At 40.8% G+C, this 72,089-nt stretch overlaps 3 protein-coding genes and 1 long non-coding RNA gene across 4 annotated transcripts; 1 reads left to right on the top strand and 3 right to left on the bottom strand.

The window, feature by feature from the left end:
• Nucleotides 1-8,975: 8,975 nt before the first annotated feature.
• Nucleotides 8,976-9,626, bottom strand: LOC122662992 (protein NDR1-like). Its single transcript, XM_043858698.1, has one exon. It carries the CDS (start codon nt 9,624-9,626, stop codon nt 8,976-8,978), a length of 651 nt encoding a protein of 216 aa, XP_043714633.1.
• Nucleotides 9,627-18,806: 9,180 nt separating this feature from the next.
• LOC122662991 lies at nt 18,807-19,559 on the top strand. Its single transcript, XM_043858697.1, has one exon. The coding sequence runs from the start codon at nt 18,807-18,809 to the stop codon at nt 19,557-19,559; it is 753 nt and encodes a 250-aa protein (XP_043714632.1).
• Nucleotides 19,560-33,864: 14,305 nt separating this feature from the next.
• LOC122662534 (protein FAR1-RELATED SEQUENCE 5-like) lies at nt 33,865-67,154 on the bottom strand. The gene is made up of 3 exons (XM_043858191.1): nt 67,010-67,154; nt 66,044-66,751; nt 33,865-34,336 (listed from the first exon to the last, which is right to left on the bottom strand). The coding sequence occupies exons 2-3, from the start codon at nt 66,611-66,613 to the stop codon at nt 34,145-34,147; spliced, it is 762 nt and encodes a 253-aa protein (XP_043714126.1). The 5' UTR covers nt 66,614-66,751; nt 67,010-67,154; the 3' UTR covers nt 33,865-34,144.
• LOC122662535 lies at nt 61,567-61,878 on the bottom strand. The gene is made up of 2 exons (XR_006333050.1): nt 61,686-61,878; nt 61,567-61,626 (listed from the first exon to the last, which is right to left on the bottom strand). It is a non-coding gene; the product is annotated as an uncharacterized LOC122662535 (long non-coding RNA).
• Nucleotides 67,155-72,089: the final 4,935 nt, after the last annotated feature.

Raw genomic sequence — 72,089 nt, 5'->3', positions numbered from 1 at the left:
TGCACATTCCTAATTTTACTACTAACCTTCTTTCCATTAGTAGTATTACTCGTGATCTTAACTGCAAAGTTACTTTCTTTCCTTCTCATTGTGTGTTTCAGGATCTAGCCTCTGGGAAGACGATTGGATTGGGTAAAGTGCACGGTGGGCTGTACCTGCTTGATGATGGTCGCTTCTCTCCACCACCATTACCTTCTCCATTGCACCAGAACTCCATGGTCTCTTCTGAACTCTACCAGTGGCACTCTCGGTTAGGTCACCCCCCTTTAGGAATTTTAGCACATTTATTTCCTAGTTTGGTCACCCTAAATACTAAGGATGACTTTTTTTGTGAGGCGTGTGTTCTGGCCAAACAGACACGTTCAAATTATCCTATTTCAAATAAAAGAAGTTCTTATTGTTTTGAGTTAGTGCATTCTGATGTTTGGGGCCCTAATCGGAAACCCTCTATTTCTGGCCATCGGTGGTTTGTATCTTTCATTGATTGTCATTCTAGGAACACATGGGTTTATCTCTTGCACACCAAAAATCAAGTTTTTTCATGCTTTCAATACTTTCATAAAATGGTCCAAACTCAGTTCCAGGCTACTCTCAAAATATTGAGAAGTGATAATGGAACAAAGAATAAAGAATCACAATTTCAAAAATATTTGGCTGACCATGGCATCATTCATCAGACTAGTTGTGTTGATACCCCTACCCAGAATGGTGTGGCAGAAAGGAAAAACCGCCACTTGTTAGAAATGGCCAGAGCCTTAATGTTTGCGAGGAATGTCCCGTCTCAATATTGGGGGGATGCGGTTATCACGGCAGCCTATCTCATCAATAGGCTGCCATCTCGGGTACTTTACTCCCGTAGCCCCTCTGATGTTTTAATTGGTAATTCCTCCTTTATTGTACCTCCCAAGGTGTTTGGTTGTGTGTGTTATGCTCGAGACACTAAATCTCCCAGCAAACTTGAACCTCGAGGACTCCGTTGTATTTTCTTGGGTTATTCTCCAACCCAGAAAGGATATAAATGTTACCATCCCCCTTCCCGCCGTACCATGGTTAGCATGGATGTTGTTTTCCATGAGTCCCTTTCTTATTATTCTTCGCCACCTCTTCAGGGGGAGAGTGCTGGTGAAGATGTGGCTTTCGAGATTCCTCTACTTGAGGAGCCTTTGGCTGCCCAGCCCTCTTTACCACCCACGGCTGCTGTCCAGCCCTTTTTGGATGCTTCCCATCCACCCTTGGATGCTGCCCATCCTACTTTGGAGACCTCCCAACAACCTCTGGCTGTTCCTCCCTCACCTAATGGGAATCCTTTACAAGGGGAGACCATAGAAAATAGTGTTGTTAATATTCCTACTCAGAGGGAGCAGACTCCGGTCCAGAGAACTATTGGTGAATTTCATAAGAGAATTGACAACTCCAACATGATCACCTATACAAGGGGAAGGTCCACAAGAGGGCAGTTGCATCCCACTATAGTACTAGTACCCATCCAATTGCCGGCTCCAGACACAGATCCTACATCTCCTGGTAATCCTTCCGACCTACCGATTGCACTTCGCAAAGGTACTAGGACTTGCACTTTACATCCCATATCTCATTTTGTTTCGTATAACTCTCTTTCTCCCTCTTTTCGTGCATTTGTATCTTCTCTTTCCTCTGTTTCGGTTCCTAGAAATTGGCAGGAAGCATCTACAGATGAAAAGTGGAAAACAGCAATGTTGGAAGAAATGAGAGCACTACACAAAAATAATACGTGGGATCTTGTGGCTCTTCCTCCAGGGAAAAAACCAGTGGGCTGTAGATGGGTCTTCGTAGTTAAACAGAAGGCGGATGGTTCGGTGGGCAGTGCAAGGCACGCTTTGGTTGCAAAGGGGTTTACTCGGACTTATGGAGTTGACTATCGGAGACCTTTGCACCAGATGGCAAAGCTCAACACTGTCGGTGTTATTATCTTGTCTTTGCAAATCTTGGGTGGGGTCTTGGCAGTTAGATGTCAAAAATGCCTTTCTCCATGGGGAGCTTGAGGAGGAGGTATATATGGACATTCCACCTGGTTTCTCTGATGACAGGACTAAGGGCAAGGTTTGTAAATTGAAGCGTGCCCTTTATGGCTTGAAGCAGTCACCCAGGGCCTGGTTTGGCAGATTTCATAAGGCTATGATTTCAGCAGGTTACACGCAGAGCAATGCTGATCACACTTTGTTTATCAGACGACTTGGTGACAAGGTTACTCTTCTTGTAGTCTATGTGGATGATATTGTGATCACTGGTAATGATGATGCTGCAATTAGGGATTTGAAAATTCTTCTTGGCCGTGAGTTTGAGGTCAAAGATCTTGGTCCCCTAAAATATTTTCTAGGGATAGAAGTTGCTCGATCTTGAAAGGGCATCTTTCTTTCTCAAAGAAAATATGTCCTTGATCTATTGACGAGACAGGGCTACTTGGTCGTCATCCTTCGGATACTCCTATGGAAGCTACTACGAAACTTAGGGAGAAAGAGGGTGAGCCGTTGATAAGGGTGCCTATCGGTTAGCGGCAAACTAATCTACCTTTCCCACACACGCCCGATATTGCATTCTTTGTGAGTTTGGTGAGTCAGTTCATGCACGATCCATATTCCTCTTATATGGATGCGGTCCGTCGTATTTTGAGGTACTTGAAGTCTGCTCCAGGAAAGGGAATTCTTCTATCTGCCAATGGTCACTTGAAGGTTGAAGCCTATACTGATGCCGATTGGGCTGGTTCTCCTGACAGGAAATCTATCTCTGGCAACTGTTCCTTTGTGGGTGGAAACCTTGTCACTTGGCGGAGCAAAAAGCAGAATGTTGTGGCAAGGTCTAGTGCTGAAGCCGAATTCCATGCAATGGCACAAGGAATTTGTGAACTTCTGTGGCTTAGAGGGTTATTGCAGGATATTAGTATTGCTCATAACCCTGTCCAGCATGATCGCACGAAACATGTGGAGGTTGACCGACATTTCATCAAGGAGAAGCTTGAAGCTGGCCTCATTTGTGTTCCCTTTGTGAAGTCTTCGATCGGCTAGGCGATGTGTTCACTAAGGGATTGAGTAGCAAGCTGTTTCATCCTATCATAGTCAAGTTGGGCATGCATGATATATATGCTCCAACTTGAGGGGGAGTGTTAGTTATATTGGGCCAGAATACCGTGGGGGCATTCTGGACTTTTTTCCTTTATTATTTGTTAGTTTCTTATGTGGTTTAATCCCACATTGCTTATGTAATTATTTTTACTATTTCATTATAATTATAAATACAATGTGCTTGGGATGAACTAATCATCCAAGCATTAACCTAATTCAAATCTGTTTCTTCAGACTATACAATAGCATAAGAAAGAAACTTACTAAGAGACTAACAATTGGAAAGAAAACTTATATAAAACTTAAAACTCACCAAATACTCTTCTATAGGAGAATTTTTATAAAAAGATAAGAGAAGGAAAAAAGAGAGAAGTAGAGCACTACACAAGTAACCTAAAGAGAATGGCGGAAGTGGAAGACAAAGTGGAAGAAATGGAAGGAGAAGAGATAACACTAGCTAACCACTATACAAGACTCTAGTAGGAAATGGATGAATCGATGTCTTGCAAATGAAACTAACGCCTTTTTATAGACCAAGGGATTACAATAATAACAAAAAATGTACAGTAAAAAGTAAATGAATAGTGATATGTGTCAGATACAGTAAAAATATCTTCAATAATACAGATCTTTATCTGTCTGATGCACATCATGCGGTAATTGTAGACACAATACTAGGACTCGAAATTGAAACTGATTGGGATAGTGAAAGTCGAAGAATGGGATCTCCTGGTTGTAGAAATAGATAAAGTTGGCCGAACCACTCTAAAATTCGCTTTATGAAATAATGGAAGAATGACTTGGAGAGGATCTCGTATTGCTTATGAATTTAGATTCACACCAAGAGGAATAGATTGGAAAATCAACGTTTGAATGATTTAGTCTATGTTCAATACAATTGCTGTCTTGAAGAAAGGTTTCAAGAAAGGCGCAAAGAGAACAGAAATTTTGATCCACTAGTGCTTGATGAGTTGGACTCATACAGTGAGTGGATGTTTGGACAGCCAATAGGAAGATTTAGTCCATCCCAAGGATGATCTCACGAGGGCCGATGTTGATAGAGCAATTGGAGCATCTACATCGGTTGAGGACTACAACCGACCACAGCTCAAGCATCAACCTCTGGAGCCAATGTCTGCTAAACATAGGTCGTGGTAGAGGGGGGGTTATTATTGAAGATACATCAGATGAAGGAGATATATCAACCTCTACCCAACCCTCTCTTTCTCAACCCATTTGTTTTCACCGCACAACGGAGACATATTTATCCTCCAGTCTACAGATTTGAATGGCTTTACGGTTGCAGAGAATTGCGACCTCCTGTAACTATATTCTCGCTAGGGTAGATCCTCTCTGCGGCCTTCTCTCTAAGAAACTATTAAAAAGTTCCTTGGTTATAATACATTCCAGATGCAACCCCACCACCTGCAACATGACACAAGGCCACTTCACAAAGGGTGGGTTGTCAAGTATTTGGCCGGAGATGAAGGCAGCGGGGATGTCACTGCAAAATCTGAACCGCCTTAAGGACCACCTCGCACTCCCTCATCCGTCTGTCTCTGTGTCTCTCTCACCAGTAATTTCAGAAATAAATTCTGTGGATAAATCTGTTTTGTTATGGCATAAGGCACTGCAGCAGGAGAGGGAGGTATGAGGTAAATATTCTACTTGTTTTCACTGATTCCAGTTGAATGATTTCTCTGTCTCATGGGTTGTTGTAATTGATCGAGACAAATTTCTTCTTCCGGCTACAGATTTCAACGGCCTTACCAGAGTGGAGATTCACAAAATTGATGCGAACCTAACCAGATCAAGAAAGTAATGACCCTCCGTCTCCCTCTCTGTGTGTGTGTACATGTTATTTTCTCTTATATTTTCCACAACCAAAACTGTTGCAAGGAATCACCGAACAGAGAATGTTCAATGAAATGCCTGAGAATTTGATCTGCATGCTATTTTCTCTTGCTGCAAATAGAATGTTTGTGAAATTTCAGATAAATGCCGTTTCGTGGAATTCACTTTTGTCTGGGTATTTTAAAACAGGGGATTCAGATGGAAAATGTTCGATGAGGGTCTCCTGGAACTTAATGATGTCTGGAGCCCTGAGCGTGTGAAAGGTGGGGATATGAAGAAATGATTAATGGATATTCTTCTTTCTTTCTATAAATTGGTCTGAAAATTTTTGATTGAATAGTTTTCCATACAGCGAATTAAAGAAATGACTAATGGATATTCTTCTCTTTCTATAAATTGGTCTGAAAATTTTTGATTGAGTAGTTATCCATGCAGCGAACTTAGACTTAATGGCATAGAGTTACACATGGTTCTTTTTGAATAATTTCTCTTCTTTAAATTTTTATTCCCCTATTGTATAGGGCACTCACCATTGCTATTGGCTTGTGCTTCTTGCAACTCTGTTTTATTCGATTTATGCATCTTGTTTGTTTACTGATTTAACTCCGAATAGACTTTTCTAACTTGTTATGATGCTAGGTGTAGTTGGTTCTGATACCCCTTTCACATCACAACTAAAATTTTTCCATTGGCCTGCACTTTTTATGCGTTGCTCTGATGGATACAAGAACTTCAATACTGACTTTAGTAGTACTTCATTGGAACTGAATCTCTAATCATCTTGATTCACTCCAAGTATATGAGACATGAAAAATGAGTTTAACATGAGTGGTTCATTGTAACTGAAGTATAATCTGTTGACTGCCTTCATCTCTAATCTCAATTATCGTATCACTCTACTCCAATTGCCCCAAATCAATTATCAGTTTTTTCTTAATCACTTGTTCTGAGCATTTAACTATCTTTTGATCAAATTTAGTACACCATTAAGGGACCTCCTAGATAAGAACTGTAAATTTGAGGTCCATGAAACCATGTTTTGGCCTGCCATTTAAGTTTTATAGACAATTGTTACCTTGTTCTGACTTAGAAAATTGTAAGGACATAATTGAAGGTTGTATATTAACTACTCTTTCCTTTTTAGATCTCTTGATTCTTCTATTGTTCCTAACATTAAACAGACACAATGTTTGATCTGGTCTCTCTCAAATGCGGCAATATCTTGTGCTGCATGTGTGCATTCTCTGCGGCATTAGTGACCATTATGGATGGACTAAAGGCACTGAATCCTAAAGCAAAATGCCCTCTTTGTTGAAAGGTTACTATCTGTCGTATGTTTTAAGTTTTTCTAATCCTTGTGTCTAAGCAATAGAAACTATCTTCCTTATCCTCATGATGCAAATGCAAACTCAGGAATGACTGGTAAGTGGATCTCATTTTGGATATCTTTCAAATCCTAAGCGTCTCGTAGGAAGGATGTTCGTGTTTTGTTAAGTATCTTGTGAATAGAATTCAGGCAGGAGTTTTTGAGCGTGCTTTACCAATGGAGGAGCTTGCCATTGTAGTAAGTTGAAGTATATTTTTGACAGACACTGAATTCCACACAGCGGTATCTTTACTGACATGTGTTGTCATCTCAAGATGCCTCCATTCATAACAGTCAAAATATTAAATGTTTAGGCAGCATTGCTGAACGACAACAAGAGATTATGTGCATTGTGGTTAAGTTACATCCTATTTCTTCCAATAAGATTTATTATGTGGTTTTTTTTCTTTGTTTTGCATGTTTCAACAGTTGCCATGAATATTGGGAGGAATGGGAATGACTTCAAACAGTGAGAGTGGATTAAGCAGGCAAAGCAGCACTGGTAATCTCAATGTCAAGCTTAACTAGGAGTCTGATTGAGAATTTGAGATTTCAAATATGACCTCAAAAATTCTCAAAGGTTCCTAGGATTTCATTTGAAACTTTAAATTGTTCGTTCTTCCTCAGCCTTAGATATCTATAAGTCTGGTTGGTTCATGTCTTTTCCTAGATTTTATGTTTTATATATTTTTCTTGTGTGGCACTTTTTGGTGAAGATATAGGAAATCTGGAAGAATTAGGATGTTTTATTTCTGGAACAGTTGTTAGTTGTTTGGTCATAAATGGATCACAGAACAAGACTCATAGACAATTTGAAATTTTGGGAAGTGTATAAAGACAAGGCATGTGAGGGTTTTACCTGTGTATAATGCACTAAAAGATACAATGAGTTATCATTACAACGATAATACCAACAAGTTGTACAAAGTCTTGGGCAACACAGAGATCTTCATAAACATTTCAAAAGATTACCCACTCTGTGATGTAGAAAATTGGCAAACTAATTCTCTGTTTTGTTGAGCTGAAATCTTATAAAAATATCTTTCATAATTCAGACATTCTTCTTTAGACAGAAGATTATGAAGTTCTGAAATAACTACCCAGTGTACATGAAGAGTTATTACGCTGCATGTACATGCAGTTGATACTTGATACTCACCCCTTTATAAATAATTTTTTTTCTCTCTGTTTGGGATGAGATATATAGTAACTGATTAACTATCTGTCGTTGGTTTGGTCTTTGAGCCATGAGGCAACAATACCAGTCAATGAGATGAAAGGGTCAAACTCTTCTTCTGAACACCCCCACCATTTTATATTCCTGGTAAGTGACTCATTAAACACATTGCATGCATTTCATGGAATTACAAAAGTAGCTCTAAATTTTAGCTGGACTTGTAAAAGTGACAATCGGGTTTGGTTGAAACTACAAAAACAATGGAAGCCTAACCAACCTATTAATCACGTCATTAGGGGTGCCACAAATCAGACCAACCAAATCGAACTGATCAAGATGGACAGGAATGAATCGGATTTAAGAGATTGAACTCCTTACTTCGGCATAGACTTTAATTTTAGAAATCATTAAAAGACTGATACTGATTGAACCTATTGATAACACCAATTGAAATTGACCATTTCAACACAGCCAGAATTTTACACTTCTACCTAATTATACATGGAAAATCGAGATGGGACTAATAATAGACGAGTAAAAGACATCAAAACCAATCAGTGACAAGTTACCTCCCTCCCCCTAATTGGTCACAATCCTCACAAGCCCCTCAATGAAACATTACCTCCCTCTCTTACATCTCTCTCGTCCACCTTTCCCTCTAACAAATCCCTACAATTTGTCCTCTCTCTCTCTCTCTCTCTTTCTCCACAAAAGGCCAGACGTGCATTTGCATGTGTAGTTTGCTAGTATATATATATATATATATGGATTTGTTGACACTTCACTTGACTCTTGAGTATTTTACTGTTTAAACTTTGAAGATTACTTAAGATTTTTCATTTTGGGTTGATTTTATGTTTTTATAAATAATAATTAGGGGAAAGGTTTCGTACACGGTCGTGTAAACCGTGTACGAAACTTTTTCCCCCTTTACTTTTCTTTTTTTTATGAAAACCCCCCTCCTCTTTCCTCTCCGTTTCCTTCTACCATTCTGTACAAAACCTTTCCCCAACAATTATTAAAGTTGTCAGATTCATGTTCTTCTTTATAAAATCTCTCTTTTCAACTCTATTATTTCTCCCTATTTTTTTTTATTTTGGGTTTGGTGAATCAAATTTGTTAAATTAGTAGTTACTACCATGGAAATGTTTTCCCCTCAAATCTGAAATCTGAAATCTGAAATCTGAAATCCGAAATCTTATTACTCTATAGCTGAAGATTACAAGAGAACACAAACCAACCAAAATCCATGTCCATCTTACTCTGCAACGTAAGTTTTAAAAAAAAAAAATTCTGTGTGTTGAGTGAGTCATTTCCCCACCATCCATTGTTGCAGGCTTGCAGCTTTGTTAAAACTCCATGATTAGAGGAAGAACTTACCATCTTCTTAATGGAACTTTCTTTTTTTAATTAAAAAAATGAAATTAAATATATAAATAAGAAATGAAAACCAAACAGTGTCCATGGAGAGTGGTAAATACTATCGTACACCAAAAGAATCCGAAATAAACAAAATAAAGAGAGAAGCCATAACCCTATAGAAGTAGTGCCAGTTGCAGCCGCCGCCGCCGTGCGCGGCGGATTTCAGCTTAATCGATTTCTTGTGGATTTTCTTTCCCTGTTTGTCGACACTGACATCACCCTGTACCTTATTCTTGTGTCGTCTGGTCTTCCGGCCAACGATCTTATACCTCACTTTCGTCGCCAAATCCACCCTGAAACTCACCGTTCCGTTCGACGAAACCGTCTTCACCGCCGCCGCCCTAGGAATCTTCACCTCCTGAAGGGTTGTCTTCTTGGTGGCCTTCTTCTTATGTCCCTGATAGAACCCAGGCATGGAACCGTTTCCAACGGGGAAGCAGTTCAGGTTTGGGGCGTAATAAAGAGTGATGTTGAGGTCATCGTAGTAAATTCCCTTGAACTTGTTGGAGTTGTCGATTATGAAATCGATGGCTACGGTGGTGCCGCTGCCGGTGATGGTGGGGGTGGTGTTTAGGGCAGGGACATAGAAATTTTGGATGGAGAAGTTGGGTGGGGAAGGACGCAAGCTGAGCCACAAGAAGAGAGCGCTGAGTCCCACTGAGAAAATGAAGCCCAGGCAACACTTGCAGCAGCTCATAGACTCCGACATTGATTTGTATGTTTAAGAAGAAAAAAAACTACAGAAATTAATCAAAATGGGAAGGAAGAGAAGAAATCGGAGAAGAAAGAATCAGAGTGAGAGAATTTTTTAATTTGAGTGAGCGAAAGGAAAGGTGTCAAAGTGAGGAAGAAGCTCGAGAAAGGAAAGGTGAGGAGGAATTATGGGAGCCGGTGACGGAGAAGAATGGTAGAAGGAAACGGAGAGGAAAGAGGAGGGGGGGTTTTCATAAAAAAAAAAAAGAGTAAAGGGGGGAAAAGTTTCGTACACGGTTTACACGACCGTGTACGAAACCTTTCCCCTAATAATTTTATTAAATGTTTTCAAAATTAATCAAATCTCCCCAAGTAGGATTGAGGAACAATAGGACTACTAAATTATTACTCACTTTCATTTACTGAATTTGTTTCTACTGAGTTATTTGATCATATGACATTGATGTAGCTTCGATATTGGTTTTTTATGACTTTGGTAGAGTATGGTTGTCATTATTGTCAACCCAATGCATCTTGGTGCAGTACAATCAACAGAGTAGCAGTACACATGGCAGCTTTGAGTACAGAAGTGTACATGCAATGTACTGGTATGGCATGAGATCACAAGTGATATGACAAAATCACAGGTGTTCTATCAGAATTGGCAGTGGCAGACAATTGCTTGGCAGTTAGTAGGGCATGCAACAGCATGGCAGAGATTCAAAAGGTTCAAGACAAAGGCAATTGGCAGTGTAGTATTGTTGGATTGTATGGGCCAGAATACCGTGGGGGTATTCTGGACATTTTCTTCTTTTATTATGTTTCTTTTGTAAGTGGGTTTTAGTCCCACATTGCTTATTGTAATTCTGTCCTATGTTTTCATTATTATAAATAGATGTGCTTGGGGTGATCATAATCATCCAAGCCTTATTCTCTAATTTTAAATCTGTCTACATGGTATCAGAGCAGATTTCGAATTAGGGACACCCCCACTCTTCCATTCTCGATTTCAGCTTCCTCTTTCTTTCTTTCATTCTCCAGTTCTTCCCTCTCCTCTCCCCTTGTTCTTCATTCTCCCATATTAGGGCAGCACTGATGAGGTGATCTATAGATCCAGTTGCTGCCCTCCATTACCTCATTCCATGTTATGAAAATTCAGATCGAGAGAAGCTTGTTCTATACCTGCGAAATTTGAATTCTTCAAATTTTTGGACTGATTCAACCTCTTCTTCTAAGGGATCTCTCCATACTATTGAGGGTCAAGAACTGCAGCATTATTTTGTAACCAAGGTTCTATCTCTTGCCCTACTGAAGATCATCTTGCTGCCCCTATCGATTTTGCTGCCATTTGGGTTTTTTTCCAAAACCCTGCAAAAATCGATCTTAGAGTTTCTGTTCTCTGTTGATGCTGATTTTTGGAGGAGTGATTCAGCACTACTAGGAGACTAATCGTTCCAAGTTTCAGCTCATTCCACTGAGGTTTGGTCTGTATTTTTCCCCACATCGATCTCACCATATTCAGGGTTTTTTCCAAAACCCTGAAAAAATCGATCTGAGGGATTCCCTTTGTTGTTGCTGCTGATTTTTGGAGACCTTTATTCTACCATTACCAGAGAGTTCTCATCCAATTTTCAGCCCTTAACTTGAAGGATTTCTTGGGTTTCTCTTCACAACAGCCCCTCTCTGCGATTTGGGCTTCTCTACTATCCTTATGGGTGACTCAATGGATTTGACTGCTACTTCTGTTGGTGATGGACAAAGCAAATCAGATTATCATACATTTCCTCCTAATCCAATCAAGTTGGATGGCACTAATTACTTGCTTTGGTCTAGGTCTGCTTCCTTTGCCATTGCTGGATGTGGCTTTACTGGCCATGTTAATGGCACCAGTGTTATGCCAACTGAGATTGGAGCTGCTCAAGACAGGTGGCTTGCCAACAATGGAGTTTTCATGTCCTATCTAATTGGTTCTATGACTACCGATCTGCAGCATAATTTTCTTCTCCTTAACACAGCCTCGGAGATTTGGGCTGCTTGCAAGGAAACCTACGGGCAGCTTGGCAATGATGCCCAGGTATATGAACTCAGGAAGAAGGTCCTTTACGCTACTCAGGGAGAATTGACAATCTCCAAATACTATGTTACTTTGCGCAGCCTTTGGCAGCAATTGGACCACTTTTCTGATATTCACCCAAGTACAACTACTGACATTACCTCATATAAGAAACATATGGACAAGATCAGAGTTTATGATTTTTTGGCTGGGTTAAATGTAGAGTATGATCAGATTCGGGTTCAAGTGTTGGGTCACAAACCTTTTCCCACACTTGTACAGTACTATACACTGGTCTCCTCTGAAGAAAACTGTAGGGCTGCCATGTTGCACCCTCCTATTACTGACAGGTCAGCCCTTCAGACTACTGCCCCGGATGCTCTTGCACCAACAGGCACTACTTCTACTGATTCTACTACTGGTACTATTGTTTGTGAGCACTGTCACAAGCCGTACCACACCAAAGACAAGTGCTGGAAACTTCATGGGAAGCCGGATGACTTTGAAGCTAAGAGGGCTGCCAAGAAAAAGTCAAAGAACAAAGCCAACCATACTGAGTCTGTTACCACAGCCCCTGCTACTGACACTGGTCTATCCCAGGACAATTTACAGGCATTCCTCCGCTGCTGCTGCCTCTACTACATCCGCTGCTACTGCCAACTCTTCTTCTCCTTCAGGTTCACACTTTGCCCAGTCAGGTATTCCATTTGGTAGTCACTGTGCTTCTGTAGCTTCCCATCCTTGGATCATAGATTCTAAAGCTATAGACCACATGACCGGTTCCTCTAGCCTGTTTCATCGTTATTCTCCCACTTCAGGGAAGGATAAGATCAAAGTAGCTGATGGTTCCCTTTCCTCTATATCTGGAAAAGGAATCATTAACTGCCCTTACTCTCTTCCGTTGTCCTTTGTGTTACATATTCCTAATTTTACTACTAACATTTTTTCTATTAGTAGCATAGTTGTCATGGCATCATATCGCTGGAGAAGTGGGCATATCAACCACCGATATGGATGATGTAAGAATATCGACCAATATTGCCTCCATGTCATCGCCATGGCGCCGCCATGGACGCCATACCACGACATATGGCCATATCGGGCGACATGGTTGTTTCAAATTATAAAACTTAATTTTTTAACAATAAGTTTTTTTAACCATTTTTTATTTTAATGCTTTTTCCTTAACATGACAAAAATTAAAAAAACATCAAACAGAAAACACTAATACACAATCACATATTCACATCAGCAATTTTTATTTTTTTTTTAATTTAGATGGGGTGTTTATTAGCTTTATTCACTCAATATAAATTACGTTCTTGTAATTGTTTTTTTATTTTGATACTTTTATAGTCACTTACATATGAATCATATCTCAACTCTCATGATTTTTCAACCTTATTATCAGCAAGACTATTGCTATCAATTATTTGATAATCCATGATTTCATTTACACTAATGGATATTACACTTTCATGAATTAAACCATAGTAGATTAGTAGTACACTTTCATGTTAATTTTTTATGTTATAAGGTATATATTATAGCATACTAAATGACATTAAAAAATAGAGAAAATAAAAAATAAAACATGGTCGATATGATCGTCATGGCAACGCCATGGCGGACGACATGTTGATATATCGACATGACACCCCTCCACCGACTTGGATCGCCGTGACAACGTGACAACTATGATTAGTAGTATTACTCGTGATCTTAATTGTAAAGTAACTTTTTTTCCTTGTCATTGTGTCTTTCAGGATCTGGGCTCTGGGAAGACGATTGGATTGGGTAAAGTACATGGTGGATTGTACCTACTTGATAATGGTCGCTTCACTCCACCACCATTACCTTCTCCGCTACACCAGAACTCCTTGGCATCTTCTGAACTTTACCAATGGCACTCTAGGTTAGGTCACCCCCCATTAGGAATTTTAGTATATTTATTTCCTAGTTTGGTCACCCAACATACTAAGGATGACTTTTTTTGTGAGGCTTGTATTCTGGCAAAACAAACACGTTCAAATTATCCAATTTCTAATAAAAGGAGTTCTTGTTTTCAACTGGTACATTCTGATGTTGGGGGCCCTAGTCATAAAACATCTATTTCTGGTCATCGTTGGTTTGTCTCTTTTATTGATTGTCATTCTAGGAACACATGGGTATATCTTTTGCACACAAAAAATCAGGTTTTTTCATGTTTTCAGCATTTTCATAAAATGGTCCAAACTCAATACCAGGCTACTCTCAAAATATTGAGAAGCGATAATGGAACCGAGTATACAGAATCTCAATTTAAAAAATATTTGGCTGATCATGGCATTATTCACCAGACTAGTTGTGTTGATACCCCAGCCCAGAATGGCGTGGTAGAACAGAAAAACCGCCACTTGTTAGAGATGGTCAGGGCTTTGATGTTTACTAGGAATGTCCCATCTCAATATTGGGGAGATACGGTTCTCACTGCTGCCTATCTCATCAATAGATTACCTACTCGGGTCCTTGACTCCCGTAGCCCATCTGATGCTTTACTGGGGAATTCCTCCTTTATTGTGTCTCCCAAAGTGTTTGGTTGTGTGTGTTATGCTAGAGATACAAAATCTCCAGGCAAACTTGAACCTAGGGGGTTGCGTTGTATTTTCTTGGGTTATTCTCCAACCCATAAAGGTTATAAGTGTTACCATCCCCCTTCCCGCCGTACTTTGGTTAGTATCGATGTTGTCTTTCATGAGACCCTTTCCTATTATTCTTCACCACCTCTTCAGGGGGAGAGTTCTAGTGAAGATGTGCTAGCCACAAATTGTTCAGGGCAAAGTAATAGGCAGGGTGTGATAACTCCTTCTGAGTGGTAGCCCAAACTTGCTACCGCAACTCATAAATTTGAGCATAGTTGTTAGACAAAGCATATGTGTGCTTCATAGCCTCCCATAATTCCTTGGCTGAGTTCAATAGAACAAAACTAGAGTTGATGGTGGCTTCCATAGAGTTCAGCAACAAAGACATGACAAGGGCGTCATTTGCCAACTAGGTATTAGCAGCCACAGTGTCCAAGGGTTCGGGAGTGTCACCAGTTACATATCTCAAGAGATTATTAGCACGTATCGTGAGCATACAAGCCCGTGACAAAGTCAGGTAGTTGGCCCCATTCAACTTAGTAGGTCCAATTGGGAGAGTAGGGGTTATGACCATGGGTTCCAAGACGACCGACCACACTAACCTCAACTCCCCATGTAGATGCAGTTGAACTATCCTCCATTTAGAGAGAAATAATAATAGATGGGGCCAAAAGGTACTCACTAACATGAAGACAGCAATCAACTTACATATAGCGGCATAGAAGCGCAATAATCAATCAACGAGCAGCAAAAAAGAACCTGCCATAAGCAGTCCAATGGCAAAGTGGAGTAAGAGTGCAGCAGCTCCTATAGAAAAACAACCGAAAGGAAGGAGGGGGTAAGAGAGCCCCTGACAGTGATGGATAAGGGGGCAAGAGAGCCCCAAGTGCAGCAGGAAGGAGATGGAAGCCCCTGGCAGTGCTGGATGGCGACAGAACAGGGGTGGAGGCCCCTAGCAGTGGCAGAGCAGGGAGCGGTGGCCCTGGTGGGGCTAGGAGTAGCTGAAAACAGGAGGCGAAGGCCCTGGCAGAGCCTAGCAGCTTCAAATGAAGTGGCAAAGGCCCCTGGTGGTACCTACCAGGGTCAATCAGAGGGGCGGAGGAGGCCCCTGGTCTTATGGGCAGGAAGCCCTAATGGTGGTGGCGGCAACAGAGAACATGATAGTGGTGGTGTAGTTGTCAGCAAAGAAGGCGGCATGACATTTAGGTCACCATGCTCAACCTTGGGAGGCCGATCCTCTACTATGGGGCTGACCTTCGCAGGAGATTGAGAAAAGGAAAAAAATCCCAAAAGAATTTGCTATGATACCAAGAAGAATTTAGAGAAGAAGAGAAGAGAGTTGAGAGAATATTGGCTTGTCAAAGTGACAAAGGCCACCACTTTATTTATAATAAAGAAACGGAATTATAAATAAGGCATGCTAGCTAGGGCTGACTCATAGGCCTTATCTAGCATGCAGATACATTGAATCTAGACATTACATAGAAAAGAACCAAAAAGAAGAGAACCAGTTAAGAACCGGACCAACATTTTAACACTAACCAAATTTGGTAATTAAACTATTCAAGTGGATTTTTATAACCGAATAGGTTATCTTATTTACAGATAACTAATTTAAAAGCATTTGTTACTGAATTGCAACCTCAGATAAAACTCAATCTCTATCAGTAGTTCAGAGAGTATCAGGTAGAGCAGTGCAATACCTTGGACACATGAAGGATCAATTCTACCACATCTAACCCTTCAAAAAAGAACCAAATTTTTCTGGGGTTGAACTAACACATGACCCATTGAAAGGCAAACTGGCTTTTGCCTTCACAATCTTAAATTCCCATGCTTTAAATAACACACACTGCAGTAAACTGAAGAAAAAGAAAGAGATAGCAGACAAGAAGAAGAGAGTGATTTAATAGAAATTCACCAGATGCAAAAGAAGCAGCACTGTTTTAAGGTCAAAGCTGACAAAGTACGCAGTAGTCCAAGAGGTTCCCATCAATTGTTTGTAGCCCTGAAACAGTTAAAAATATTTAACTGTCAGTAATCTCCAGCATAAAATGAAAGTTTTTCTTTTTATTTTATGAAATAACCAATTTATTGGGCCATCGAACAGTATAGCAGGGTATCCATCTATACAAATATGCACCCTTGGTGGAGCCATTGCAAAAGCAAACCAAAAAGGAACCAAAATTGAGCTCAGTTGATATAACTTGATACTGCCCTATATACAAATCATGCCTATCTACCCCAGATTTTGCAACCAAATGTACAAGGGACTTGACCGGTCTTTCCCCCTGGTCACACAAATCCTAGCTCTCCTTATAAGATGAGACCACCGCCATGGAACTTGACCTTTGACATTTGATAAGAAAAGCTATATCTCCCCCCCCCCCCAATGATTAGCTGCGTCCATGGCTGCATTAAATATTTCTTTCCGTGTTACTTACCTAATAGAATTGAAATAGAACTAAAATGAGCTACGAAAAATCAAATATTGTCATAGGATAGACCGCAAATGAAGTCTGAGGAAACAAAAGGGGGCGGGGGGTGGGAGAGAGAGAGAGACCGAGGGTTAGAAATCAAGGAGAAGCCGAGAGAGAGAGCAGGGCCTTACCTGACTACCTGAGTCACCAAAAATGGCTAGCTGGAGTCGCTGGCTAGAGCACTGGAATGCGAGAGAGGGAGACGAGAGATGCACCAGCGACCGGAGAGTGACGACAGTCTGGAGTCTGAAGTCTGAACTCGGAACTCTAAACAGGTAAAGCCAAACCTTTGGCACATTACCCGTAAAATCCAGCCGTACGTTGGGAAGACGATTAGTTTTGGACCGGAACTTGGGCGTGGTGTTTTTTTTTTTATGAAAACAGTTGGAATAACTTAAAAGCCGGGAAAATTACACAGTGATAAACCAAAATTATACAGGCGAATAGTAAGCCGTCATCTGTCCTGGCCCAAGAGGGAAGACCCCAGGCCCGGCCACTTTATATCTCACCTGATTAGCCCAGAGCGCAAAGAACCAATAAGGTCATCCAAGGTCCAAGACCAAGTACTACACGCAAGTCACTAGTGTTATAGCCGAGATATACATTACCTCACCAATTGAAGATACCATCTACAAGAGGCATAATTCCAGACGGACTCATGCACCAAGGATCTTATCCAATATACAAGGCGCATGCATGTCTATCTACCGAGAACATCTTCCCTACTGGGACTCTACCTCCTATGAGGGAGCAACCGACTAAGTGATAAATCCTACCAACAAGGAACGTCTATCTACTACGAGGACTACTCCTTATTAACTGGGACTCTCCACACCACCACATTTTACTATAAATTCCAAGGTACTCTACTCCATCAACCCATCTTGAATTTTAACTATTCATCTGTTGCTCAGAGAGATCTAACTTAGGCATCGGAGAGTCCTAGGCCGGAACCACATCGGTTCTCCCTTGCCACTAAGATCCTTTTGCAGGTTACAGCACCCAAAGGAACCATCGACGATTTCTTGACGCAACAGATTGGCGCCGTCTGTGGGAATGACATTAACCAACTATATCTACTAGCTCAATTCCTCAACTACTTAATGACACCACGAGGTAAGAAGACCACTCCCTCTACCAATGCTGCGAGGTAGAGGAATGGGTCACCTCCACCAGAGAGCTCTCGTCGGAGAGCCAATGACCATGACTCCCAGGAGAGGGAGAACCCTGAGAACCACCATGTCGACGTAGTCGACCTCAACAACGACATAGCCGTGGAGGCAGTACCTGACCCCAACGCATCAGCAACTGTAGGTCAGATCAATGACTTACAGCGACAGATCCTCTAGGACCAAAGACTCTTTCGAGACTACCTGCGGCAGCGGGCGACGTCCCACCACCAAGGATAGAGTCCATCCCTCGACAAGAGCCAAACCCTAGGAGGTCTCCCCTGGGGGTGAAAGATCGGAAAGACTCATGAGGCGTGCAAGTCCAACTCACCAGTAAGGGAATCCTTCGCATCATCCCAGGAGAACGGCGGATCTGCCAATCCGGTAGGGACATGGGGCGTCACTGACACACAGGTCGGTGGTACCTAGTCCGGACGGTTCGATTAGAAGGTCAGTATTCCAAGGGCGACTAGGAGGAAGTCACCACACCAAAGTCCCTCGCGTTTGCGTCAAGGTTCATCACGTCGTAACCACTCACCATCACGTCAAAACTCACGGCCGGAGAGAACATCAAGGAGGGGTCGAGAGCGAGTTCGCAACGAACATCCCACCAGGCGTGACGGACAATCACGAGAAGAGGAGCTAGACAAAAGGCTCCGAGATTTGGATGAGATGCTGGAAGGGCTGAAGAAGCAGACAAAGGGTGAAACACGTTCGATACCGAGACAACAACCATTCTCGGCAGAGATCATGGCAGCCACACTCCCCTCCCGGTTCAAGCTACCCACCTTTGAACTCTATAGTGGTACCACGGACCCTAATGATCATATCAACTACTTCAATGGGATGATGACCCTCTACGGGGGATCGGACATGGTCTCCTGCCGAGCATTCCCTACATCTCTCAAGGGTGGAGCCACTTCATGGTTTTTAAGGCTCCGACCTAGATCGATAAGTTCGTTCGTGAAACTCTACGAGCAATTTATCACCCACTTCCAGAGTAGCGTCAAGCAGAAGAAGACCACAGTCAATTTGTTGAACGTGATACAGAACCCTGGGGAGTCCCTCAAGGAATACATCACCAGGTTCACTAAGGAGTCCTTGGAGGTCCAAGACCTAGACAACCAGACCCAGCATGCAGCTTTGGCTGGGGGCATCAGGGACCTAGATTTGATCAAGGACCTGGCACGACATGAGACTAGGACGATGAAAGAGCTTCTTAAGCGGTGCAATGAGTTTGCCAACGTGGCTGAGGTACTACAAGCTCGGAAGAAGATGATCGAGGCCAAACCGCAGGATAATAAGAGATCGGCCCCGGAAGATCATCAAGAGGGCAAGAGATTGAGGACCGAGCGCCGACAGGAGAAAGGTGATTGCCAACCAGACAAGACTGAGCGCCGCCCAAAGAGGACTGATCGAGCTGGAAGCCCCGACTACACTCCCCTGAACACCACAAGGTCACAGATCCTCATGCATATCCAAGATCGTGGCTTGCTCAATTGGCCACGACCTATGCTTGTAGGACCCGAGAAGCGAAACCCACACAAGTACTATCTCTTCCACAAGGACACAGGACATAACACGAAATGTCATGCCCCCATCTCGATGAAAGATTTTTTACAATAAAGGTGGTGATTGGGACGACAAGTGTCATCCCAATACCTACCAGGATCACAGATATAGTGTCCCGAGCCATAGTCCACCCTATTATCAAGTCATAATAACAACAGGGAACGTACCCAATGGAATAAATCATTCTAATTACAGAGTTAGCGAGAGAAAAATTCATTTAAATCATGTGAATATAGAACATCGGTTCTCTAATAATAACACTTAGTACAGTTGCAATATTCTTAACCATTCATTTATCTTTATATATTTAAACATAAAGTTTATACATGTACAAAAATGAATACAGAAATAAATAAATAATTCACGCCACTAGGGCACCATTCTTGGGTGTGCATCGACATCCAAGTCCCATCCACCGGTTCCTTTTGATTCGCACCCATAGGTACTCATCAAGAGGTTACTTGCATATCAACTAAAGAGGGGTTACGCAATGGGATTAGCTCCACAAGCTAGTGAGATAGCAAAGGGGAATGCACATACACACAAACACGCAATTTCAAGCAATTCATGATGCATACTAATGTTAGATGCATTTTTCACCTAGCACACAAATTCTAAGTCAAGTGTATGCTACTGTGATAACTCGGGAGACACTGATGGTCACTTAACTTATCGCCCTAATGAAACCTCAGTTATCACGAGGGAGCCTATGCCGGTAGAAGCCATCAGACCACCCAGTGGCAGACCCTGATAGCCATCACTACCCTTGACCTGGCCTCTCTCCCCCACAGGCAACAAGTGCTCAGACTATCCAACACATAAATCCTTGTTGGTAAGGGTCGTAGCATAAGGGAGCAAGAGTCCTAGCCACAGATATACTATATGTAAGTCCTATCGTCCCGAGAGATATTCCGGGTGCATCAACGTCTCATTCCATCCAGTACCCGGGTACTAGCACGGCACGACGCATACAGATCAGAATGACAATTAACAATTTTCATAATTAAATTATGGGGTTCCTGTACCAGTACACCCAGTACCGTAATCCGATACAATAGTGAGAACATCATCACATCACATTCATAGCATTACACATTTGAGATAAATAATGCGATGCGCAAAATGCTTATATTTCATATAATAACATGATAATGATTGCTTAATATATATATTCAAACCCAAACAAGTCACCTAAACCCACTCATTGAACTCAGGTGTCACCCGATGTAATTGACATGAATCGCACCGGTGTACCAGCTATCCATCGAGTTGGTTAGCCTAAGAATACAAAAGCAAACATTAAAAGATGTATAGAGGGGTCCATGTTATGCCCACAAAGTTAAACTTAAGTTTCAACCAAGAAAACACAGATGGACTCATGGACGGAAGAAACAAGGTGAGTCCGTCCCTGACTCTGTTCAGGCCAAAAGGTCAAAACACGAGGGACGGATCCACGGACGGAACTTCGACTTGGATCTGTTCGAATTCTGAGACACACCCAAAAGTGAGCGGAACCACAGACAGAAGCGCTTTCTGAATCCGTCCCTGCATCTGTTCGATCCCTAAGACATTACCGAGAGCGAGCAGACCCGCGAACGGAGGCAACAGAGTAATCCGTTCCTTCATCCGTTTGAATCCAATCACTGGGATTACACTGGACGGACTGACGAATGGAACCACGACTGTGACTCCGTTCGTGCGTCCGTCTGAATTCTTTTCCGAGACTTCTTAGGGTCTTCCCTCCAGCTTGGAACCTGGAGTTCACATGGCACTCAGGGTCATGGAGGGGTGTCTTAGGTCTCCCTAGGGTCACTAGAACCTAGGCTTACCTCATGGATCCAAGATCACATAAGGGTTTAGCTCCATTGGGTCCAAGGGTAGGGTTTGATGGTTTAACACCAAGGGATCAACAACAGTGGCTGCAATGGTTGATAAGAGTCCACATTAGGGGTTGGTTTACACTATTAGAGCTCCATTTAAGGACTAAGCCTCACCTTGAGTCCCAAATGGAACCCTAGGTTAGCTCAAGCTCAAGGAATCTACTTCAAATCAAGAATGGGAATGGAAAAGAGGGATGTACCAAGAGTTATGTCATACCTTGGTGAGTGGAGCTCCAATCCCAGCCCTAGCCAGCCTTGAAGATCCACCTCCTCTTCCTCCTTCTCTTCCCTTCCTTCCTTCTCTTCTTCTCCTTCTTCCCTTTTTCTTCTTTTCTTCAAACCTTGGTCAAACAACAGGAGGGAAGGTAGGGTAGCCAACCTCTTTGGCATGCCTTCCATCTTCTTCCCTTCCCCTCTCATTCCTCTTCCTACTTTTTCTTCTTCTTCTTCCTTGTCTCTTCTCCTCCACGGTTTGGCTTGGAGGGAGAGAGATAGGAGAATATGAGACTTATGCCTTACCTTTTAAGGATAAAAGAGGCCTTAGGGCCTGTTTGCCTAAGTGTCTTTAAGACACAAGATAGTCCTTTCGGTTTAAATGGGCTTTAAGGCCTGTTTGGCCAAGTTCATAACCTATTAAGTCTATTTAGTTAGGACATGTTTGGGTCTACCCTAAGTCCTATAAGACATATTAGTTCTTAAGATTTGTTTGGTTCAAGCTAAAATAGAAAAACTCATTATTTATTTAAGTTAAGTCTTGTGGGCCTACTTTCATGGCCCAACTAACTAATTGAAGATGAGGGTGGGAGTTCATCTTGTCCGAAGATCTAGTTATGGTATCCGGATCACCGGGACGTCGGTCCCACACTAAAACATTTCAAAAGGGCAAGAAATAGTACAGACCGATCCACGAACGGAACCAATCAAGTGAGTTATGGGACCGACGTTGCTGCTGTCAAGGCCCAAACCTCGAGGAAAGTTATGGGGCTTTGATCCGTACTTCTAGGACTTCGAGGGGACACTTATAATAGTAATTTAAGTTTAAGGTCATAGGTGTTGACCATTGCCACCGTGGCATTACCCTTTGGTAAAGTCGAATTTGACCCGGGTTATTAGGATATATTTCGGGTGCGGGTGTAACAGCCCTAATATGGAATAAATCTAATAAATCAAAACCTGAAAACCCAAAAAAATCAAATAAACCCTAAAACCCAATAAACCCAATTAAATTTTGTAAACCATAAACCCTAAACCCAAAACCCAACACCCAACAAACCCACTTAACCCTGAAACCCAATAAACCCAATAAACCATAAATCCTAGTTTAATCCTAAAACCCAATAAACTCACTAAACCATAAACCCTGAAACTCAATAAACCCTCAAACCCAATAAATCCACTAAACCCACTAAACCATAAACCCTGAAACTCAATAAACGCTAAAACCCAATAAACCCACTAAACTATAAACCCTGAAACTCAATAAACCCCAAAACCCTATAAACCTAATAAACCACAATACCATAAAACTCAATAAACCATAAACCCTGAAATCCTAAACCATAAACCCTGAAATCTAATAAACCTAATAAACAATAAACCCTAATACTCTAAACCCAATAAACCCATTAAATCTTGAAAATCAATAAATCCAATAAACCATAAAATCAATAAATCCAATAAACTCCTAAAACCTAATAACCCTATTAAACCATAAACCCTGAAACTCAATAAACCCAATAAATCATAATACCATAAAATCCAATAAACCATAAACCCGAAAATTCAATAAACCCAATAATCCGAATAAACTATAAACCCTGAGACCCTACACCCAATAAACCCACTAAACCCTGAAACCCAATAAACCATAAATCCTATAATCTTTAAAATCCAATAAACCCAATAAACCCTAAACCCAATAAACCATTAACCCTAAATCCTAGAAAAACCTAAAAACCCAATAAATCACTAACCCTAAAACCCAATAAACCCTAAAATCCAATAAACCATTAACCCTATAACCCAGAATACCCTAAAAACTCAATAAACCACTAACCCTAAAACCCAATAAACCATTAACTCTGAAATCAATAAATCCATAAATACTAAAACACATTAAACCATAAACCAAATAAACCTAATGAACCCAATAGACCATAAACACTAAAACCCAATAAACCCTCAAACCCAATAAATCCAATAAATCCTAAAATCCTAAAACACATTAAACCATAAACCTTAAAACCCAATCAACCCTAAAACCCTGAGTAAAACATTAAACCATAAATCCAATAAAGCCAATAAACACAGAAACCTAATAAACCATAAAACACTAAACCCAATAAACCCTATAAACCCTAAACCCAATAAACCCTTAAACCCAATAAACCCTGTAACCCATAAACCCAATAAACCCTAAATCCCAATAAACATAAAACCCTGAAACCTAATAAACCTTAAAACCCCTTAAACTATAAACCCTGAAACCCAATAAAGTATAGATACTGAAACCCAATAAACCATAAACCATGAAACACATATTGACCCAATATACCTAATATACCATCTACTCTGAAACCGATAAACCCATAAACACTAAAACACATTAAACCATAAACCTTCAAATCCCTAAAACCCAATAAACCCTAAAACCCAGTAAACCATAAACCCTAAATCCCAATAAACCATAGATAGTGAGACCCAATAAATCCAATAAACCCTAAAACCTTAAAACACATTAAACCATAAACCCTGAAACCCAATAAACCCTAAAACACATTAAACCCTAAAACCCAATAAATATATTTTCACAACATTGGTACACAAGGCTATACATAATTTTCTCGTACAAAATAGCTTCTTAAATAATATCATTATTAATGATGTGAGGGTGATAGACTCGATTGTTGACGAGTCAATCGGATTATATGCAAATAAATTCGAATGTTGTAATTCAATTTTTTACTTTATTTGAATCAATCAAAGTAATTCATATTAATTTGGTCTAAACAACTGCATTGAAACCTAACAGATTATTATTATTGATCAATATTACAGGTCTGTTCATAAAACCCTGTAATTCTCAAAATGCAAACCCGAATCCAACGTCATTCCACTGTCAAATGGACAGCATTTCAATACATAAAAGACAATATTGCAAACCTGTACATAAGACAACCATACTCTTAAACGAATCCAAACATAATTACAAAAAATCCAACATCATGTACTGATATTAAATATACATCAACTTCCATATCAATAGATCATTTGATGAAACACCCAACCTAAACATCAAATTGTTCCAATTCAAATCCATCAAATACAATACAAGTTAGTGTTCCAGACACATTAAATTAAACAATATACAATATTTTGTGTTACCACCCCATTATAATGTCAATACATGAATCAACAAATATATCAACAACATCTCTCAATCTTCTCTACTACCTCTGCAACATGACTCAATTCTTGTTATTCAGCTCAACTGCACTGAAGGCATCAAACACTTCTTTTAATATTCTTGTTTGATTTTCCGAACCATTAATCGTTGCTTTAAAATATCCTTTCATAAACTCATTTGAAGTCGAAGGACCTTCAGACGTGCATGTCTCCGCACAATCAACTGAACTACACTTACGTTGGATAGAAGAAGCTTCATACTTGGAGGTTTCATCTTCTATCCAAGCGAACATTCCACACCCATTATCCACAACCTGTGGTTTAATCCAAATAATGTTAGAAAAAAAAAAAAACAAAATAACTTAAAACCAACTTTATTTGTTATAAAGGACATACAAATGCATAAGTTGGTATAGTACTCATACCGATTTTGATTTGGGGCAACACCCGACCTTTGCTTCTTTCAGTTTTTTAAGTTCTAACCTCACATTGTCCATTTTCACATTCACATAATTTAAATTGATCTAAACACAATAAGAATTGGCATCCTTGTGTACATTTGTAAAATTCTCTACCTCTATTTTTTCCTGACCTACAAACTTCAGTCTTACAACTCCTACCACATGATTCACAAGTACCAACGTAATTCATAGTATTAGTAGAAGCCATCTGGTGAATTGATTAAAACAAAAGATGAATTATTTCAAACAAAATCAATGAGATTCAATATTTAATTTTAATCAAAACAAGCTGTTCCAGATAGAAAAACCTCTTTACCTATTTTGTGCTTTCTTTAATATATTTCCAGAACACATACAAAATGGATGAAGGATCAAATTCCTTGCTGAGCATAAATTGATACATTACATATGCACAATGTCAAGTCTAGATAAAATTCATCACTCTATGTAAAGGAGACATATAACAACCATTATACTAAAAAATTAAATTTATCATTCTATATAAAGGAGATACAGAACAATTGGCATTATACTGAAAAATTAGCATTTATTCCATCAAAACAACTTCGTATCAGCAAATATACTATCTACGAAATGTCAGCATAGCTCAGGCCATATGGAGAAATTTTCGAAATACAACTTCTTAAGCATTACCAAACAAAAAATCTTAAGTAGAAGCATAATAGAAATAAGATGCATTGATTCCATAATTAGAATCTGTAAGCCATAATTAGAATTTGTAAGTCATAATTTTCCCATAAAACTTTCAGCTTCTCAATACCAATTATATTACACAACAAATAAATGCAGAAATCAAATCTGGGCTGGATTAAGCCTTAATGGGTGGAATTATCCATGGGAACTGATGATGTTTGCAGCTCTCGGTTGTTTGGGGGATTAGCTAATGGAATTTGAAAGAACTGTATAAGGGAGGTGCATTACCTCTTCATGATCACTCAGGGATGACAATGTTAAGCAAACTTCTATATGGTTCTGTCTATGTTAAAACATCTGATTGGGTCAACGTAGAGAGTCAGCAATTATGTACTATACTCAAAACATCAATTTCAACTAATAACATTGAGTTATGTGCAGATGAATACAGGGCAAATTTCAGTTTTTTTTGTTTACAATTGTTTCTTCATACTGATATACATATCTAAAAATGAATAATCTTGAGTTTGAGTTGTAGTAGGATTAGCAACTAAATCTGTATATGGCATTATAAAAGCGCCAATTGAACCAACAGTTCTGTTCCTAACTACTTCCCAAGTGAAATCGTTGCCAACAGTTTTGCTCCAACTGAACCTACAGTTCAATCTGCAGTTGGGCAGTTTTAACATTGGATCTCTTCTCTACTGCATGCCAGGGTTTCAACCTGTTTACCTTCATTACAACCCACATTTCCCTGGAGCTACAATTGGCATTTAATGGACAGTATTTTGTTCAAAAACCATACTTCCCAATCCCCATCTTTCCACAACCCATTATTGCCCCTGCATATTTCCCTACTCCACTTTCTTATGGATCAGAAGTTGTGCCCTCATACCTCTGGAATCCTTTAGTTGTAGTTGAGGATGAGACTAATGGCAATGGCTATGGTGGATTTCTACTAATACATGACTCCAAACATAATTTCTTTGGCCAGAGATAGCTCCATCTTTGAAACCTCTGACTGCTTCTAAGTATAGTAATCCATCAAAAGTGAATGACTCCTAACCATCACCTGATGTCCAATATATTTGTCTTACTGACAACACAACTTCTCTTATTTATTTTTGCAACTACTGATGTATTCCAATTTGTAGAACTTAGAGCATGTGTCTGATTCTCAGGCATCTCCAGTTCTGGCCATGGGTTACTTCCCCATTAACAAGCTTCCATGTTCAAATCAGGGAAAAGGTGGTTAGTGCATAGGAACAGAAATCCAGTACACAAAAAATGTGCACTCAGAGTTTGGGGGAATGCAAATCTAGGGTTTCGACAAAGGCAAAATCTTCAACATATGCTGATTAATCCCTAATCCTAGGTACTCTCACCTTTTATATGAAGATAAAAATTCATAAGTGGATCAACTCCTAAACATATCCAACTGTTCAACTTAAGATTTTTTTTTGGTAAATAATTATATTACCGAACCCTAAGAGGGGGCAAGGAAAGAACCAAAGAACCAATATACAAGAGGGGGAAGAAAAAAGGGGGGAGGAGAGAAAGATAAAATGAAACAAAGAAAAAAAAAGGGGGGGGGGGGCGATCCTCCAGCCTACGTAGAGGAGGAGGACAACAACAGGGCACTATCAAGACCCCAAAAAGTCAAAATATGTCTGTTCCTCGGGGTGTCCGAGATGGGCCTCTGACGGATACAGCTGAGCTTGGAGGATGCATCGAAGGAGATGGCTTTCCAAATCACATCAAAGGATCTAGATTTGGAAGTCCATCTCCTGAGATTTCTCTCCATCTAGATATGGTGAATAGCGACGATAAAGACTAGCTTCCCTATAATGTCACAAATGGAGTTCCCCGCAAAGCTTTTGAGGAGCCAAAGCCATTCCCGGTCAAAGCACCTGATCCTTCTGCTACACGGCCAAATGGAGGATAGGGCCTTTTTGCAAATGGTGGAAGTAAAGGGGCAGTCAAAGAAGAGGTGAGGGATATCTTCACGGCCAATCCAACAAAGGTTGCAAGAAGGGGGAACAGGGATGGTGCGGTGAATAAGGAAGGTTTGGGTAGGCAGGCAAAGTCTGAGGGCTCTCCAAACAATTAGGCTGTGACGGGGAATGTGACCTTTGAACCAGACTAGGTTGTGCCAGGGGACAGAGGGGCTAGGGTCTCTGGAGAAGTTCCAAGCTGAAGAGGATGAGAAAATACTAGAGGGGGAGGAAAGCCAGATGACCTTATCCGCACGGGGGGGAATTTTGCAACAACGGGGGAAGGGTTACCCAAATTTGAGAGATGATGTCTGGGTTAAGGGAGGGGTTGGGGGACCAAGAACCAGAGGAAATGAGGGAAGAGACCGGGGCGGCCTTGGGGAGGCCAGAGGAGTAGATGGCTCTAGGGCCAAGAAGATTATAGAGAATCCCTAAAGGGTGCCAAGGATCGAGCAATAGAGAGGTGGAGTTACCATCAGCGATGGAGGAGGAGATGCCTCGGAGGGCCAGCGGGCGGAGGGAGAGGATCTTGCGCCAAATCCAAGAGGAATTGGCATGGATAGGGACAGTCCAGATGGAGTCAGATTTGAGGAGGTGAGAGTAGACCCAGGACACTCAGATAGAATCCTGGCGGGAAGAGATTCTCCAGAGAAGCTTAAGGATACCCGCTGTGTTGGAGTCACTAATGTGGCGTATGCCAAGACCACCCTCAGATTTGGGGAGGCAGATAGACTTCCAGCTAACGAGGTGGAGAAATCTAGGAGTGTCACTGCCCTTCCAAAGGAAAGAGCAAAAGATGCGCTCAATTGCCTTGATGGTGGAATTAGGGATGTGGAAGATGTCGGTCCAGTAGATGTAGGTAGCTTGGAGGACCGAACGGATACATTCAAGTCTGCCAGCGTAAGAAAGAAGCTTGCCTTTCCAAAGCTAGAGATGCTTGCGAATGTTGTCAAGCATAGGAGTGCAATGATGGCTCGAGAGTTTGGCTGGAATAAGGGGAAGACCAAGGTAGATGACCAGAAGAGCGCCGATGGAGAAACCGGTTAAGAGGCGGAGGGATTCTTTAGAAGAGTTCGAGATACCAGAGAGAAAGATTTTAGATTTGAGGAGATTGACACTGAGGCCGGAGAGAGACTCAAAGAGGTGGAGTGAGCCCATAATTGTCGAGATGGAGGAATGAGACACCTTAGAGAAAATCATCAGATCATCAGCAAAGGCCAGATGGGAAAGATTAATGTGCTTACATTTAGGGAGAGGGGAAATGAGGTAGAGATCGATTTTGGTTTGGAGGCTTCTGGAGAGGACTTCCAGGGCAAGGGAGAAGAGGAAGGGGGAGAGGGGGCAGCCTTGGCGAATACCGACTTTAGAACTGAAAAAGCCAGCGGGAGAGCCATTAACAAGGACAGAGAAGGAGGGGGAGGAGATGCAGGCAGAAATCCAACGAATAAAGATAGGAGGGAAGCCCATGAGGGAGAGGACATCACAGATAAAGTCCCAACGGATGGAGTCGAAAGCTTTGTGGAGATCGATTTTTAAAAGAGCCACCGGGGAGTGAGATTTGCAATCAAAGCCTCTGACGATCTCAGAGCAGAGGATGATATTGTCTGCAATGCTCCGGCCGGAGATGAAGGCCGACTAGTTAGGACTAACAAGGGAGGGGATGACTACCTTAATCCGATTGGCAAGAATCTTGGCAATAAATTTATAGATGAGATTGCAAAGGGAGATGGGCCGAAAGTCAGACAGGGAAGTAGCCCCTTCCTTTTTGGGGATGAGGCAGATGAAGGTTTGGTTGATCTAAGCTAGCTGACCAGGCTTGAAAAAAAAGCAGCAGATGGCTTTGAAGACCTCTCCTTTAAAGGAGTCCCAGCAGCTGAGGAAGAAGCCCATACTAAAGCCATCAAGGCCCGGGCCTTGTTGGACTTATGGGAAAGGATAGCCTGGGAAATTTTGTCATCAGAAGGGATGGCAATGAGGGAGTTGGAGAGGGAGGGGGGGATAGACTTAACGATGAGAGCCAGGGGAATAGGGGAGGGGGGAGGGAGGGAGGGATTGAAGAGGGTGGAGAAAGAGGAGGCAGCTTCTTTGATGACGAAGGGAGAGGAGAGAGAAGTCCCATCAGAGGCGAGGAGGAGGGTGATGGAGTTCGAATTCTGCCTAGCTTTAAGGGAGCGGTGGAAGTAAGCAGAATTCGAGTCACCAAGTTCCAGCCATTTGGAACGAGATTTCTGACGAAGGAAGCTTTCCTCAGAGAGGGCGAGGGAGGATAGCTCTTCGGAGAGACGCTTCTCATCTGCGGCTAGAGCCAGATTAAGAGGGTCAGACTGAAGCTTGAATTGGATCAGAGAGAGATCAGAATGGTAGGAGGAGAGCCTGGAGGGGACATTTCCAAAGGTGGAGAGGTTCCACCTACGGAGGGCAGATTTGGTATTTCAAAGCTTGCGAGCTAGGGCGACCAGAGGGAGAGAGTGAGAAGAGACCAGAAGACACCAAGCTTTCTTGACAGTAGGAAGATAGAGGGGATGGGAAGTCCACATGTCAAAGAACTTGAAAGTTTTGGGGCCAAAAGAGGAGTAAGGCTTGAGGGATATGAGGCAGGGACAGTGGTCAGAAAGACCTTGGACAAGAAAGGATGCATGGGAGTGGGGAAGAGAAGAAAGCCAAACTTCATTTACTAGAAAGCGGTCAAGCTTGTAGGCAATGCGGTCAGGGCCGCCACGACGATTATGCCAAGTGAGGGGGGAACCTGACCACCTAAGATCCTCTAGGCCAAGATCCTCTATGCAGTCATTGAATGGGTCAACCGCCGAGAGATCAATGGGCCTACCACCTAGTTTTTCAAGTTGAGAGCAAACAACATTGAAGTTCCCTCCGATTCCCCAAGGGAGAGAGTCCAGACCGGGCTTAAGAAGGGAGAGGTCGGCCCAGAGGGGGAGATGGTCAATAGCCTGGTTGAAAGCATAGACCACACTGATAAAGAAGGGAGAGGGGGAATTGTGAAACGAAAGGTGAAGGTGAACAAATTGGGAAGAGGAGAGTAAGAGAGAGATGTGGAGTTTGGATGGGTCCCAAAGAATCCAAATCCGACCAGAGGGCGAGTGGGTGTAATTGAATAGGAAGGACCAGGAGGGGATGATGGAGGCAGCAATGCGGAAAACGTTTTCCTAGAGGACACGAGTTTCAAGGAGACCACAGAAAGAGGAACTGGAGGATTTGATGAAGGAACGGATCTCAAGATGCTTGGCCAAGGAGTTGAGGCCACGAACACTCCAAATAAAACCAGACAACATGGGAGACTAAAGAGAAGGAGGCTACTCAATCCTAGGAGGTGTGCTTTTTGACACCTGCGGGCATAGGCGACCACCGGACTGCAAACTAAGGGCCTACGAGAGGGGAGGGGTAACACCACCCCAGGAAGGAAGGGGTGGAATTTAGCGGATAAGGCGAGCTGGGTAGGAGAGGGGGGGGGGACATGGGTGGGGTCAGAAGGGGGTGGTGGTGGGTGGGATCAAGAGGAGAGATAAGGGGTTCCGAGGTGGAGCGGGAGAGGGTAAGGTTGGAGGGGAAGGGAGAGGGAAGAGGGTAGGGGTATGATTTTTGGTAGAGATGGGCTGGGGGTTGGAAGATGGGTAGGTTGTAAGAAAAAAAGGATGCGCCAATAAGAGGGGTGGTTAGAGGGATGGAAGGGTTCAGGTGGGCTAAGGTAGTGGGCTGATAGGAGTTAAAAGAGAAGGAAGCGGAGATGGGCCGTGAAGATGGACCAATAAGAGGGGGTGGGTGGGCTGAGGAGGTTAAAACCAAGGGATTGAAGGGGGGGGGGGGATGAATCACGTGTTGGAGACCACGTGGAGGGGGCGGTAGGTAGTAGAGGTGGCAAATTTGTAATTAAAGATGGAGCTAAGGGTGGGGACTTAAAAACCGACAAAGGGGGGGTGGGGTTTATACCTTTGCGCAGGGATCAAAGCTAAATCACGCGAATGGCAAATGCTCCGTTGCAGGGAGGAAGCAGTGACCAAATCAGAGACGCAGCAACCCATATCAGGAAGGGGAGGAGCATCGATGGGCATGCCAGACTCCGGCATATCTCCAAAACGTGAAAGAGGAGGCGGCGACAGCAACTTTTCAAGGCTGGCAGGTTGCAGGGCTTCAATGTCGCCAGGATTTTCAGGTTGACCAGAAGTATGCTCCAGAGGGAAGGTCGCTGTTTCGCTTTCCTTCGCAGGGGCCAGACTAGCAGGAGCATCAGCAGCACAGACGGTTGGCAGAACATCAGGGGTAGTAGAAACATCAGCTTTCAAGGGATCTCCCGAAATGGGAGGCACGCGGCGGCGAGAGGGGCGATTGTTCAACTTAAGATTTATAAATCATAAAATGAGAAAGTGAGAGAAAAAAACAGAGATCTAACGCTCTAAACCCTACTTATATGAAGAATCATTTCAATAGAGGAAGAAAGATCGCCAGGAGTTGGATTCAAAACATATTAAAATGATAATATTATCCTTCAATACGAAGGGATATCACCACGTGCTCATTAAAGGTTTTTCTCATAAATTTGTGGCAATAAATCATAAACATCTGCTAAGATGTTTATGAATTTTAACATCTAAATAATTGTCAGAAATCATATCAAACACATGCAAAAATAAAAATACATCACATTAATAGAAATAAAATTCACATCACAGAGAGACTATGGTTCAATGTGTATCATTTTGGGTGTTCTCCATTCAGACGACGTACGCCCGGGGAAGCCAACCCAGTTGTTGTTCATTATATACTTAAAATGGGCCTATCTGGATTATTTAAGTTTGATCATATAAAACCATGTGGGCAATTGTTTTTCTAGTGCAAAGGGCAGAAATTGTAACGGTGGATGTCATAGTGGTGGTGGTGGCCATGGTGGAGGTGGTGTTTTATTTTGGTGGTAGTTGAAACAGCTCTGGAGATGGTGTTTTAGCTCGGCCCATCAAATTAACCATGTGCTCATTAAAGAGCACCTCCCCACTTCCCCTATTTCTTCCTTCTATTTCTGGAACAGAGAAACTTCAAATTGGAACTTCTCAACATCTTTTTTTGTTCCTGTTCATTCTCAGGAACAAACAAATAAACCAGTGTAAACAAATTTCTATTCTTTTTGCTTTCAAGAACAAAAACATAAAAACAGAAATTGAGAAACAGAAATATTATCATGCAGATCCAAAGAGGCCCATTCTCCTCATTCATGCAGTAACATTACAAACCTAATAGGCTTCACGTTCAGGGCACGTAGTAGAATATAATAAAAACCTGTCCCTAAGAAGGAATTTTTATCCGCTGCTGTAACTGCAGCGCTGCTATGCGCATCGTATAACAGCAGCGGATAAAGGTCCCTAAGAAGGAAAGCGTATAACAAAAGAGGAAAAACAGTTTTCCATGACTGAACATACCGAGGAAAATCCAATACATAGACAGCAATATGGTTGAGATGACTGCAAATTGATGTGCAGGTATTACTCTTATCAAACCAACACTATGATTTAAAATTTTCATAAAAAGAATTAGGAAAGGGAAATTATTTAAAATGGAAATGAGCAGATTCGCATCCAGTTGTGAACTCTCAGAGTGAAACTGAACTTAAACCCATTCATACTAGTTATGGGCATAAATGCCTCTTGAATCCCATCCAACTGGTGAAAGGGTTGATAGCAACTGAACATGAGGAATTAAAAAAGAACCATAAAGGCCCATAAAAGTCTACAAGAGAGGAGGGGGGAGGGGGGAACTGTTTTATGCCAAAGACTATGAATCACAGAAAGTTAAACATTCATATATACATATACTTCCCTTAACTTGTATTATTTCTGCACACTTTACTTAGAAACAGACAGCCCAAATAGAACACACCACATAATGCCGAATAAAGAATGTTCTATAAAGATAACTACATGATGCCAACCAAGTGTAAAAACTAGAAAGCAATCGATGGATCATCTCAAAGAGTAGAACCAACTCCATTTATACAGGCGGAAGAAATATCTAAACAACCGTAACAAGTACTGATCCAACTGCATATGCACCACATAGATGTGGTGTAAGTGTATAAAACAGAAACCCAAACTTTGACTTTCTGCAGCAAAAGAGGCTAGAACAGATACTTCAAGGAATCCCAACTAGTGTTACCTTTGATGAATGACAAACAAAGCACAACTAAACGTCGACAAGAGGAAAAAATGTAGCGATGCACTCTAAAATAATGCCAATCCTATCTAGGTCTTTGATGCTCTTTCGGATTCAACCTCATTTACCGCATCAACTATATATTGGATCTTTTTTGACAGGCTCTCTGTGTGTTCTTCAATGTGATTGAAGAGCAGTTCAAGATACTTTTTGTACGTTGTAGATCTTCGTTTCTCAAGAAATAGCTGTTGGGAAAGTTCCCGGATCCTCTCATCGTCACTCTGCAAATGCATAAAAGGGGAAGAAATGAAAATTGGGAGGGGAAAAAAATGATTGTACATTCCAAGAATTTATGATAGTTGTACATTACAAGAATTAATGACAAGGGCTAGTTTTGAGCTGACTGCCAAAAAAAACCACAAATGTTAAACACCAGAAAAGAATGCCCTCCATTGAATCTGTTGTAATTTGTTACCATAACCAGAAAACATAATTTTTTTTCTAATTTAAAACTCAGCTGAGGCAGATATTATATCAATTTCATAGTAGAATCTACAGTATGCCTATGGTATAGAGTGTAAGAGGTAAACAACAAATGAATGGCATAAACACCATGTCAACAGATAAGAACCACCATTTGTAGAACATGACTGCGTCTGGAGTTTGCAGGTGGGGATGGATTGAAAAGTCAAAGCTATTGCCCATTTTTTAACTTTGTATTGAATTCTATTAGTTACCTTAATTTCTTTTGTCAGCTGCTGAGTGAAGTTGCAGCTTTTGGCCTAACAAATGAATATGGGTTTTCAATTGTGGTCCATAGTAAAAAAATTTCTTTTTCACTTTGCTTTTCTTGGGGGGGGTGGGGGGAGGGAGGAATTATCGATAACCAAAGAACTTGTTGATAGAAAATTGGGGAAATATCATCCCCCTCCCAAGTTTTGAATAATGATAATGCCCTCCCCTACTTTTGAAAGATTCTATCAACCGTACACTAAGTGGCTAACGGTGTTAAAACAGCAGTTCAAAAGACGATATTACCCTTTAAAAGAACCAAGGGAAAAACCAAAATCGACCAAAAACCCTCCCGGTTTTGGTTTGTAACCAAACCCAACCCAAGCCAAATCCTTTGACACCCCTCCCTTCGCTCTTCTCTCCTCTCCTCTCCTCTCTCACTCCACTCTCTCGCTGCCCGAGTGTTCTTGTACAAATTTCATAGAGTGATGATAGTCTAACATGACTTGATGAATGGATTATGCTTGGTTATTTTATACCTAAAATCTGAAAAGTACATGGCTTCTCTTGATGAATGGATTGTGCTTTGGAAGAATATTAAAACCTAAAAAACAAAGGAGAACAGAGTATTTCGATCAATGGAACATGATAAAAATCTTGCCGTCTCTGAAACAAGAAAAAATCCTAACTAAAAATGCAGGGAAAGAGCTTGATTGGTTACAGAGCAAGGAATCTCTTGCACACAGTAGAACACAGGACAAAAGAAGAGAAAGAGAGAGAGATGGACAGAAGTTCTCAGAGCTGGATTGGTTACAGAGCCATACAGAAATCTGAGTTCAAGGTTGCATTAAGGGTATTATGGGGTTTTAGAAAATTTATAAATGCCCAAGTCATCACTTAATGACGTTTTTTAACGATTAGGGTACGGTTGATAGAATCTTTCAAAAGCAGGAGAGGGCATTATCATTATTCAAAACTTGGGGGTGGGGTTTGATATTATGGATACTTAGAGGGGAGGGGAATGATATTTCCCCTAGAAAATTAATAAAAGTATATGCATGCCCTCACATGATGTATGGGAAACCTCATCACCAGAAAAACAACTACAACAACTTATGCCAACTAAATGGGGTTGGCCACATGGATCCTTGCTCTCCTATCAGCTCTATTCGAGTCATATATGAAATGAGGCCTAAACTAAGCATGCCTTTTCTCACCACGTTCTCCTATAATTACTTTAAGCCTGCCCCTGGCTCTTTCAGTTCCCTCAATCTAAATCAAATCACTCCTTCGTATTGAGGCATCTCAAGGCCTCTGTTGGAAATGGCCATGCCACCTTAAACGACTCTCTCAAAGCTTATCATGAATTTGAGCCACTACCAACCTAGTTCTATTATGGCCATTCCTTACTTTATCCTTCTTAGTTTTCCCATACATCTACCTCAACATCCTCATCTCCACTACACAGTTTATTTATGACACTTCTTTACTACCCAACATTCCACACCATACATCATAACTAGTCGAATGACTGTCCTATAAAATTTTCCTTTAAGCTTCAAAGGAACACGCTGACCACACAGCACTCCGGACGCACCTCTCCACTTCATCCACCCCATTTTAATCCTTTCAGCAACATCATTTTTCTATTTCACCTTCTCTATTTATGATTGAGCCTAGATATCTTCAGACTTTTTGATTCCGAAGTTGATCTCCATAGCTCCAACTTGGCATTAATCCCTGCTTTTGTCTCATTTGCCAAAATAATGCCATTTGCAAAAAGAATTCACCAAGGAATCTCATCTTGTATGCCTCTGATTAGGTAATCCATGATAAGCGGCAATAAATAAGGGCTTAAAGTTGATCCTTGATGTAATCCAATTGCAATTGGGAATTCGCTGCCTTGACCCACCACTATCCTGAGGTCAATCACCACACCATAATGCAAATCTTTAATTATGTCCACATATTTACACAACATCATTATCTTCTCTAGTATATTCCAGATTAACTTTCTACGGAATCTGTCGTAGGCCTTTTCTAGGTCAATAAATACCATATGGAGATCTCTCTTGCCCTCTCTATATCTTTCCATGAGTCTCCTAGGTAAGAAGATAGCTTCCTTAGTGGATCTTCCTGGTATAAAACCAAATTGGTTCTCCATTATAGTAATTTCCTCTTTCAAATGGGTTTTAATAACCCTCTTCCATAGTTGCCAAGGCATCGCCTGAGTGTCGCGCCTTAGAGTGCAAACGGTTTTTTTTGGTCTAAACGACTGTCACCTTATTACAAGGTGCTAGTTTTATTGGTATCGAACCAGGTTTGGCACTTATTTGAGTAAATGTTTTTATATTTGTCATTTCATTTAGTTAAGGACGGCGGGCGTAAAGGTTGCTCCATTGTAACCAAGTAATCACGGGTTTGAGTTTGGAAACAGCCTCTTTGCGAAAGCAGGGATAAGGCTGCGTACAATATAACCCTCCCTAGACCCCGCAATGGCGGGAGCCTTATGCACTGGGTATGCCCTTTTTTATTTCATTTAGTTAAGATATTATTCATAAATAAGCAAATACACCTTATTTGAATTCAATAAAAATAGTAAAAAATAAAATTCGATAAGGATAAAAAGTCAACCCCCAGTTCAAGAACAAAAACTGGCATCTCTAACCATAGCCCTATATCTCTCCTCATCCCGCCTTACATATCCTTTGGACCAAAGGCCTTCAAATTTTTTTATATGTGGACCTCCCATTCGAACTTTCTCTGTGTTGTCCAATCTACCTGGGATAAACCTGTTCATGCTTATTCTACCCCTCTCTTAGCCTTAGGCAAAAAGCTTCATAATGTGAAGGGTGCCCTTAAAAGATGGAATTCTGAGTCCTTTAGTAATGTTACCTCCCTGGTTGCCAATTGCAGATCAAAGCTCACTACTATTCAATTAAGGGTTCAAAATGACACTCCCAACGCTATTCTGACTGAGGAAGAAAAGCAAGCCACTTTGGATCTGTCGAATAGTATAGCCCAAGAGGAGAGTTTCCTAAGACAAAAAGCAAGGGTGAAGTGGTTAAAGCTTGGAGACGCTAAAACTTCTTATTTCCATAGATCCATGAAGGCTAGAATCAATGTCAACTTCATTCCCTTGCTCTTAGCTCCTAATGCCTCCTCCCTCACTTCTATGGATGGTATTAAGGCCGAGGCTGTCCGGTACTTCAAGCCAAGGTTCAAAAACTCAGGTCTCGGTGCCAACTCGGACCCTTGAAAAACCGAGTCGAGTCAAGAACTCGAGATCTCGCCGAGTTGGTGCACTTTTTTTTTTCTCGACTCAAAGCCTCATCTCGGTGGGTTTTAGACCTAGTTTGGGTCTGAAACTTGATATTCAGCCTATTTTAGGCCATTTAAGCACAATGGCCATAGTTGTCACGGCGTCACGGCGATCCAAGTCGGTGGAGGGGTGTCACGTCGATATATCGACATGGCGAGCATGTCGACCATGTTTTATTTTTTATTTTCTCTATTTTTAATGTGTTAATAGATGTATACTCAAGCCATGTTTTATTTTTTCTCTATTGTTTCTCAAGTTTTAAGAAGAAAATTCAGAAATCGAAGAAGAAATCGAAGAGGGAAAGAAGAAATCGAAAGAAATCGAAGAGGGAAAGAAGACAGGAAGAAGAAATCGAAAGAAATTGAAGAGGGAAAGAAGAAATCGAAGAGGGAAGAAGAAATCGAAGACAGGAAGAAGAAATCGAAGAGGGAAAGAGAGTCGGAAGAAGAAATCAAAGAGGGTCGCCATGGCGTAGGTCGCCATGCAGCCCTCTCCAGCGCCATGACAACTATGACAATGGCACTATCAGATTTTGCAAAAACAAAGTCCAAATAGGAGTTTCAATTAGTAGGAAAGCAGGACAGACACTTACTTATGCTAAGCAGGACAGACACTTATGCTAGAAACCAGGACAGACACAGGACAAACACACTTATTTATACCTAATATCATTTAAGTAAATGCTTATTTACTTAAGATATTATTCAGAAATAAGCAAATACCCCCTATTTGAATCAATAAAAATAGTTAAAAATCAAATTCCAAAAGGAAAAAAGTCAACCCCAGGTTCAAGAACAAAAGCTGGATTTTCGGCGTAGGTGCAATTTTCAACTTTCTAATCTGGGGTTTTCTCAAATCTAAAAATTCCATAAATCTTACTATGGTAAAACATTGCTAAAAAACAAAAGTGCGGTAAAATATTCATTTGTTTTGATGTCCAAAAATATTTTTCATTGAGCGATTTTGGACATTCAGATTACCGATTAAGTTTGACCGTACATAACTCCTTCAATACAAATCGATTTAAGCAATCTTGGACTTGTTGGAAAGCTTTCAAAACAAAGCTTTCCAACAAGTCCAAGATTGCTAAAATCTTATTTATATTATAAAAGTTATGTCCCAGTCAAACTTAATTAGGTGTGCGCAAATGCTGTCAAAATCGCTCTGAATGAAAATAATTTTTTGGACATCAAAACAAATGAATATTTTACCGAACTTTTGGTTTTTAACAATGTTTTACCATAATAAGATTTATGGAATTTTTAGATTTGAGAAAAACCCTAGCATTAGAAAGTTGAAAATTGCACCTACCGTCGAAAATCCAGTTTTTGTTCTTGAACTGGGGGGTTGACTTTTTTTTCTTTTGGAATTTGATTTTTTAACTATTTTTATTGGATTCAAATAGGGGGTATTTGCTTATTTATGAATAATATCTGAAATAAATGAAATACAAATACAAAAGCATTTACTTACATGATATTAGGCATAAATGTCTGTCTTGTCTATCTTGGTTCCTGGCATAGATAGGTGTCTGTATACCAAGAATTTCCAACAAGATCTCGAGATCTAGCACTCATATAAAGGACCTAGATGGGCATTTTCCTATGTCAAACCGAGATCTCGGAGAGATATTGACATTTTGAGACTCGTAGGCAGTCTCGTCTCGGGATTTTGAAAAACCGAGAAACTCGGCAAGATCTCGCGAGTTCTCGAACTATGCTTCAAGCAGTTGTTTTGCCCCATTACCAATGATGCATCTGATCCTTTCCCAGAGGGTCTCCTTAATAAATTCATTCCAGACTCCTTCAGGCTGTTCATTCTCACAAGGTAAACCGATCTCCGGGTCTGGATGGATTCAGCATGGGCTTCTTCTCATCTTGTTGGGAATCAAAGTATAAACCAAACTTTCCTCTGTCATATTAATGTAGTTCTAGATTGGTAGAAGACTAACTAGAAGCCAATAACCAGGATCTGTTCTTGAATGGGTAATTCGGCTAGGTCAAATATGTGAAAATTGTAAAATTAGGGTTAGGGTGTGACGGGACCTAGGGTTAGATGTTAGGGTTAAGTAAGGAGAGTGAGGGTTACATGGGAGAGAAGAGAAGCTGAAAGTTATCGTTAAATCAGATGACTACATCTGAAATTATTAAGGAATCCTAGTAGAAATAGGATTGAGGGGTAACAGGGTAATTTCAGACAATCGGCTGGGTGGATGGTAATGAAATTTGAATCAAGTCTCTCTTAGGGTTTGAGGAAGATAAGATTCGATCATAATTTCAGCAGGTTCTAATGGTTAGATTTGACTGGGTAGAATTCTCGCGAAAATCGCATGTGACCTTCTAGAAGGGAAGAAGAATAATTGCAGAATTTCAATTTCAGGCTTTTTGTTTGAAAATATCATGAACCTCGCAAAGAATTTCCAACAACTGAATACGTTTCTTCAAGAGATCAGCTAGGGCAGAACTGGAGCACGAATGGAGATCAATGGAATGTAGTTGGGGAAGGGGATGGCTAACTCAACCTGGGCATCTCACCCAACCTATCTCAGGATTTTCACAAAGGCTAAAGCCAATATTTCATTAATCAAATTCGTGTGCAATGCTGGCCTCCCTTACAAACTTATACAGAAGACTGAAAAATAGACTTAGACACTAAAAAGGAAAGGCCTAATCCTATCCTTAACTAATAAGGTAACCTAAATTGACAAGGAAAGTGAAATAATAAAGAAAGTATACTCAAAACACGACTCTAACTAAACTAATGAAGTAAATCCCGTTTTCCTACTTTCTGCCCATATTTTAGGCCCAATAAATTGGCCAATTACAAAGTAAACCCATGGGATCAAAATCCCAACACCTATATAACCCAACCCAATGCTTATTTTCAATAAAATAAGCCCTCTAAGTGACTTATTTACAACTTATCCCTAAGAAAGAAGGAGCTTCTGCTATGTCAGATTTCAGGCCTATTTCCCTTTGCAACCATCTACAAATTCAATGCCAACGTGCTCGCCAACAGACTTAAGCTGGTTGTTGGCTCTCTTGTCAGAGAAAATCAATCAGCTTTTATTGCAGGCCAAAGTATTTCAGATAATATTCTTCTTTGTTATGAGCTGGTTCATGGTTTTGAGAGAAAAGGGCACTCTCCTGCTGCATTGATGAAGATTGATATCCACAAAGCTTTCAATTCTTTAAGATAGGACTATGTTGTCAGTGTCCTGAACAAGATGGGGTTCCCTCCAGCTTTTGTTAATTGGGTCTACCATTGCATCTCAACTCCCCAATTCTCAATGCTTGTTAATGGTAGTCCAGCTGGTTTCTTCTCCTCGATGGTTGGGATTAGGCAAGGATGCCCTCTTTCTCCCTTTATTTTCACTATAGCCTTGGAAGTGCTTTCGAGAGGAATACAGTGCAAGACAGATCTGCAGTTCATTTCCCCCTTGCCCAAATGCAAGAAGCTTATGCTTACTCACCTAGCCTTTGTTGACGATCTAATGATCTTCTCCAAAGCCAATCTCCTATCCATTGAAACCATAATGGATTGTCTGAATCATTTTGAAAGCTTAACTGGCCTTAGAATCAATCCAAATAAATCCCTCTTGTTCCTGGCAGGTCTCTCAAATGTAGATAAGTGTACTCTCCAAGCCAGGACTGCCTTTCCCCTTGGTAGTCTTCTTGTGAAATATTTAGGGCTGCCCCTCATTCCTGCAAGGCTGTCTGCACACCATTACACTTCAATCCTTGATCTTATACGCAAGAGACTTCAACTTTGGAAAGGCAAGCTTCTCTCTTATGCCGGTCGTCTTGAGTTGATTAGATCTGTGCTTCAGTCGACGTACATTTATTGGTCTGGTATTTGGGTTACCTCAGTCTTCTATCAAAGAGCTTGAATCTCTCCATGTGCTCTTTTTTTTGGAAAGGATCAGATTCTTCTCGATTCCTTCACCCTATTAGTTGGGCCTCAGTTTGTTTCCCCTAAAGGAGGGAGGTTTTGGGTTGAGAAGAATTAATGAGGTCAACTCGGCAGGCATTATCAAGTTGATTTGGAAGATTGCTGCAAAGAAGAAAAGTATTTGGGTGGATTAGTTATATTCTGGACTGCTGCCACTTCTCCAAATGCCTCTTGGGTTTGGAGAAAGATCCTCTCCCTCAGACATTCAGCCTATGGAAGCATTATCTCTACTATTGTTGATGGCGCCTCCGCAAGGAACAAGCATATTGTTGTCTCCTAAGGCCTCCCTTGAATTCTTTCATTATTTCTCCTTAGGGGGGTTTTTCATGTCTTTCTCTTTTGGTAATGAATATCTATCCACCCAAACAAAAAACTGGATTTTCGGCGGTAGATAGAATTTTCAACTTTCAACTATTGGGATTTTTCTCAAATCTAAAAAGTTTATAAATCTTATTATACCAAAACATCATTAAAAACCTAAAGAGCGGTAAAATAATCTTTTTGATGTCTAGAAATTTATTTCGATTTAGGGATATTTAAACAACATTCGTGCACACCAAATAAGATTTAACTGGAACATAATTCCTTCAATATAAATCAAATTTAAGCAATCTTTGATTTGTTGGAAATATCCAATACAAAAAGTCTCATCTAAAAATAAAATCGTTTGACCAGTCAAACCTATTAGAGAACATGAACATTTCTCTAAATTGAGAGCAGTTTAATTGCTTATAGATAAAAACATATTTTCCAAGAACAATATGAACCAAATGTGAGACTACGTATACCAAGACAATTATCATTTCCAAGAACAGTATAAACCAAATGTGAGACTAGGTATACCAAGTCAATTAGCATTTCCAAGAACAGTATAAAGTATAAACCAAATGTATTTTTTGGTTGTTTCAAACTTTCAATAGCTTGCTTCTTCAGTTCTACCATATTCTAGTTCTATGTTGATTTTTTATGACTTGATGTGGCTTAATGTTGATTTTTTATGACTTGATGTAACTTAATGTTGATTTTTGATGACTTGATGTGGCTTAATGTTGATTTTTGATTATATAAAGTAATATATTGTAGCATACTAAATAATGTCAGAAAAGAGGGGAAATAAAAAAAAATAACACTTAGGTACCTTGTCACCTTAGCACAATAGCGCTTAGACACCCCTCCACTGCCTTGTTGCCTGACAACTATGCCCTCTCCCATAACTTCATTGTATGAGACAGTAATTTTATGCCTCTATAGTTATGGCAGCTCTGAATATCCCCTTTATTTTTGTAAATTGGGACCACAATGCTTCTCCTCCATTCATCTAGCATTTTCTGTGTCCATAATCTTGTAAAACAGCATGGTTAACCAGGGTAAAGAGATTTTGGAAAGAAAATAAGAAAAAAAAAGATAAAGAGAGGAGATATAAATGATGGGAGAGAATAATGGAATTCATCGCCTCAACAAGAGAGAAGAGACACTCATCGAAGATTTCCATACAAGACATTGGGGGCAAAAAAAAAAATCATAGTGGACTGTAATTCTAAAAAATTGGAAAATAAATTTGGAACTCCTTACTAAACTTGGTAATGTAGCTCTAGATAGGAGGCAGTCCTACTAGAGGCCAGGTGTTGAAATTGACCAGCCGATAGGGGCAAAGGAGGCTAATTAGGGTAGAATTAGGGTTAGGGTTAAGGTTAGGGTTTCGAGCTAGGGTTTTATTTGGTAATAATGTGCAGGTTTGGATTGATTTGGATGAAGTTGGAAATCTAGGGTTTCGGGTTAGAGGCCTTGTAAAAATGAAGTGTTTTCAGGATCTAGGGTTTAGGGGTGGATTTTGGGAAAGGGGTTTATAGGGTATTAATGGGCAGGTCTAGGGGGTTATTTTGGTATAAAGAAGTTAGGGTTTGGATGAGTTACGAAATTCTGCAATTTAGTGCAGAATTGAGTTGCAGGTTTAATGGAGGTTAGGGTTTGATGGATGGAGGGGGGTGTGGATTAGGTTAGAGGATGAAGAGGGGAAGGATATATGTAGGAAACTAAGATTACTAACTAGTTTGATCTCCTTCAAAGGCAGCAGCAGCAGCTTGAAGAAGCTCGAATGAAGAAGAAGAAGAACCTCCCAGTACTGGACAGACGCAAGGAGTCGTGAGAGTCCACTCACCCTTCACCTTGATATTACTCACAAGGCACACTCACGTTGGAGCAAAGGCAGTAAGCATAAAGCTGAGTTTTTATTAATTAAAATTCGTGTTCAATACTTGGCCCCCTTAGAACCTTATATAAAAGACTCAAAATTAGACATAGACACTAAAAAGGAATGGCCTAACCCAATCCTTAACCTATTAGCTAACTTAAACTGACTAGGAAACTGAAATAGACTCAAAATAGAGTCCTAATGACTTAAAAACAACTTAAACTACTTAAAATAAAAGAAGATTCCCTACTAGCCAATAGGATATAAGAACCTCTTAGCCAATAGGATCACTTCACTTAAATTAGAGCAATTGAACCAATTGGATGCAACCAATTTAAACCGATTCAATTAAAAACACAAAATAAAAACTAAGTATAGAACTAAAATAAACTAAACTAAGGCTCCTACTAAAACCCCAGGCTTAGGGTGGCTTCTTCAATTCGAGGAGGCTAGGATCTGCATCACTTGGACTTTAGAACTAAACAAACAAAATACTCCTCCTCGATAGAAAATAAAACTAATACATCCAACCTATGACCTCTTTAAAAAATATATCTCAAATGACAAAAATTAACCCATCAATGACAAGCTCCAACAGAGTCGTTTGAGGTGGTATTGTCATGTTTAACGGAGGCCTAATACAGAGTCGTTTGAGGATCTGCATCACTTGGACTTTAGAACTAAACAAACAAAATACTCCTCCCCGATAGAAAATAAAACTAATACATCCAACCTATGACCTCTTTAAAAAATATATCTCAAATGACAAAAATTAACCCATCAATGACAAGCTCCAACAGAGTCATTTGAGGTGGTATTGTCATGTTCAACAGAGGCCTAGGAACGCCCCCAGTAAGGAGGAGTGATATGATCCCCATTGAAGGAGCTAAGAGGGCTAGGGGCAGTCCTAAAATGACTATAGGAGAAGTTGTGAGGAAAGTCATGCATAGTCTAGGTCTTGTACCAAGTATGACCTCGGATAGAGCCTATTGAAGGGCAAGGATCCACGTAGCAGACCCCATTTAGGTGAGATTTTCCTGACTTTTTGGGTTGTACCTCTTTCCTCTTACGTTTATCTTTTATCTTCTATCTTCCATCTTTCACTTTTCCTTTTATTCTCTACCTCTCGTTTGTCAATTTTTCATTTTTCATTGCACATCTTGTTGCATCAAGAAACCTCCGGGGGGTCCTCCAAGAGTGGGACCTACACAGAATAGCAAACAGACAAGGGAGATGAGGGTCGGTGGGGTGCCAGCGAGGGACTCTCCGATGACTAAGTTAGGTCTCTTTAGCAAACAGATGAAACAGTAAGAGTTTCAAGAGTTTGATCCCCTTGCAAGGGGTGTTACCTTCCCATTTATAGGGTTGATCCCTTTGGGCTATCGTGATAATGTACAGGTCCTAATGTGACCAATGAGGCAATGATGGAGTCCTTTGGGGAGGAAGTGGAGTGTTTCTCTATCTTAGATGTGGAGAGTCCCATGTGGAGAATTCTTTATTGGGGAAGGCCTCCTACATGCGACATGCGTAAGAGCTTCTTTTGGTGGGCATCATTAAATGCTCATAAATGCAGTGGAGATATGGAGAGTGGCTTCCATCACTGGATCACCACCTTTTGATGCTCGTTGATGTGCTGAGGCCCCCTAAAGAGCACCCACACCTATTGAGAGGTGATGTGTTAAGGCATATAGAGTTTCCTTTGATAGGCTACTTGACGTGATGGATGTGCCAACTTCTTCTTGCTTCTTTGAGGGGACTTCTGGATTTCTCAGCTACGGATCTTGGGCAGGTATTTCTTTACTTGATAACCCCAGTTGACTAGCCTTGTTGATACCATGTGTCATGCTATCGTTGGGTGGCCATTATATGGTAAAATACATCTCATTTCCCATCTCCTCATTCCCCTTTTTTTGTATTAGACCTCAGTTTTCCCTACTTTGTTTTGTTTGGATCCATGTAGCCGACCCCATTAAGTTGGGATAAGGCTGAGTTTGTTGTTGTTGTAGTTGTTGACAAAAATTAACCCATCACAAAACCAATACATCCATAACCTATGACCTCTTTAAAAATAGATTCCAAATTACAAATATAACCCCATCACTTAAAGCTTAAGTAAACTTCATGTGCCTCAATGCAGACCATACACTTGGGCCCAATAACTGAACCCATCAACTGTTACCCTTTAAAAGTTAAAACAAAAGCCCAACTCCTATATAACCCAAAACCAAAACTTACTTGGGCTTATAAAGCCTCTTTTGGCACCTGGGTTCCAAACTCTATCAAGTTTCTCAAGCCACCGAATGGCTGCAGCATCACATTGCCCTCAGTTTATGTTCCAAACTCCAATATCCATCATAATTATTGATGAATAATGCATGAACAGTAGCTAATAAGCAATAGGTGAGCAAAGGCGAAGCAATAGCAATGCCAAAATCACCTAGCAATGGCCTAGGAAGAAAAGTATCCTAAGGTACCCAATGCCAATTCTTAGAATCTAGTAACACACTCTGGTCCATATTTCCAGCTTGATATATAATTAGTTCACGTAGACGAATAATAGGCTGAGGCCCTCATATGGCTGGACCAACAATATCCAGCTTGGAAGTCTAGGCCATAGGCAATCGAGTCCAGCAAGAGGTAGAAGGGTCGTTAGGTTAGCTATTTGGAGATATTATTGTAATCTGGGAAATAAACTATATGGCGTTCTTTAGCTGTGGGTTCTTTAGCTGTCAACGTGTACTTGATAGAGTTCTAGTTTGAGTCATTCATTAGAGTCTTTGTTTATGATACTTTAAAGCTGGCGGCAGGTTAAGTTCAGTGTTCTGTTTTGAGTCTGAAAGTTAATTTCAAGTTGAGAGTCAAATTACGAATCCTTGTTAGAGTCATGTGTTGGTCCATGGTTGTCATTGTTGTCAACACAGTGCATGTGTATTGCTTATTGTCCACGAGTCAGTGGCAGATGTGAGTATAAAGGTCAACACAATAAGGAAGAACAAATTGAATATAACTGAAACTTTATTGCATTTTTTTTATTTTGTTTACATATGAAAGAAGAAACACAAAAGGATAAGAAGAAGAAAAAGGGGGTATAGAAGGGGATCAGCTCTCTCAGCCAGGCTCTCTCACCCCATCATCCTTGTTAGTAGAGACTATATAAAGTCTCGGTATTAGTTAGGGATAGTTTAGGTATTATGCTTTATTTTATCCTTTTTTTATTTTCCTATTGTGTCCCTTGGTTCCTTTGAGTGAATATATATTGAATGGAGTGGGAGCTCAAACATTAAGTTGAAACTCCCAAGGTTACACATGCATATCAATTCTCATTGTTCTCTCCTTTTCTTCTTTTCCCTTCTATTATTCTTTACATGGTATCAGAGCAAGATCTCTAGGGACTGCTACAACTTTCCTACTACCTTGTCTCCTTTTCAAGGTTTCAATCATCATTGACTAATTCATATCAGTTCGAGTTTTAAGAGTTCCTTTGGTTTTTGTTTGAAAGGGATGCAACACTCTATGCTGTATTTTGGGACTGCTTGGAGACTAGTTCATGTTTGAAGATTGAGAACTAGGTCTCTCTTGGTGGTGGTGATTGATTTACGGAGTGAAGAATACATTCAAGGTCCAGATTCAGAGATTTGAGATCGATTTTTGCAGCAGATTGGAGATCTAGTTTTACCAGGGTTTTGGATCGACTTTTGCAGCAGGGTTTTTGAGATCAATTTTAACAGGGTTTTTGGAGATCAACTTTTTCAGCAAGGTTTTTGGAGATTAATTCTTCATTAAGTAAGAGGTTGGAGATCATTCTTCTTCAGAGTTTAGAGATCAAGAATCCATCAGGATTTTGGAGATCAACTTTTCTGGGTTTTGGCTTGAGATCGACTTTTTCGGGGTTTTGACTTTATCTCTGAATCATTGGTACATATTGCAACTTCATTCCATTTTTTGTGATTTTGGAAGATGTCTGAACCATCAAAGAATGTAATTACTGAGGTTGTGTCTTCGTCGTCCAACCGTATTACTGAAAAGAAGTTGGAAGGAATCACCAACTTTCAACAATGGATGAAAATTGTTAAGTTGGTGTTGATTGGTCATGACCAACAGGGCCATTTGACGAAGACTAAACCTGCTAATGCTGCATCGTGGGACACATTGATGCACGTATGATGGGACAACTGCTGAATTCCATGGAAAATCAGATTGTTGACTTGGAACCCATACTGATACTGTTAAGGAGTTATGGGAATATCTGAATATTATGTACTCTGGACAGAACAACTTGTCTTGTATCTATGAGTTGTCTCAAGAGTTTTACAAGGCTGATCGAAAGGGTCATCCCTTGACCTAGTACTTTGCTGATTTTAAGAGGATGTATTAAGAGCTGAATTACCTACTTCCTATCACTTCTGATGTACAACAGATGCAAAATCAACAAGAGCAACTTGATGTTATGGATTTTTGGGTCGTCTTGGGAAGGAATTTGATTCTGCTGCTACATCATCTCCACAATCTAAGGGTAAGACGGTGAAGATGTTTGATGAGGACTGTGCACGCTTTACCCAGTTTCAGATTTCTCAGTCTTCCCAACCACCTACTGTTACATTTGTTCAGACAGGTAATGCCACTACATGTCTTTCCACTGCTTCCCACCCCTGGATCATTGATTCAGGTGCATCGGACCATATTACTGGGTATCACGTATACTTTCCTCCTTTCGTACATCGTCCTCTAGTGTTACCTTAGGGCGCGTTTGGTAACGTTCAGAACGGCGTTTAGAACAGTTCTTTTGTTCTAAAAGAACAAAAAAACATCAAAAAGCGTTTAGCTGTGCGGTTCGTTTTTTCGTTCTTTTAGAACGAACCGGAGGTTTTGAGCACCAAAAGAACAAGAACGACTCGCAACGGACAAAACCCGTGATTTTTTGAGACAAATCACGAAACTCATCTCTCGCTCTGCTAGCACCAAGTTTGGAGACGACGAAGGGAGGACTCCTCGATCTCCAACCCTAGGTGAGATCTCTCACTCTCTCTCCCTCTCTATTTCTCGCATGCTCTTCCTCCCTCGCGCGTTGTTTCCCTCTCTCTGTTTCTCTCTCTCCCTCTCTATCTCTCGGACTCTCTGCACCTCTCTCTCGCTCTTTCCCTCTCTCTGTTTCTCTCTCCTTCTCATACTCTCCCTCACTGTCTCTGTGTCGTTTTTTGGCTCTTTTCCTCTCTCTGTCTCTCTCTCTCCCTCTCATACTCTCCCTCTCACTGTCTCTATGTGGATATTTCTGTGAAGATTGATCCAATTTGTTTCCCATTTTGTCTCAGGAAGTGAATCAGCACCCCTTTAATCAGCACCCTACAGCCGAAAAGGTATGGATCAGCACCCCTTTGATACATCTTTTGTCTTAGGTTAATATTATATCTCAGATCTAAAACTCAAAACGGCAAGTGCTCTTCTGTATGCAGTTTGGTTGCATAAATTGCTCGAATGTGTTTCTTATTTTTTTTTTCAATGAACTCATGGTAGCGAGTGGAGACTGTTTCAGTAGATTTTGGAGGAAAATTTGGTTGCATAAATTCTCAAGCTAGTAGTTCTTTCTTGTGCTGTGTTCTCTGTTGCTGTTAATTGAAGGGTGTTTCCCCATCAAGTTAACTACTGCCAAACCCCTGCTATTATGCAAGAAGACCTCCATCTGTGCTGCTGAAGTTCAAGCTCCAAACTCCAGCTTTCAGTCCACTCGAGCCCTGCTGTAACCTGGGGTTTCTTTGCAGAAATCGATCCTCTATTGGTGTCTCTCCTAAGTTCTGTTCTCTACAGGATTTTAGGGTTTTATTCCACCCTCTAAGAGGGCTGCTCGAACTCAGTCTTGGCTCCTTTTGCCCACTGCTGCTGCTACTTCTGTTATTCCCCTGTGGGTATCAAACGTTTTCTCTATTCAGCCCTAATTTTCAGATTTTTATTGATTACTTCTTCTAATTAAATCTTAGTCTGTTCTTCCTAAGTTTCCTAATAATGTTTAAATGGGTTTAAAAGGGAGGGTTGATCTGTTTAGCCTTTTTCAGCCTTGGGGTGGCTTTGCATTTTGGAGTGAAAGTGAGTGAAAGAGTGAGAGAGTGAAAGAGTTTTTTTCTTATATTTGTTGAATATTTCTTTAACACATCGTTCAGTGCACCTTTCTTCTCTGCATCCAATAATATGGCATTGGTTGTGGATAAACAGTCCTTGAGCTTACTCAATTCCTGTTTTAGTTCTCCAGATTCTAGTCCAATCTCTTGGATGAGGAGAGAGTCCAAATCCTCTAAGATTTTGGTTGCAAGATCAGAAAGTATTGCTTCTGCCATCCTTAATTTCTTGGTTAATTAGGAAGGCCAAAGAGCTCCTGGGGAAGACAATTGTGAGAGACTGAGGACTAGAAGAAATTAAATATTGGGAAATTGTATGAAGAGATAGAAGGTTCTCACAATAGGCAATTTATAGAAAAGAAAAATCACAATGGCCAATTTCTAATTTTCCAATGGATTCCTCTCAGGTGGAAGAGAAGACCCACATGGAGGTGGTTCAAGTGGAGATATCTTTCTTGGTTATAAAGAAGGCCAAAGGGCTCCTCCTCAGCCTTAACCTCTTGCTTCTTTTTGAAAAGCAAACTTAGAGACATGATTTGCTTTGGATACCTTTCACAGAGCCAACTTTTGACTGGAGAGATATCATCTCCAATTTCCCCATTTCAGATGATGAAATAAATAAATAGTGTAAAGTTTATCTGATTGGTCTTTGGTTGGCTCATAAATATGCCAAGTAGCATGTTAGATGAGGCCAATAAAGTTCTTTGCCCACCTGTCAAGTCTTAAAACCCAGTTAGAGCTGTCCAAGTGGCAAAACATAACTTTATAAGTCCACTGGTGCAAAAACTGATTTACAGTCTAAATTAGGGACTTCTTTTGATAAATTTATATATTCTATATGCTATTAATCTGTTTGGTAAATGATGTACATGGTTGCTGCATAATGAATGTATATGCCTCTCCTGAATTTTTGCAAATGAACACCAAAAAGAGTGGTTTAGTGCTCATGATCAAAATGGATTATTCATTCTTCCATACCTGCATAGACCTTGTTAGATCTATATGATAACAGATCAATCAAGGGTCTTTCCCTTTGAACAATTGCTGCCTTTAAACCTGCATAGCTTTGGGAAAGATATGGAAGATGAGATCTCTTTTCCTTCTTGTGAATGGATGTATTCATAACTTCCCTCCTGAATTTTCATTTTCCTTTTTTTTTTTTCAAGTTAGATGCATTCATGTTGACTCTATTTATTTCCCATTTTGATGAGATCATAACTCACCTGCTGAATTCCAATTTGGAAATCTTGCTTGTTAACTTTCTCATGCAAATATTCATTTCATTGCGACTCTCTTGCTGTATTTCTGTTTTAGACCTTTGCTCATTTCATTCCTCATGTGAAGATTCATGCTACTGTGACTTTTTTTGTTGTATTTCTGTTTTGGATCTCTACTTAATGGGTCTTTAGCTCAAATTGGTAGAGCACTTGGAACATGCTCATGTTCCAAGGGGATAATCCACCAAGACTTTTTTATTCAAGTGTTCATAGTATAGTCAGTTATGGCACTAATCCACAGTTCCACACAAGAACCCAATATTAATGGTATTTTTGAAATTTGACATATTTTTATAATTATTTTGGTTATGTTAATGAGATATTTTAATTTTATGCTAAGGTTGGTAAGAGAGAAAATGATTTTACAAGTATTTTTTGGAATAATTTAGAAGGAAATGGCATTATTGTAATTAATATCAAATTTGAAAGAACCGGTTTTACCAAACACCATTTTTGTTCTGAACACGTTCTTGAGACCGTTACCAAACGGTCATTTTCGGTCTCAGAACGCCGTTCTAGACCAAGAACGCAAAAGAACATTTCTAGTCAAGAACAGGCATTCTTTGTTCAGACCGTTACCAAACGCAACCTTAGCTTATGGTTCTTCTAAAGTAATTGGTATAGGCATTGTTCATGCCACTCCTTTATCGTTGTCTTTTGTTCTTTATTTGCCTGAGTTTCCGTTTAATCTTTTGTCTGTTAACAAGTTTACCGAAACTTATAATTGTTCTGTCACCTTTTTCTTTGATTCCCATGTCTTTCAGGACCTTACGACGAAGAAGATGATTGGTAGAGGTCGTGAATTGGGGGGGTGGGGTACCTACTCGAGGACACTTAATCTATGGCGTGTTCAAGTGTGGCATCACTTAACCAAGTCCATTGTCGTTTGGGTCATCCATCGTTTCTTAGTTTAAGGCTTTTAGATTCTCGTTTTGGTCTATTCCCAGCTTAAATTGTGAGTCCTATCAGTTTGGGAAGCTTCACCATGTAAGCTATCCCCCTAGAGTCAATCAACGGTTTAACCAACCTTTTTCTTTAGTTCATTCAGATGTATGGGGTCCTTGTCCAGTTGTTTCTAAGTTGGGCTTTTGTTATATTGTTACTTTTGTGGATCACTTTCAAGAGTTACTTGGCTTTATTTAATGAAACATCGTTCAGAGCTATTCTCTATTTTTTGTGCTTTCGTGAATGAGGTTAAAATACAGTTTAGTACTCCTTTGCATATTCTTCGTAGGGATAATGCTAAAGCATTCTTTTATGATCCCTTTACTATTATTATGATTCAGCATGCCATTCTTTATCAATCCTCCTGTGCCGACACCCCACAACAAAACAGTGTGGCAAAAAGAAAGAATCGTCTGGAGGTCACACGATCTCTTTTATTTGAGATGAAGGTGACCAAACCTTTTTGGGCTGATGTTGTTTTGACTGCGTGTTATCTCATTAACCGCGTGCTTTCCTCTATTTTACATGGTAATATACCTCAATCTTGGATTTGCTTTGCTTAAATCTAATTTAAATTGTAGGAGTTATGTTTCGATCAAACCTTATTTGGTGTGCGCAAATGTTGTCAAAGTCATTTTGAAAGAAATATTTTTTTAGACATCAAAACAAATGAATATTTTACTGCACTTTTGGCTTTTAGAAATGCTTTACTATATTAAGATTTATGGAATTTTTTTATTTGAGAAAAACCTCAACATTTAACAGTTGAAAATTGCACCTATTGCCGAAAATCTAGTTTTTGTTCTTGACCTGGGGGTTGACTTTTTATCATTTTGGAATTCGATTTTTTTAAACTATTTTTATTGGATTCAAATAGGGGGGTATTTGCTTATTTATGAATAATATCTTAAGTAAATGAATAATCATTTACTTAAATGATATTAGGCATAAATAAGTACATATCCTGGTATCTGGCATAAATAAGTGTATGTCCTGGTTTCCCACTAAGTCAAACTCCTGGGATTTGTTTGTTTTGCAAAATCTGATAGTACCACTGTGTTTAAATTGCCTAAAATAGGCCGAGTACCAAGTTTCAGGCTCAAACTAGGTCTCAAACCCACCGAAACCAGCCTTCGAGTTCAAAAAAATGCACCAACTCGCCGAGAACTCGGCCCAACTCGGTTTTTTGGCTGGGTGAAACCCGTACCGAAACCGAGTTCTTGAACTTTAGTCTACCCCTTATGTTGATTCCTCTTTTGTTGTTTCTGAGTTAGATGATGATCTCCCTTTATATATTGTCCAATCTCCTGCATGACAAGTTTGACAGGTTTCTCCAACACCACGTACCAGTGCCATCTTCGGAATGTTTGGCCCCACCCCTTTCATCAACCTTTGCCTCCTCTTCTTCGCCGGCTGATCCTATCCTAGGCAATCCTTCTTCTCTTGATGTTTCTTCAGATATTGATGTTCTTATTGCTATTCGAAGGGTGTTCGAGTTGTACCCAACATCCTCTTTCTAACTTTGTGTCCCACTCTGGTTTATCCTCTACCTCCCATTCCTGTTTGAATACTATTGAGAGTCTACCTATTCCTAAGTTTGTTGTAGAGGCATTAGCTAGTCCTGGTTGGAGGGCTGCTATGACCGAGGAAATGTCGGCGTTGGAGAAAAATCGGACATGGGATCTTGTTCCGTTACCCTTGGTAAATCAGCTATTGGTTGTCGCTGGGTTATTGTGATGTAGAACCAAGGGTGTGTTCAAGGAAAAAGAAGAAGAAGGTTGTTCCTCCATTGAGCCAGACTTGAACCAGCCCAAATATTGGGCCAGTTTTGGACCAGGAAACACTGTTCACGTGAACAGTGTCACAGCCCTTAGTGGAGCCAGCTGGCCTTTGACCAGTCAAGATGCCTTTATATTTTAGAAACTTAGTTGCTTAAGTTAGTTTCTATTTTCAGTTTAGTTTCTATTTTCATAATTAGAAGTTTGTACTTTCTATTTTTGTATTTAGTAGTTTTTTTTGGTGCATTTTGTATTTAGTAGTTAGTTTCTATTTTTTAAATTAGAAAGTCTTCACATCAACTTAGTAGTTGATAGTGCTATGTAACCTCATTCAAGGATTATAAATACAACCCAAGGAGGGGCCTAAGAGCTCCACAATTTGATTCAAAAATATATGTCTACTGTATGCAAGTTTTTGCTTCCATGAAGCTGTTCCTTGGTGTTTGATCCTTGGAGGGAGGAGCTGGTGTTGGATCTTGCTGACTCCTTACGGTGGGAAGCCCAGGAGGTCCTTTCTTGTTGCTGAGTTTCATTCCCTACAAGTCTTCAAGCCTTCAGAAGTCTCTCCCCTTCAACCGAACTCCATTGCTGCTGCCCAGACCTTCATTCCCAGGTTACCTTCTATTTTTGGCTAACCTTCTAATTCCATTCCCTCTCTCTCCTGCCCTATCCAGCCATTAGTTTTCTTCAAGCTTTTCAGCAAATCTTCCCCCCTCTAAGACCTCCACTCGATCCTACCCTTAGTCCCACCTGGCCTGCAGACCACCTTCCACAATAAATCTCCAAAATCCCATTAAACCCTGTTTTCCCAGTCTGCAGAACCAATCGGCAGAGACAACTGCCCTGCTGCCGATTTTCCCTTAGCCTTTTTTTATTCCCTATCGATCAGACCTATTCCCTCATCTTAACCCTGACCTTAGACCTACCCATTAACCCACCAAATCAACCCAGCCTTAAAACATCAAACTGAACCAATTTTTCCCTGATTTCTGATCCTGTTTTGGGACTGGTTGAACCTTCAATCCTGTCCTACATTAAGTGGTATCAAAGACCATGCCAGGGAACAATAATGCTGGACCTTCTGGTCCACCTGATCCCATGGCAGCTTTGCTGGAGATGTTTAAAAAACTGAATAACCAGATCACTGAGAACCAGAAGCTTATGGATGAGAGACCCTCAGCAATGGCAGCTAGAGTTGCTGCCCCTAATAATGCCACCCACCTTCCATTAGATGAAGACATCCAACCAGCTCACTCTGCAGCCAACTTTCCTAACCTGAAGGGTGTAGGAAGAGGCCCACAAAGGGTTCCAGCAGTACAGCCGACCTTTGAAGAGCATCTACGGAGTTATTTTACGGTGATCGGCCCACACTTCATAGGCACACTGGTGATTCTCAAAAGGTTAAGCTTGAACTCAAGGAATACTCAGGAAAACATGATCCCCAAGTGTTCTATGACTGGTTGGCAGCGTTGGACGACTACTTTGATTGTTATGAACTGTCAATGGCACGAAAAATGAAGCTAGCACGAACAAAGCTAGTTGGAGTTGCACTTGAGTGGTGGAGAACTAATGAGAATGAGTTGGAGGATCTTGGTAGAGCACCTGCCACATGGGAGGAGATGAAAGAGGAGTTGCAGGACAAGTATTTGCCACCCACTTTTAGAGCACAACTACAAGACACATTAAATTCTCTTCGCCAAAGTAATTTAACAGTTGTGGAGTATATGAAGCAGTTCGATTCTCTATCTTCTCGTACATGGATTAGGGAGAGAGATATACAAGTCTTGTCACGATTCAGATTGGGTCTCCAGCCTGAAATTAATAGGGCCATTGGCGTTGTTGATGTGGTGAATGTTAGAGACTGTTTTGAGAAGGCCCTACGTGCTAAAGAGTTATTGGCTTCCAATAACAAGAGGTTAGGTTATCAGACTGGGGAGAATAAGAAGAATTTTCCAGCACAAAAAACCTGCTACAACAGCCCCTAATCGACCCACAACCTTTACCCAACAAGACAAAGGTAAGGCTCCTATGACTAGTGGCGACAAGGCACAATGTTTCCATTGTCAAGAAACTGGGCATTATGCTAAGTATTGTCCACTCCACCAAAAAGTAAACGCTGTTGCTGAAGTTGATAATGCACCGGAGGTGGACGATTCTGATCTACTAGTTAGAAATGAGCTAGGATTGATTCAAGACAAGAAGTAAGAGAAGAGAATGGGAGAGAATCGATTTCTCTCCCCTGTATTCTTCATTAATCAACTGCTGGAATTATAAACAGCTCCCTAGGGAGGTAAAAGGAAAAAGAAAAAACAAGAGACAAAATACAACTTAAGGCACAATACAATAACCAGTTACAGAAATACCCCTAAAACATAAACTCTAACACTCCCCCTCAAGCTGGAGAATAAATGTTGTACATACCCAACTTGCATAAAAGAGCACTGAACTGGTGAGGAATGAGTCCTTTGGTGAAGTTGTCTGCCAATTGATCACCGGTCTTCACAAAGGGAGTACAAATGTACCCAGAGAATCTTTTCTTTGATGAAGTGTCTGTCAACTTCAATGTGCTTTGTTTTGTCATGTTGCACAGGGTTGTATGCTATACTAATGTCAGCCTTGTTATCACAATAGAGTCTCATGGGTGCCTCATCAAATCCCAACTCTAAAACCAACCGTCTCAACCATAGGAGTTCACATACTCCATGAGCCATAGCTCTAAATTCTGCCTCTGCACTTGATCGAGCCACAACTGGTTGCTTTTTACTCCTCCATGTGACCATATTACCACCCACAAAAGTACAATAGCCAGATGTAGATCGTCTATCAGAAACTGAATCAGCCCAATCAGCATCAGTGTAGCCTTTAATTCTCAAATGGTTGTACTTGGCATATAGGAGACCCTTTCCTGGAGAGGACTTCAAGTATCTGAGAATCCGATAAATAGCATCCAAGTGCCCACTCTTGGGGGCATGCATAAACTGACTCATCACCCCAACTGCATAGGTGATATCTGGGTGAGTCAAAGAGCGATAAATCAACTTCCCTACAAGCCTCTGGTGTTTCCAGGCATCAACAAGGGAAGGTCCAAAGTCTTCTCCTAGCTTATGATTATAATCAATAGGAGAGTTTGCAAGTTTGCAACCTAACATACCTATCTCTTTCAACAAGTCTAGGATAAACTTCCTTTGACATATATTTATTCCCTTCTTAGACCTTGACACTTCAATCCCCAAGAAGTACTTTATGAGACCCAAATCTATAATCTCAAACTGTTGAGCTAAGTAGGTCTTCAGCCTAGCTATCTCAACCCTGTCATCTTCAGTCACTACAATGTCATCAACATAGACAATAAGGGTTGTGATGGTACCATTACCTCGCCGGGTAAATAAAGTGTGGTCAGCTTGGCTCTGGGAATAACCATTCTTCAAAATGGCTTGTCTAAACCTCTCAAACCAAGCCTTCGGGGATTGTTTAAGACCATCTAGTGCCTTCTTGAGCAAGCAAACTTTCCCTTCAGTTGAGGGAAACTTGAAGCCAGGTGGAGTCTGCATGTATAGTTTTAGGGTTAGGGTTTTATGGGAGAAGAGGGGGATTAGGGTTTGAGTGGTCTGATTGAGCTGAAAGTAGGATTGAGTATAGAGGGGAGTGTGGTGGATGTATGCGGAAAGTTTGGGACAGATCTGATGGTGGGATGATGGTTGCTTAGAAACTAAGCTATGATTCGAAGGTGGAAGTTGCAGGTTTAATGGAGGGCTAGGTTTGATGGATGGAGAGGGAAATGGAGTAGGTTTAAATGGAGGGAATGTTGGGCAGATTGTGAAGGCTAGGGTTGGAGGATTAGAAGAAGAAGGTAATTGTAGAATTAAATAAACTACTTACTTGAATAACACTAATCTCCAACAGTAGCAGATTGAAGAAGAGCTAAGAGAGGACCTCCCGATCTACAAGATGCAAGGAGTCACTGGGAATTCCAGTCCTTCAATAATCCTTTATATGACTCACAAGGGGGGTCTTGATATAACTCACAAGACTGGATCTCATAGGAGAGAATAGCAGCAACAAAGGCAGCAAGCATAAAGCTGAATTTTTATTAATCAAAATTTGTCTTCAATGTTGGCCTCCCTTACAAACTTATATAGAAGACTCAAAAATAGACTTAGACACTAAAAAGGAAAGGCCTAATCCTATCCCTAACCTATTAGCTAGCTTAAACTGACTAGGAAACTGAAATAGACTCAAAATAGAGTCCTGATCCAGACTAACTAAACAACTAAAAGAAAAACTAATAAAATCACTTAAATTGAACCATTGGTTGAACCGGTCAATTTAAAACACCAAATAAAAAGCTAAGTATAGAAATAAAACTAAATATGGGAGCTAATCCCGTATGCAACCTATTTACCCATATTTAGGGTTGTAAACGGATCGGATTCAGCTCGGATAGTGCTATATCCGCATCCGCATCCGATTAGCTATTGGACGGATTCGGATAGTGCTAAACTGATACGGACAAGGATACGGATCGGATATTTTATCCGTTTACATGTAAATATAGCTTTTCGGATAGCTATAGCCTATCCGTATCCGCATCCGTTTAGCTTTCGGACGGATTCAAATAGTGCTAAACGGATACGAACACGGATACGGAAACGGATTTTGGCTATTCATTTACACCCCTACCCATATTTTAGTCCCATAAAAGTGGCCTATTACATTAGAAACCCATGGGATCAAAGACCCAACATATATGTAACCCAACCCTAGACTTATTCCCAATGAAACAAGCCCTATTTGGTGATGAATCTGCATCACTCCTACTATGACCCTATGCTTAGGGTGGCTTCTTCAACTCGAGGAGGCTTGGATCTACATCACTCGGGTTTGCACCAGTATGTGGCGGAGCAAAAAAGGGACAGAGGTTGAAGAAAAAGAGTTATTGATGAAGCTGTGAGATGCAGCAACGGTGAGATACTGTGGGTGAAAAGCCTTGGGTGAGAGGATGATGGGCTGAGATAGCTGATCCTATCCCCCCTTCTATATCCCTTTCTTCTTCTTTGCAATACTTTGATGTTCTTCTTTCGTATGTAAACAGAAAATAGCAATAAAAAAATTCAGTTTTAGTTATTTAGCTTTTTCTTTTATTTTATTGATCCTGTTGCAATCGATCTCCCGCTGGTTTCCCTGGTTTGAGGTCGACTTTTGCATTAAATATTGGTTGTGACATTGTTCACATGAATAGTGTTTTGGTCTTTTTTTCTGAATATTTCGATCTACATCACCAAGGCAAGCCTAGGCATTGGCCAGGCACCTGGGTGGCAGCTATGAACCCAAGCTTATCCTTCAAATTTGTTCCTATAGAGACGGCAGAGATGATTGTAGCGGCAACTGCAGCTCCATCTCTGGAACCAACTGTTGCTGCTGCTTTTGACCTCTTCTGGGAAGTTTCCGCCACTGCAACTTCTCCGTTGGTGGCAACAGCAGCAGCTGCTACTGCTTTGTCTCCTCCTTTTTCTTCATACTTCATTTTTTTCCCTTTTCCTACCTTTTCCCTCCCTTTCATCATGGATTTTGTGACCTGGGCACCTTGACAACACAAGCTAGCACCAAGGCAACGACCTTGACAACAATGATTTTAACACTACCAGGACTCTTTGGGGGCAAACAGCATCTATTTTCTTTATTTCGACTGGGTCAACCACTTTGTTTGGATTGCCCCTTCTTGATTTCAATCTTTGAAGACTACTATTGTTATTGCGACCCTGGTTCAATATCAAATTTAGGGTATCACATCCCAATGTTCCTTACAATTTGCTCATTTTGCCAACAACCCCTTGTCTATTATGGGGTTCCATTGATGCATTCTTGCATGAAAATAGAAACCTATATGCTGGGTACATATTAATATATCGACCAGCCAGAAACCGAGATTTCCTACGTTTCAACCATATCTTGGTCGAAACTTGGTACTTTCTCCAAGCCAACTTGAAACCTTGGTTTCGAGGCCCAAAAGTTGATTTTTTGCCCTGATTCTTATTGTGCTGCCTATTTTTGACATTTTGAACCCAATCCATGCATTAGTTTCACATAGAGAACACTAAAAATAATACGTGCTTTTGACCCAATTTTGCTGGTGTATATTGTTCTTAGACATAGTATCGAATAAGGTTTGACCGGAACATAACTCCTTCAATATAAATCAGATTTAAGCAATATTGGATTTGTTTGAAAGCTTTGTTGGAAAGCTTCACAACAATTCAAGATTACTTAAATCTGATTTATATTGAATGAGTTATGTTCCGGTCAAACTTAATCTAGTGTGCGTGAATGATGTTTAAAATCGTTATGAATGGAAATAAATTTTTAGACATCAAAATAAATGAATATTTTACCGCACTTTTGGTTTTTAGCAATGTTTTATCATATTAAGATTCATGGAATTTTTAGATTTGAGAAAAACCTCAACATTTAAAAAATGAAAATTGCACCTGCTGCAGGAAATCTAGTTTTTGTTCTTGCGGGGGTTGACTTTTATCCTTTTAGAATTTTATTTTTTTAACTATTTTTATTGGATTCAAATAGGGGATATTTTCTTATTTATGAATAATATCTTAAATAAATAAAAAATATATACAAACATTTACTTAAACGTTACTTGGCATAAATAAGTGCTTGTCTAGGTTTCCTCAATTTTCGATGGGGATAAATATATTTAGCATAAATAAATGCTTGTCCTGGTTTTGAAACAATTTCCTCAAGTTTTGATGGGGATAAATGAATTTATATAGGTTTTCAGGTCGAAACTAGAAATTACCGAACTATGGCCCAAACAGAGTCGAAACCATGTCAAACCAGGTCGAATTTAAAGTCGACCCATATTTCGTCTCGGTAGGCTGTGAAACCGAGACAATGATCTGACCACACAAGACATATAAGCTATTAAATTCCCCTTCCAGTTTTTATATGCCAAAAGGTTTCTTTGCATGGCCTGTTGAGAAAACGCTTCCGTAATAAACCACCTAGTTGTAGCACATGGAAAAGTTTGTCGCAATTTCTGCCACTGGATACATAGGGTATAGTCTAGATGGAAGCTTTGTCAAATTTCACAGACAAATTCATAGACAACCCTCCTCTATACTGATATTTTCCCTTGTATTTTCATCTGTCCATTTGTTTTTTAACCATTTTTCAAAAAGTTGGCTCCTTTTAGCCATGCGGCCAACTCCATTAAGGCTGAAACTTGCCATGTGAACAGGAGAACTGGGACCTACCTATCCGCAACTCCATTAAGGCTGAAACTTGCCATGTGAACAGGAGAACTGGAACCTACCTATCCGCAAAATTCCAGGCCCTCCTGATCTACCACACGGTAGATATTAGGGCCAAAAAGAGGGACTACCTAAGTGGGCTGAGAAAAACCATAGATTGCTCGATAAGTTATGGACAATGTGAATTGAAATCCATAAATGGCATTGAAATAATAAATTATATGAAAACATGAGGCAAACCCCTTTGTTCCCCAAGAATCAGACGTCGCCTAGGAATATGTATGGTAACCTTCCAAAAAATGGATTCTGATGTTTTTTCTGATTCTGGGGGCAGAATTGAAATAGATTATGTATGGATTGTCCGGTCCATTTCTGTGATTTTTTGAAATGAACCGGGTGATATAATTGATTCTGGCAAGCTTTTGAGAAACACCAAAATGGTGCTTCTCACATTGTAGAATCCATTCTGCCAAAAATCGGGAAACACCGTCCAACTTAAGTAGCGCAAGGGTATTGATGGAATTTGCCATCAAAACATAACAAAACCTAAGAGAAACGGAGGAACCTCACAAGGTTGACCTCTGCATCTCCTCCAACCTCAAGCTTCTGATTTTTGACTATCCCCCTATTCAGTTTCTTGCCCCATTGGCCAAAAGGTTCAGACTTCTGAAGCCTTAGGAAGAGGAATCCATGTCCACCCAACAATTCTTGACCACTCATGCCCAGTCCGTCAGGCTTTGGCCTGCTTAGGTCTCCACCCCATCGATTCTGAAATCTTCCGATGTCTTCCCTCCTTGCAGTGTGTTGTTGCCACCAGCATCGGGGCTGACCAAATCGAAGTGGCCGAGTGCCGCCAGAGGGGGATAGCAGTCACCAATGTTGGGCCTGCCTTCACTGAAGAAGCTGCCGATTTTGCCGTCAGACTCCTTCTCGATGTCCTTCACCGTGTCTCCCCCACTGACCGATATGTACGGCAAGGTCCATAGGAACCATAGTCTCAATTGCAGGGGCATTCGTAGTTACTCTCTACAAGTGCTTAAGAGTTTCGTGCGGTCCATGTACGATGAGGTAACCAATCTATCCCCCCTCGTTAAGAAGAAATTCTGTCTTTCTGTAGCTTATTCTGGAAAGTATCTACCCTTTTCTTCATTTTTTGTTGGCATTCTGTGGTTCTATGGTTTACAGATTTGAAGTTTTTCCTTCAAAGTATTGGGTTTGTTACTTTGTCTCCCCCACCCCTTCTGTTGCTCGAGTTTCTTCTTTAGTAATCATGGGCATTGGATGTTTTCTTTTGTTTTTGCTTGTTCTCTTTTTTTTTTTTTCTTTTTTTTTCTTTTTTTTTCTTTTTTTTTAAATTCTAATTGGGCTTTTGATTAAGCTTGTATGATGAAAGTGTTGAATTTAGTTAGCTGAATTCTTTGATTTTGGAGGATATTCTCAAATCACATTTCTTACATCTAAATTGGTTAGCTTGTATTGATGGGTAGGATTCTTAATAGTTCAGATAGTTATGGGAAATGTGAAATTATTGGGTGTTGTTGCTTCATTTGTCTAGTCTTCCTTTGATGAATTAATATGATTTCCTTAGCAAAAGTGTAGGATTTTGTAACTGTGAATGCATGGATTGTTGGGTTATTATCTTCTTCTTTGCTTTTGTCTTTGTTGGATTATAGGATTAGGTTGTCTAAGGTAATAGGGAGCTGCATTCATCTCCAAGGCACAATATTAGTTGGGTTTAGGGTTTTAAATGAAAAGAATTTTTCGATTTCAAAATGGGGTTTTGCTGAGAAATTCAAGTAGTAGTAGGAAGAGGAAATATAGAAGGGAATTGGAGGAGAGATTGATTGATGAGGGCTGGCATGGAGCAGGCTGCACCTGCTGTTGGTGCGAACAGCAGGTGCAGCCAGCAGCAGGGACCGGCTGGGCCTGCTCTTTCTGCTCACGAACAACTCATCTAAGCTGAGGTGCAGGGGAAATTTTTTTGATTCATTGAAGAAGTGCAGGAAGAAGTTAAATAGGTGCACCTCTCTCTCTCTCTCTCTCTCTCTCTCTCTCTCTCTCTGATTCCTGTTTTCCTTCAGTTTTATTAAGCAGGATCGAGGTTTTGTAACATTGACTAAACTAGCTGTAGGGATTAAGACAATGTTTGGGATCATCATTAAGCATGGCTGCTGGTTTTTTTTTTTATTATTATTTTTGTTAGAGACATGGCTGCTGGTTTATTATAGAAAACTTGAAATAGCATTTACAATAGCAGCATCCTGGATTTGAAAAGCTTATATCCAAAGCCTGGTAATTAAGTTAGGGAGTTAGCAAGCTTTAAAATAGCAGCATCCTGGATTGAGATATAGAAATCTCTTCAATAGCATTTACAATCTTCATCAAAAAAGGGACAAAAGGCAATCTTCATCCCTTCAACAGTTTATAGTTTCTTATTCCATTCCCCCCCCTCCTCTCTTGGTAAATACCTCAGCTACTTTTATTGAACTCTGACCCTTGTTATTGGATTTAATTTGTGTTGAGTATGGTTGCCTTGGGATCGTTTGCCATATCTAGCATGCCCAAGAGGTTAGAATTCCTATCCCTTTTTTCTAAAATCTACATTGTATCTGAAAAAGAACCTGCTACTGAACAAGTTCTGTTTTTTGTGTTATGTGAACTCAGATTCAACAACCATTGGATTGCTTGAGAACTTCGCTTATAACATGAGGAATACCATTAAGGACGAGAGGTTTAGTGGGAAATTGGATCATGCAGACAAGCAAAAGATTGAGAAGGCAATCAATGAGACGATTGAAAGGTTGGATAGGAACCAATTGGCTGAAATGGAGGAATTGGAGGACAAAATGAAGGAATTGGAGGGTCTCTTCAGTCCAATTATTGCAAAAATGTACCAGGGAGGAGGAGGTATTGGTGACATGCCTGAAGGTCTATTCTGAAATTTGGTTCTCTGTGTATACTTGCCCTTGTGGGTTCTAGAAGATTGTTTTGTAATTTGAGAGTTGTCTCGGTTGTTTTAGCTCTCTTGGGCAGTTAGGCTTTGTTCATTCAATTGGATATAATTTGGCTTCATTCTTGTTATAAATGAAATAGGAAGTGTATAGTTCTTTTTTGTTTACCCAAATTAATTCCTACAGGGAACAATTAATATATGAATCATACCAAGCCTTGCTAGTAGTTATAGCTCATTTATATATCTTTTGGGTGGGCTCAACTTAGCTTCATTCTTACAGGAAGTTCTACTTCTACAGCCCAATCTCATTCAATACCATACAATTGGTGATTACTTTTCATTACGATCTGGGTTGAAAGCTTTAGCTTGGTTGGTTCTTGGGTTTAGCATTATTGGCTCCGAATTGGTGGTGGCCCTCTCAATTGTCTGAAATCCAACTATAAATCTATAATCCCTTGTGCTGCAAGTGAAATCAATAAACAATTTTCATTCATTGTGTTATGAAAATTATGCCTAAGGGATGAGATTTTTATGTAATTTGATAGAATTAGAAGAGAAAACTGTTTCTGTTAAAATGACAATCCATACATGTTTCTGTTTCTCTGTAATAGCATAATCAATTTGTTACCATACAACATTTGTTGGTACAGAATTACTCCAAAAATCCAGAAATAGAAAAAATCAATTCTGACTCAAAATCATTTTTTTGAAACAGAATGGTTGCCATACATATCCTAGATGTCCAGGGGCCTTTCTCTCACCTTGAATTTTTTTTGCCACCTACACAACGCCTTGTCGCCTCGTTGGTGTTGCCTTTTTTTACCCCCTTGTTCGCCTTGGTCCACCTAGGCGCTTTGAAAACTATGATCTCTATTCTCCCTCCTCTCGTCTCTTTTTGTTCTAAGCTACTGTTTGGGAATATTCACAATCCCAAAACAGTAACTTTCACTCACGCTTTCCATATTTCTCTTTTATCCTCCTTTCCACACCACCCTTCTATTGTAGTTCAGCCCTAGATTTTGAAAAACTACGCTGTCCTACATCAGATATCTACTTAAACATTGACTTCTTGTGATATTTACAATCTCCTGATTAAAACAACATAATTGTCATCGGATTCCTCTTCAAAATCTTGCAGTTTGGGTCCTCAATTAATTTGAGCTAGTTAGCTGCATTCTATATTTATTAACTTAGGTCTACAAATAACACCTGAGGCTCCAGATCTAAATAACAAGCAATCTTTTTTTTTTTTGGAGGTGCAATTACAACCAATCTGAGCATAGAGTATTAACAGGAAGAACACAGAAAAAGGTCATACATAGCACAGCAATCAAATGTGGAACAGAGAGGCAACAGTATAGACTGCCCAGACATTGATAATGATTGATAGCTGACTGACAATAATTAACTTAGAATGAGTATGCAATCATAATTTGACAATATATTGCAGAAAAGCTATAGACTAACCGGAAATGGACCACAGATCGAAGTCTTCCGATAACCAAGAATAATCAGTGGATGACTGTGCTCCCTCACAAATTTTGAAATAAACCACTTTCCAGAATTTAGTTTCTTTGCAGCCATCATTGCCTTGCAACCTACCCTCGTGGTTGCCCGTGGCTTCGATCCAGCCTTATTACGCTTATCAGCTACTCGGAAACCCTCTTTGTTACACACAAATTCCCGAGCAATAACAGCACGGTCACGCCTGGAGCGACCAAGTCTGCTCCACCGGATGACAAATCCAACGCGATCAGCATATGCAGAATAGAAGGCATGCACTGCTGTTTCCGAATCAAACTCCATACCCACTCGTGGTTCATTTGGGTCCCCTTCAATTGTAACTAATTCCCTTCCTGAGGTACTCTCAGTGCTCTTACCAACCTCCTCAGCCTGGTGAACCTCCCCTTCAACAGAACTTTCAATTGTTTCGTTGTCTGGACCCGCTGGAACTTCCATATCTATGAGATTGATCAACTCCTTCCTATTAAGACCAAAACCCACTGCGACGTCACAGTGTATGCTGTTATCTTCCATACCCACAAAATATTTCTACAAATTAGAACGATCCATTGTTCCAGATGAACTGTTGGTTTACTAAAAAGAATGATTATTCCGGGAGAATTTCAACAGCATCCCATCTCGGCATTTCAATGTTCAAACCAGAAATTAACCCTGAAAGCCCCAAAATCTATAGAAATAAGTTCCAAAAACAATAATAAACATACAAAAACAGATGCAATAAAGACTAATTTAAAAAAAAAAAATCACCAAAAATAATTCTATTGTAGTCAGTGCTGTTTAATGGTGGAAGGGTTTCAAATACAAATTTCAGTTCCATCTTCGTTTGCAAGAAAGGAAAAAAAATATATATATATATATATATATATATATATATATATATTATAATTCTTAAAAGGCGAAAAGCATTACCGGAATTTTCTACGGTCCTTGGCCAATCCAGATTCGAGAGATTAAGAACGTCGATGGATGGAACGGGAAACAAAAGACTGATCGGAGAGATTTGGTCATTCCGGCCGACGAGAGCTTCACTTGGGGAGGGAGGGCTCTACCCGGAATAGAAGTGAGAAGTCGTCTGTAGTCTGTACAACCGGGTCTATATACCAAAACGTATGCCACCTTACGTGATTGCACCACGTGTCATATTCCGTGAGATCCACTAGACGAACTCCTCCAACCGTCCGATGCGAGCTGTAGAGGATTTTTTCGCCGCTAGATGGGGTGCAGATGGTTTATGATTTTTGCCATGTGAAACATTGGTGTAGTGGAAACAACAATTGTCTAGCTCAGTTTGTGAGCTATGGTGCGCTTCATGCCCATGCGCACCAGGAGGTCTAGAGTTCGAGTCTCCTGGCTGGTATCTTCTCCCCTCCCCGGTTCGATCCCCCCCCCCTCTATACAAAATATGGGCTCATGTTCTTTGTGCCGCAACGCACGTTGCACCTAGACACATGGGCTTGCCACTCAAAGGGACAGGGTGGTCATTGCATCCACCGTCATGTGTTTGGGCGCAACCTGCGCCCCGGCACAGAGAACATTCTCCCACAAAATATATATATAGAGCTCTCAATTCCCAAAAAAAAAACGTTGGTGTAGTGAAGCTATAAAAGGAGAATCATAGACTTTAGCTTCCCCTAGTGCCTAGTGTGTCTGATTCATTGTTTCAGATCCACTTTGAAGTAGACCATTAAATCTGGTTTAAAGTGATCTGGCCAATTTTTCGGTCTGTTGTTAGCACGAGGGATCCACCGACAAGTCAGACCATAAATAGCAGTTTAAGTGTTCAGGTTTTGCAGATGTGTAGTCAAGGATCCCTACCATGGCTTTGGTGCATGGTATGGGATTGGGAATTGGTCATCTTCAAAATCGATACGATACTGATATTAGTATAGTAGTATTAGTGCGGATCGGTCTTATTGGACATGTTTATCTTTAAAACTTCTTACAAGAAAATGTTTTTTATTATTTTATCCTCTATCTATACTGTTTCACATCTGCCAGGTATCAGTATTGGACACCTTTAAAAGCATATAGTATCAACTATTAAAATTGTGTGGCCTAATACAAATTTATTTTTGTGTAATTTTTGCATATTATTGGACATTTCTATATTCTCATTTTGAGACATGTGTCATGTGGCATTTATATTTTGTGGTTTATAAAATTAATTAAATTTGTACCATAGTTCTTGGTCTACTTGGCCAGTGGACCGGTGTTTTAGATGATCATCTTGATGAGCCACTTTGTAGTTCTCAGCTTGACCGCATCTATCATGATGTATTATATGTTTATGTATGCATTGTTGGACTGTGATAGGTTTGAGGGGTGCAAGTCAAAATTACTCAGACTATGGGAGACATGAGGACTAGTCTCTTGATGGTTAGTACACATAAGGTTTGTGGAGTCCATCTATGGAAAGACCTCATGTACGTAAGAGTAGATCTTAGTGACTAATAATCCATTGCCAGTGACTTGAAAGTGTACGCATACCTACAAACTACTAATTTAAAAGGTTTTATCGTCAAAATGGTTTTGTGAAAATGTCTTTATTTATTGATATAAAATTTTTATTTATTTTCTATCCTTGCAAAACCATTTTTTATTTGTTTTTAGTAAAGGCAGTTTTATAATTTTGGTCCCCATTTTTGTTTGGGGCATTTTTTGTAATGTCAAGATAAACCCAAAAGGCATTCTAGATATGGATATTAGGTGGCTAGCATCTCACTTAGGGTTGGACATTATGGCTGCTCTTCTCCAACCTAGAGATATAAATATCTCAAAGTCACACAGGCAAGGGGATCTTTTGGAAGCTCAAAATACCGGGTTGTGGTATACCTATCCAGCTGGGGTGAGCACCCTGATTGCTTGTGAGATCCTTGGAAATTCTAGTGGCTTCATTAAATTGTGATCATCTACAATCTTTCTTCTAAAATTACTAAGAGAGGTTTAAGTCTTCTTCTTCAACTCATTCAACAAAGTAATTTAGATTCACATCTTCAAAGGGGCATGTCTTTTTTTTTTACTTTTATTGAAAAAATCTATAGATAAATAAATCTTATTTAGGATTTTGCTCTTCATGGATTGGAACTATATGATTCCTTGTTTGAGATCCATCTAGGACTCTTTTTCTTACAACACAAGCATGATGGCTCTGCATACTTGTATCTCCTAAATGATTCTTTTGATGTTCATATTCTATGGATTATTTATTCTTTCAAAAGAAAAGGATATATATGTGTTGCGTGTGAAAATCTCTACCACTCGGTTCGTCTGCAAATGAGCCTACAAAAATTGAGTTAGCGCAAGAGAGCTGGTGTGACTCCGGCTAAGGACTCTCCGATGCTCAAGTCAGGTCTCCAAAACAACAGCGATTCACCGTAGTGAAAAGTGAGTTGAGCATTTGAGCTCCATACCTGAGTATTTATAGGATGAGAATAAGGCGACGAAGGAGAACCTTGAATGGTAAGACTTTTATTTTTGGTAGGAGTCAGTCTGGCAGAGTCGCAATTGAGCGCGTACTTTTTACTTGGTAAGAGTCCTCATCTGAACGTCATATGGTTCCGCTTTTGGAGGGTGATCTGATCCGGTTGAGTGGGCATATCCCGCAAATATCGGGATGTCTGACGTGGCTTCGTGATCCAATTAATCGGAGCTCAGCTTGGGGCTCGAGCTCGGGTGTCGACTCCTACTCGATCTATTTGAGCAAACAGGGACGTTGACCTCGTCGCCCGACCGCGTGGGGTTCCAACTCACTGTCGACTCGGGAGGGCTCGGCCATGTTGTCAGCCCTGGGGGACTTGACTCTGTCACCGACCTTGTGGGGCTCGGCCAAGTTGTCAGCCTCGGCGACCTCAACTATGGCATCGAGCTCGTGGTACTCGGCCTCATCCTCGGGTACTGAGGACTCGCGGGTTCTGTGACCACCATTTCCCAGGGCACAGCGATTCGGTTCAGTTCAGTTCAGCCTTGATCACGCCATGAGTCAGCCGCTGGTTGGTCGCCATTTTTGACTTATCACTTGCCCCCCCACTCATCAAGGCTCGGCTCGGCCTTGGTGAGTATGCTTCAACGAGTAATGAGTTTTGTTCGTGCTGGCCGAGGTCGAGGTCTTCTGACGTGACATTAAATGTTGTCAATGCCATGTCAGGTGGTGCTTCGTTTCCCGTGTGACACGTTGCTTGGCATCATCATTGCACTCGAAACAAGTTGATCTGGGTAGTTGGATCTACGTGGTTTTTCCCGGGCCGTTGGATCCTGATGTTTCGGCTACCCCTCAACCACTATAAATAGGGGGGCACTGTTCCTCATTTGCTCTTGCTTGAATTTTTAGAGCACTCAGCTATCTTAGAGTTCTCGGTCTCCCCAGCTTTTCAGTTCATCTTGTTCTCGGCATCATCAACATATTTTTTGCTCTCGTCAGCGTCGGTGCTTGTCCGCTTTTGGAGGGTCTTTCCTACATCTCCCTGCCCACCACAAGTTCGTCCTCAGCCTCGGCTCCAGTAAGTTCCCTAGTCTTCTTAATTATGTCGGTCGATAGTGAGAAGGTTCTCACCGAGCTACGTAATGTCGTGAGCCCGAGCCTAGAGTTCTCAGAACTGTCCCCTATTGTGGACGTTTTGGGCACAATTTTTGGATGAGCCCGAGGCGGTGGATCCTCGTCCCTCCGGTGATGCCCGGCTTTCACTACCTCACCAACCTACTCATTCGGCTCAACCTGCCCCTGAGGTACCCAGAGGGGTTTGTCGGCTCATCCACGATGAGGATGAGTCTTCAGAAGATGGAGAGGGGTTGACGGAATCGACGGTCGAGGCCCCGGACCCCGTCGATGGCAGTGCTGGAGCTGTGGAGAGTACAGTCATCGAGTCTGAGCTTGAGGAGCTTTGGGTCAACTATAGGATTCCAGATACCATTTGGCTCCGAGCTCCAAGGCCTAGGGAAATGGCATGTTTCATCCGCCCCAACGAGGTGACCCTCTACAAGATAGCCTTCAGGTATGGCTTCCATTTCCCAGTCCTCCATCTGGTGGCGAGATCTTGGATCACTGGCACATGTCATCGGGCCAGCTAACTCTGAACTCATGGCTGATTATGTACAACGTCCACGTGTTCTTCGGCAGACTGGGTCATGTGGTGACTACGGCCCTCTTCTCCCAGCTCTACTACCTAAAGCAGTTCCAGGACCGGGGGTGGTACTACTTCTCCCGTCGAACCCAGTAGAACTCGACGGTGCATGCTTTCAAGTTCTTGGAGTGAGTCCCAACCTCCAACAAGCACTAGAAGCCTCGGTTCTTCTTTGCCTTTATCCCCGACACTCCATTTAGGACCGACTGAAAGGAGATGAAGCTGAAGTATGTCAACCAAGCGCCGACTCTGAATGACTATGACCAGGAATCGTACAACATGATTCTTAAGGGTCAACCATTCAACGTTTTGCAGCTTCTTGACGAGAAGTTCTGCCGACTCTGGAAGCTGACCCTCGGTAAGTAGTCGAGGCCAAGCTCTCGTCTCGGTAATTATTGTTCTCATTCGTGTGTCTGACCACCCTCTCTCTCTTTTTCCAGTGGTTGGTGATCTTCCTTAGCTCGACGCCACTCGGATGAAGGCTGAGCTCATGGAGGAAAAGAAGAAGAAAGCGACGGAGAAGGTTAAACGCAAGGCCGCAGCCGATAAGTCTAAGGTAAGGGATTGGTGGGACCAAGCCAAAAGAACGTAGTGATCGGCATTGAGGCCAACCTCCCCAAGGCTTCGGTATGCCTCCCGAAGAAGCAGGATCTAGAGGAGCCCTCCTTGTCGCTAGAGAAGCAACACAAAGGTGGGAAGATCTCGGTCAACCTTAAGGGACAAACTCCCCCCAGGGTTCCCCTCAGTGTTTCTAGGGGCCCCGCTCTCAGCAGGGCCTCGGCCACCAACGTCCCCTTCTTTCCCTCTTAACAGCTGTTTCCGGGGGACACAGTATTGCAGTTCGAGACCCATGCTCAAGAGTGGTTGGACGC

The sequence above is a fragment of the Telopea speciosissima genome, chromosome 5 (genome assembly GCF_018873765.1).
Source record: "Telopea speciosissima isolate NSW1024214 ecotype Mountain lineage chromosome 5, Tspe_v1, whole genome shotgun sequence".
Lineage (NCBI taxonomy): Eukaryota > Viridiplantae > Streptophyta > Magnoliopsida > Proteales > Proteaceae > Telopea > Telopea speciosissima.
This window is presented reverse-complemented; position numbering and strand designations above follow the sequence as displayed.

Bases quoted from the DNA above. Each gene is read 5' to 3' on its own strand.
- LOC122662992 (XM_043858698.1), bottom strand. From the start codon at position 9,626: ATGTCGGAGTCTATGAGCTGCTGCAAGTGTTGCCTGGGCTTCATTTTC.
- LOC122662991 (XM_043858697.1), top strand. From the start codon at position 18,807: ATGGTCTCCTGCCGAGCATTCCCTACATCTCTCAAGGGTGGAGCCACT.
- LOC122662534 (XM_043858191.1), bottom strand. From the start codon at position 66,613: ATGGAAGATAACAGCATACACTGTGACGTCGCAGTGGGTTTTGGTCTT. The intron at 34,337-66,043 runs GTTAGTCTATAG...ATGCATTTGCAG, and splicing joins CGATCTGTGGTCCATTTCCG to AGTGACGATGAGAGGATCCG.